Source organism: Salmo salar, chromosome 16 (genome assembly GCF_965601325.2).
Source record: "Salmo salar chromosome 16, fSalSal1, whole genome shotgun sequence".
Taxonomy (NCBI): Eukaryota; Metazoa; Chordata; class Actinopteri; order Salmoniformes; family Salmonidae; genus Salmo; species Salmo salar.
The window spans coordinates 82,604,621-82,674,639 of record NC_138306.1 but is presented as its reverse complement, the minus strand read 5'-3'; the positions used below and the strand labels follow the sequence as shown (position 1 = coordinate 82,674,639).

Sequence of the window (70,019 nt, the reverse complement as noted above, 5' to 3'; positions counted from 1 at the left end):
GTCTGACCTCCTAACAGTGAGTCAGTGTGTCTCACCTCCTAACAGTGAGTCAGTGTGTCTCACCTCCTAACAGTGAGTCAGTGTGTCTGACCCCCTAACAGTGAGTCAGTGTGTCTGACCCCCTAACAGTGAGTCAGTGTGTCTCACCTCCTAACAATGAGTCAGTGTGTCTCACCTCCTAACAGGGAGTCAGTGTGTCTCACCTCCTAACAGGGAGTCAGTGTGTCTCACCTCCTAACAGTGAGTCAGTGTGTCTCACCTCCTAACAGTGAGTCAGTGTGTCTCACCTCCTAACAGTGAGTCAGTGTCACACCTCCTAACAGTGAGTCAGTGGGTCTGACCTCCTAACCTTGGAGTGAGTGTGTCTGACCTCCTAACAGTGAGTCAGTGTGTCTGACCTAACAGTGAGTCAGTGTGTCTCACCTCCTAACAGTGAGTCAGTGTGTCTCACCTCCTAACAGTGAGTCAGTGTGTCTCACCTCCTAACAGTGAGTCAGTGTGTCTCACCTCCTAACAGTGAGTCAGTGTGTCTCACCTCCTAACAGTGAGTCAGTGTGTCTCACCTCCTAACAGTGAGTCAGTGTGTCTGACCCCCTAACAGTGAGTCATTGTGTCTGACACCCTAACAGTGAGTCAGTGTGTCTCACCTCCTAACAGTGAGTCAGTGTGTCTCACCTCCTAACAGTGAGTCAGTGTCACACCTCCTAACAGTGAGTCAGTGGGTCTGACCTCCTAACAGTGAGTCAGTGTGTCTCACCTCCTAACAATGAGTCAGTGTGTCTCACCTCCTAACAGGGAGTCAGTGTGTCTCACCTCCTAACAGTGAGTCAGTGTGTCTCACCTCCTAACAGTGAGTCAGTGTGTCTCACCTCCTAACAGTGAGTCAGTGTGTCTCACCTCCTAACAGTGAGTCAATGGGTCTGACCTCCTAACAGTGAGTCAGTGGGTCTGACCTCCTAACAGTGAGTGAGTGTGTCTGACCTCCTAACAGTGAGTCAGTGTGTCTGACCTAACAGTGAGTCAGTGTGTCTCACCTCCTAACAGTGAGTCAGTGTGTCTCACCTCCTAACAGTGAGTCAGTGTGTCTCACCTCCTAACAGTGAGTCAGTGTGTCTCACCTCCTAACAGTGAGTCAGTGTGTCTCACCTCCTAACAGTGAGTCAGTGTGTCTGACCCCCTAACATTGAGTCAGTGTGTCTGACACCCTAACAGTGAGTCAGTGTGTCTCACCTCCTAACAGTGAGTCAGTGTGTCTCACCTCCTAACAGTGAGTCAGTGTCACACCTCCTAACAGTGAGTCAGTGGGTCTGACCTCCTAACAGTGAGTCAGTGTGTCTCACCTCCTAACAGTGAGTCAGTGTGTCTCACCTCCTAACAGGGAGTCAGTGTGTCTCACCTCCTAACAGTGAGTCTGTGTGTCTCACCTCCTAACAGTGAGTCAGTGTGTCTCACCTCCTAACAGTGAGTCAGTGGGTCTGACCTCCTAACAGTGAGTGAGTGTGTCTGACCTCCTAACAGTGAGTCAGTGTTTCTGACCTAACAGTGAGTCAGTGTGTCTCACCTCCTAACAGTGAGTCAGCGTGTCTCACCTCCTAACAGTGAGTCAGCGTGTCTGACCTCCTAACAGTGAGTCAGTGTGTCTCACCTCCTAACAGTGAGTCAGTGTGTCTGAACTCCTAACAGTGAGTCAGTGTGTCTCACCTCCTAACAGTGAGTCAGTGTGTCTGACCTCCTAACAGTGAGTCAGTCTGTCTGACCTCCTAACAGTGAGTCAGTCTGTCTCACCTCCTAACAGTGAGTCAGTGTGTCTCACCTCCTAACAGTGAGTCAGTGTGTCTCACCTCCTAACAGTGAGTCAGTGTGTCTGACCCCCTAACAGTGAGTCAGTGTGTCTGACCCCCTAACAGTGAGTCAGTGTGTCTCACCTCCTAACAATGAGTCAGTGTGTCTCACCTCCTAACAGGGAGTCAGTGTGTCTCACCTCCTAACAGGGAGTCAGTGTGTCTCACCTCCTAACAGTGAGTCAGTGTGTCTCACCTCCTAACAGTGAGTCAGTGTGTCTCACCTCCTAACAGTGAGTCAGTGCCACACCTCCTAACAGTGAGTCAGTGGGTCTGACCTCCTAACAGTGAGTGAGTGTGTCTGACCTCCTAACAGTGAGTCAGTGTGTCTGACCTAACAGTGAGTCAGTGTGTCTCACCTCCTAACAGTGAGTCAGTCTGTCTCACCACCTAACAGTGAGTCAGTGTGTCTCACCTCCTAACAGTGAGTCAGTGTGTCTCACCTCCTAACAGTGAGTCAGTGTGTCTGACCCCCTAACAGTGAGTCAGTGTGTCTCACCTCCTAACAGTGAGTCAGTGTGTCTGACCTCCTAACAGTGAGTCAGTGTGTCTCACCTCCTAACAGTGAGTCAGTGTGTCTGACCTCCTAACAGTGAGTAAGTCTGTCTGACCTCCTAACAGTGAGTCAGTCTGTCTCACCTCCTAACAGTGAGTCAGTGTGTCTCACCTCCTAACAGTGAGTCAGTGTGTCTCACCTCCTAACAGTGAGTCAGTGTGTCTGACCCCCTAACAGTGAGTCAGTGTGTCTGACCTCCTAACAGTGAGTCAGTGTGTCTCACCTCCTAAAAGTGAGTCAGTGTGTCTGACCTCCTAACAGTGAGTCAGTGTGTCTCACCTCCTAACAGTGAGTCAGTGTGTCTGACCTCCTAAAAGTGAGTCAGTCTGTCTGACCTCCTAACAGTGAGTCAGTCTGTCTCACCACCTAACAGTGAGTCAGTGTGTCTCACCTCCTAACAGTGAGTCAGTGTGTCTCACCTCCTAACAGTGAGTCAGTGTGTCTGACCCCCTAACAGTGAGTCAGTGTGTCTGACCCCCTAACAGTGAGTCAGTGTGTCTCACCTCCTAACAATGAGTCAGTGTGTCTCACCTCCTAACAGGGAGTCAGTGTGTCTCACCTCCTAACAGTGAGTCAGTGTGTCTCACCTCCTAACAGTGAGTCAGTGTGTCTCACCTCCTAACAGTGAGTCAGTGTCACACCTCCTAACAGTGAGTCAGTGTGTCTGACCTAACAGTGAGTCAGTGTGTCTCACCTCCTAACAGTGAGTCAGTGTGTCTCACCTCCTAACAGTGAGTCAGTGTGTCTCACCTCCTAACAGTGAGTCAGTGTGTCTCACCTCCTAACAGTGAGTCAGTGTGTCTCACCTCCTAACAGTGAGTCAGTGTCACACCTCCTAACAGTGAGTCAGTGGGTCTGACCTCCTAACAGTGAGTCAGTGTGTCTCACCTCCTAACAGTGAGTCAGTGTGTCTCACCTCCTAACAGGGAGTCAGTGTGTCTCACCTCCTAACAGTGAGTCTGTGTGTCTCACCTCCTAACAGTGAGTCAGTGTGTCTCACCTCCTAACAGTGAGTCAATGGGTCTGACCTCCTAACAGTGAGTCAGTGGGTCTGACCTCCTAACAGTGAGTGAGTGTGTCTGACCTCCTAACAGTGAGTGAGTGTGTCTGACCTCCTAACAGTGAGTCAGTGTTTCTGACCTAACAGTGAGTCAGTGTGTCTCACCTCCTAACAGTGAGTCAGCGTGTCTCACCTCCTAACAGTGAGTCAGCGTGTCTGACCTCCTAACAGTGAGTCAGTGTGTCTCACCTCCTAACAGTGAGTCAGTGTGTCTGACCTCCTAACAGTGAGTCAGTGTGTCTCACCTCCTAACAGTGAGTCAGTGTGTCTGACCTCCTAACAGTGAGTCAGTCTGTCTGACCTCCTAACAGTGAGTCAGTCTGTCTCACCTCCTAACAGTGAGTCAGTGTGTCTCACCTCCTAAAAGTGAGTCAGTGTGTCTGACCTCCTAACAGTGAGTCAGTGTGTCTCACCTCCTAACAGTGAGTCAGTGTGTCTGACCTCCTAAAAGTGAGTCAGTCTGTCTGACCTCCTAACAGTGAGTCAGTCTGTCTCACCACCTAACAGTGAGTCAGTGTGTCTCACCTCCTAACAGTGAGTCAGTGTGTCTCTCCTCCTAACAGTGAGTCAGTGTGTCTGACCCCCTAACAGTGAGTCAGTGTGTCTGACCCCCTAACAGTGAGTCAGTGTGTCTCACCTCCTAACAATGAGTCAGTGTGTCTCACCTCCTAACAGGGAGTCAGTGTGTCTCACCTCCTAACAGTGAGTCAGTGTGTCTCACCTCCTAACAGTGAGTCAGTGTGTCTCACCTCCTAACAGTGAGTCAGTGTCACACCTCCTAACAGTGAGTCAGTGTGTCTGACCTAACAGTGAGTCAGTGTGTCTCACCTCCTAACAGTGAGTCAGTGTGTCTCACCTCCTAACAGTGAGTCAGTGTGTCTCACCTCCTAACAGTGAGTCAGTGTGTCTCACCTCCTAACAGTGAGTCAGTGTGTCTCACCTCCTAACAGTGAGTCAGTGTCACACCTCCTAACAGTGAGTCAGTGGGTCTGACCTCCTAACAGTGAGTCAGTGTGTCTCACCTCCTAACAGTGAGTCAGTGTGTCTCACCTCCTAACAGGGAGTCAGTGTGTCTCACCTCCTAACAGTGAGTCTGTGTGTCTCACCTCCTAACAGTGAGTCAGTGTGTCTCACCTCCTAACAGTGAGTCAATGGGTCTGACCTCCTAACAGTGAGTCAGTGGGTCTGACCTCCTAACAGTGAGTGAGTGTGTCTGACCTCCTAACAGTGAGTGAGTGTGTCTGACCTCCTAACAGTGAGTCAGTGTTTCTGACCTAACAGTGAGTCAGTGTGTCTCACCTCCTAACAGTGAGTCAGCGTGTCTCACCTCCTAACAGTGAGTCAGCGTGTCTGACCTCTTAACAGTGAGTCAGTGTGTCTCACCTCCTAACAGTGAGTCAGTGTGTCTGACCTCCTAACAGTGAGTCAGTGTGTCTCACCTCCTAACAGTGAGTCAGTGTGTCTGACCTCCTAACAGTGAGTCAGTCTGTCTGACCTCCTAACAGTGAGTCAGTCTGTCTCACCTCCTAACAGTGAGTCAGTGTGTCTCACCTCCTAACAGTGAGTCAGTGTGTCTCACCTCCTAACAGTGAGTCAGTGTGTCTGACCCCCTAACAGTGAGTCAGTGTGTCTGACCCCCTAACAGTGAGTCAGTGTGTCTCACCTCCTAACAATGAGTAAGTGTGTCTCACCTCCTAACAGGGAGTCAGTGTGTCTCACCTCCTAACAGGGAGTCAGTGTGTCTCACCTCCTAACAGTGAGTCAGTGTGTCTCACCTCCTAACAGTGAGTCAGTGTGTCTCACCTCCTAACAGTGAGTCAGTGTGTCTGACCTCCTAACAGTGAGTCAGTGTGTCTCACCTCCTAACAGTGAGTCAGTGTGTCTGACCTCCTAACAGTGAGTCAGTCTGTCTGACCTCCTAACAGTGAGTCAGTCTGTCTGACCTCCTAACAGTGAGTCAGTGTGTCTCACCTCCTAACAGTGAGTCAGTGTGTCTCACCTCCTAACAGTGAGTCAGTGTGTCTGACCCCCTAACAGTGAGTCAGTGTGTCTGACCCCCTAACAGTGAGTCAGTGTGTCTCACCTCCTAACAATGAGTCAGTGTGTCTCACCTCCTAACAGGGAGTCAGTGTGTCTCACCTCCTAACAGGGAGTCAGTGTGTCTCACCTCCTAACAGTGAGTCAGTGTGTCTCACCTCCTAACAGTGAGTCAGTGTGTCTCACCTCCTAACAGTGAGTCAGTGTCACACCTCCTAACAGTGAGTCAGTGGGTCTGACCTCCTAACAGGGAGTGAGTGTGTCTGACCTCCTAACAGTGAGTCAGTGTGTCTGACCTAACAGTGAGTCAGTGTGTCTCACCTCCTAACAGTGAGTCAGTGTGTCTCACCTCCTAACAGTGAGTCAGTGTGTCTCACCTCCTAACAGTGAGTCAGTGTGTCTCACCTCCTAACAGTGAGTCAGTGTGTCTCACCTCCTAACAGTGAGTCAGTGTGTCTCACCTCCTAACAGTGAGTCAGTGTGTCTGACCCCCTAACAGTGAGTCATTGTGTCTGACACCCTAACAGTGAGTCAGTGTGTCTCACCTCCTAACAGTGAGTCAGTGTGTCTCACCTCCTAACAGTGAGTCAGTGTCACACCTCCTAACAGTGAGTCAGTGGGTCTGACCTCCTAACAGTGAGTCAGTGTGTCTCACCTCCTAACAATGAGTCAGTGTGTCTCACCTCCTAACAGGGAGTCAGTGTGTCTCACCTCCTAACAGTGAGTCAGTGTGTCTCACCTCCTAACAGTGAGTCAGTGTGTCTCACCTCCTAACAGTGAGTCAGTGTGTCTCACCTCCTAACAGTGAGTCAATGGGTCTGACCTCCTAACAGTGAGTCAGTGGGTCTGACCTCCTAACAGTGAGTGAGTGTGTCTGACCTCCTAACAGTGAGTCAGTGTGTCTGACCTAACAGTGAGTCAGTGTGTCTCACCTCCTAACAGTGAGTCAGCGTGTCTCACCTCCTAACAGTGAGTCAGCGTGTCTGACCTCCTAACAGTGAGTCAGTGTGTCTCACCTCCTAACAGTGAGTCAGTGTGTCTGACCTCCTAACAGTGAGTCAGTGTGTCTCACATCCTAACAGTGAGTCAGTGTGTCTGACCTCCTAACAGTGAGTCAGTCTGTCTGACCTCCTAACAGTGAGTCAGTGTGTCTCACCTCCTAACAGTGAGTCAGTGTGTCTCACCTCCTAACAGTGAGTCAGTGTGTCTCACCTCCTAACAGTGAGTCAGTGTGTCTGACCTCCTAACAGTGAGTCAGTCTGTCTGACCTCCTAACAGTGAGTCAGTCTGTCTCACCTCCTAACAGTGAGTCAGTGTGTCTCACCTCCTAACAGTGAGTCAGTGGGTCTGACCTCCTAACAGTGAGTGAGTGTGTCTGACCTCCTAACAGTGAGTCAGTGGGTCTGACCTCCTAACAGTGAGTCAGTGTGTCTCACCTCCTAACAGTGAGTCAGTGTGTCTCACCTCCTAACAGGGAGTCAGTGTGTCTCACCTCCTAACAGTGAGTCTGTGTGTCTCACCTCCTAACAGTGAGTCAGTGTGTCTCACCTCCTAACAGTGAGTCAATGGGTCTGACCTCCTAACAGTGAGTCAGTGGGTCTGACCTCCTAACAGTGAGTGAGTGTGTCTGACCTCCTAACAGTGAGTCAGTGTTTCTGACCTAACAGTGAGTCAGTGTGTCTCACCTCCTAACAGTGAGTCAGCGTGTCTCACCTCCTAACAGTGAGTCAGCGTGTCTGACCTCCTAACAGTGAGTCAGTGTGTCTCACCTCCTAACAGTGAGTCAGTGTGTCTGACCTCCTAACAGTGAGTCAGTGTGTCTCACCTCCTAACAGTGAGTCAGTGTGTCTGACCTCCTAACAGTGAGTCAGTCTGTCTGACCTCCTAACAGTGAGTCAGTCTGTCTGACCTCCTAACAGTGAGTCAGTGTGTCTCACCTCCTAACAGTGAGTCAGTGTGTCTCACCCCCTAACAGTGAGTCAGTGTGTCTGACCCCCTAACAGTGAGTCAGTGTGTCTGACCCCCTAACAGTGAGTCAGTGTGTCTCACCTCCTAACAATGAGTCAGTGTGTCTCACCTTCTAACAGGGAGTCAGTGTGTCTCACCTCCTAACAGGGAGTCAGTGTGTCTCACCTCCTAACAGTGAGTCAGTGTGTCTCACCTCCTAACAGTGAGTCAGTGTGTCTCACCTCCTAACAGTGAGTCAGTGTCACACCTCCTAACAGTGAGTATGTGGGTCTGACCTCCTAACAGTGAGTGAGTGTGTCTGACCTCCTAACAGTGAGTCAGTGTGTCTGACCTAACAGTGAGTCAGTGTGTCTCACCTCCTAACAGTGAGTCAGTGTGTCTCACCTCCTAACAGTGAGTCAGTGTGTCTCACCTCCTAACAGTGAGTCAGTGTGTCTCACCTCCTAACAGTGAGTCAGTGTGTCTCACCTCCTAACAGTGAGTCAGTGTGTCTCACCTCCTAACAGTGAGTCAGTGTGTCTGACCCCCTAATAGTGAGTCATTGTGTCTGACACCCTAACAGTGAGTCAGTGTGTCTCACCTCCTAACAGTGAGTCAGTGTGTCTCACCTCCTAACAGTGAGTCAGTGTCACACCTCCTAACAGTGAGTCAGTGGGTCTGACCTCCTAACAGTGAGTCAGTGTGTCTCACCTCCTAACAATGAGTCAGTGTGTCTCACCTCCTAACAGGGAGTCAGTGTGTCTCACCTCCTAACAGTGAGTCAGTGTGTCTCACCTCCTAACAGTGAGTCAGTGTGTCTCACCTCCTAACAGTGAGTCAATGGGTCTGACCTCCTAACAGTGAGTCAGTGGGTCTGACCTCCTAACAGTGAGTGAGTGTGTCTGACCTCCTAACAGTGAGTCAGTGTGTCTGACCTAACAGTGAGTCAGTGTGTCTCACCTCCTAACAGTGAGTCAGCGTGTCTCACCTCCTAACAGTGAGTCAGCGTGTCTGACCTCCTAACAGTGAGTCAGTGTGTCTCACCTCCTAACAGTGAGTCAGTGTGTCTGACCTCCTAACAGTGAGTCAGTGTATCTCACATCCTAACAGTGAGTCAGTGTGTCTGACCTCCTAACAGTGAGTCAGTCTGTCTGACCTCCTAACAGTGAGTCAGTGTGTCTCACCTCCTAACAGTGAGTCAGTGTGTCTCACCTCCTAACAGTGAGTCAGTGTGTCTCACCTCCTAACAGTGAGTCAGTGTGTCTGACCTCCTAACAGTGAGTCAGTCTGTCTGACCTCCTAACAGTGAGTCAGTCTGTCTCACCTCCTAACAGTGAGTCAGTGTGTCTCACCTCCTAACAGTGAGTCAGTGTGTCTCACCTCCTAACAGTGAGTCAGTGTGTCTGACCCCCTAACAGTGAGTCAGTGTGTCTGACCCCCTAACAGTGAGTCAGTGTGTCTCACCTCCTAACAGTGAGTCAGTGTCACACCTCCTAACAGTGAGTATGTGGGTCTGACCTCCTAACAGTGAGTGAGTGTGTCTGACCTCCTAACAGTGAGTCAGTGTGTCTGACCTAACAGTGAGTCAGTGTGTCTCACCTCCTAACAGTGAGTCAGTGTGTCTCACCTCCTAACAGTGAGTCAGTGTGTCTCACCTCCTAACAGTGAGTCAGTGTGTCTCACCTCCTAACAGTGAGTCAGTGTGTCTCACCTCCTAACAGTGAGTCAGTGTGTCTCACCTCCTAACAGTGAGTCAGTGTGTCTGACCCCCTAATAGTGAGTCATTGTGTCTGACACCCTAACAGTGAGTCAGTGTGTCTCACCTCCTAACAGTGAGTCAGTGTGTCTCACCTCCTAACAGTGAGTCAGTGTCACACCTCCTAACAGTGAGTCAGTGGGTCTGACCTCCTAACAGTGAGTCAGTGTGTCTCACCTCCTAACAATGAGTCAGTGTGTCTCACCTCCTAACAGGGAGTCAGTGTGTCTCACCTCCTAACAGTGAGTCAGTGTGTCTCACCTCCTAACAGTGAGTCAGTGTGTCTCACCTCCTAACAGTGAGTCAATGGGTCTGACCTCCTAACAGTGAGTCAGTGGGTCTGACCTCCTAACAGTGAGTGAGTGTGTCTGACCTCCTAACAGTGAGTCAGTGTGTCTGACCTAACAGTGAGTCAGTGTGTCTCACCTCCTAACAGTGAGTCAGCGTGTCTCACCTCCTAACAGTGAGTCAGCGTGTCTGACCTCCTAACAGTGAGTCAGTGTGTCTCACCTCCTAACAGTGAGTCAGTGTGTCTGACCTCCTAACAGTGAGTCAGTGTATCTCACATCCTAACAGTGAGTCAGTGTGTCTGACCTCCTAACAGTGAGTCAGTCTGTCTGACCTCCTAACAGTGAGTCAGTGTGTCTCACCTCCTAACAGTGAGTCAGTGTGTCTCACCTCCTAACAGTGAGTCAGTGTGTCTCACCTCCTAACAGTGAGTCAGTGTGTCTGACCTCCTAACAGTGAGTCAGTCTGTCTGACCTCCTAACAGTGAGTCAGTCTGTCTCACCTCCTAACAGTGAGTCAGTGTGTCTCACCTCCTAACAGTGAGTCAGTGTGTCTCACCTCCTAACAGTGAGTCAGTGTGTCTGACCCCCTAACAGTGAGTCAGTGTGTCTGACCCCCTAACAGTGAGTCAGTGTGTCTCACCTCCTAACAGTGAGTCAGTGTGTCTCACCTCCTGACAGTGAGTCAGTGTGTCTCACCTCCTGACAGTGAGTCAGTGTGTCTCACCTCCTGACAGTGAGTCAGTGTGTCTCACCTCCTAACAGTGAGTCAGTGTCACACCTCCTAACAGTGAGTCAGTGGGTCTGACCTCCTAACAGTGAGTGAGTGTGTCTGACCTCCTAACAGTGAGTCAGTGTGTCTGACCTAACAGTGAGTCAGTGTGTCTCACCTCCTAACAGTGAGTCAGTGTGTCTCACCTCCTAACAGTGAGTCAGTGTGTCTCACCTCCTAACAGTGAGTCAGTGTGTCTCACCTCCTAACAGGGAGTCAGTGTGTCTCACCCCCTAACAGTGAGTCAGTGTGTCTGACCCCCTAACAGTGAGTCAGTGTGTCTGACACCCTAACAGTGAGTCAGTGTGTCTCACCTCCTAACAGTGAGTCAGTGTGTCTCACCTCCTAACAGTGAGTCAGTGTCACACCTCCTAACAGTGAGTCAGTGGGTCTGACCTCCTAACAGTGAGTCAGTGGGTCTCACCTCCTAACAATGAGTCAGTGTGTCTCACCTCCTAACAGTGAGTCAGTGTGTCTCACCTCCTAACAGTGAGTCAGTGTGTCTCACCTCCTAACAGTGAGTCAGTGTGTCTGACCCCCTAACATTGAGTCAGTGTGTCTGACACCCTAACAGTGAGTCAGTGTGTCTCACCTCCTAACAGTGAGTCAGTGTGTCTCACCTCCTAACAGTGAGTCAGTGTCACACCTCCTAACAGTGAGTCAGTGGGTCTGACCTCCTAACAGTGAGTCAGTGTGTCTCACCTCCTAACAGTGAGTCAGTGTGTCTCACCTCCTAACAGGGAGTCAGTGTGTCTCACCTCCTAACAGTGAGTCTGTGTGTCTCACCTCCTAACAGTGAGTCAGTGTGTCTCACCTCCTAACAGTGAGTCAATGGGTCTGACCTCCTAACAGTGAGTCAGTGGGTCTGACCTCCTAACAGTGAGTGAGTGTGTCTGACCTCCTAACAGTGAGTCAGTGTTTCTGACCTAACAGTGAGTCAGTGTGTCTCACCTCCTAACAGTGAGTCAGCGTGTCTCACCTCCTAACAGTGAGTCAGCGTGTCTGACCTCCTAACAGTGAGTCAGTGTGTCTCACCTCCTAACAGTGAGTCAGTCTGTCTCACCTCCTAACAGTGAGTCAGTGTGTCTCACCTCCTAACAGTGAGTCAGTGTGTCTCACCTCCTAACAGTGAGTCAGTGTGTCTGACCCCCTAACAGTGAGTCAGTGTGTCTGACCCCCTAACAGTGAGTCAGTGTGTCTCACCTCCTAACAATGAGTAAGTGTGTCTCACCTCCTAACAGGGAGTCAGTGTGTCTCACCTCCTAACAGGGAGTCAGTGTGTCTCACCTCCTAACAGTGAGTCAGTGTGTCTCACCTCCTAACAGTGAGTCAGTGTGTCTCACCTCCTAACAGTGAGTCAGTGTCACACCTCCTAACAGTGAGTCAGTGTGTCTCACCTCCTAACAGGGAGTCAGTGTGTCTCACCTCCTAACAGTGAGTCAGTGTGTCTCACCTCCTAACAGTGAGTCAGTGTGTCTCACCTCCTAACAGTGAGTCAGTGTCACACCTCCTAACAGTGAGTCAGTGGGTCTGACCTCCTAACAGTGAGTGAGTGTGTCTGACCTCCTAACAGTGAGTCAGTGGGTCTGACCTCCTAACAGTGAGTCAGTGTGTCTCACCTCCTAACAGTGAGTCAGTGTGTCTCACCTCCTAACAGGGAGTCAGTGTGTCTCACCTCCTAACAGTGAGTCTGTGTATCTCACCTCCTAACAGTGAGTCAGTGTGTCTCACCTCCTAACAGTGAGTCAATGGGTCTGACCTCCTAACAGTGAGTCAGTGGGTCTGACCTCCTAACAGTGAGTGAGTGTGTCTGACCTCCTAACAGTGAGTCAGTGTTTCTGACCTAACAGTGAGTCAGCGTGTCTCACCTCCTAACAGTGAGTCAGCGTGTCTCACCTCCTAACAGTGAGTCAGAGTGTCTGACCTCCTAACAGTGAGTCAGTGTGTCTCACCTCCTAACAGTGAGTCAGTGTGTCTGACCTCCTAACAGTGAGTCAGTGTGTCTCACCTCCTAACAGTGAGTCAGTGTGTCTGACCTCCTAACAGTGAGTCAGTCTGTCTGACCTCCTAACAGTGAGTCAGTCTGTCTGACCTAACAGTGAGTCAGTGTGTCTCACCTCCTAACAATGAGTCAGTGTGTCTCACCTCCTAACAGGGAGTCAGTGTGTCTCACCTCCTAACAGGGAGTCAGTGTGTCTCACCTCCTAACAGTGAGTCAGTGTGTCTCACCTCCTAACAGTGAGTCAGTGTGTCTCACCTCCTAACAGTGAGTCAGTGTGTCTCACCTCCTAACAGTGAGTCAGTGTCACACCTCCTAACAGTGAGTCAGTGGGTCTGACCTCCTAACAGGGAGTGAGTGTGTCTGACCTCCTAACAGTGAGTCAGTGTGTCTGACCTAACAGTGAGTCAGTGTGTCTCACCTCCTAACAGTGAGTCAGTGTGTCTCACCTCCTAACAGTGAGTCAGTGTGTCTCACCTCCTAACAGTGAGTCAGTGTGTCTCACCTCCTAACAGTGAGTCAGTGTGTCTGACCCCCTAACAGTGAGTCATTGTGTCTGACACCCTAACAGTGAGTCAGTGTGTCTCACCTCCTAACAGTGAGTCAGTGTGTCTCACCTCCTAACAGTGAGTCAGTGTGTCTCACCTCCTAACAGTGAGTCAGTGTCACACCTCCTAACAGTGAGTCAGTGGGTCTGACCTCCTAACAGTGAGTCAGTGTGTCTCACCTCCTAACAATGAGTCAGTGTGTCTCACCTCCTAACAGGGAGTCAGTGTGTCTCACCTCCTAACAGTGAGTCAGTGTGTCTCACCTCCTAACAGTGAGTCAGTGTGTCTCACCTCCTAACAGTGAGTCAATGGGTCTGACCTCCTAACAGTGAGTCAGTGGGTCTGACCTCCTAACAGTGAGTGAGTGTGTCTGACCTCCTAACAGTGAGTCAGTGTGTCTGACCTAACAGTGAGTCAGTGTGTCTCACCTCCTAACAGTGAGTCAGTGTGTCTGACCTCCTAACAGTGAGTCAGTGTGTCTCACCTCCTAACAGTGAGTCAGTGTGTCTGACCTCCTAACAGTGAGTCAGTCTGTCTGACCTCCTAACAGTGAGTCAGTCTGTCTGACCTCCTAACAGTGAGTCAGTGTGTCTCACCTCCTAACAGTGAGTCAGTGTGTCTCACCCCCTAACAGTGAGTCAGTGTGTCTGACCCCCTAACAGTGAGTCAGTGTGTCTGACCCCCTAACAGTGAGTCAGTGTGTCTCACCTCCTAACAATGAGTCAGTGTGTCTCACCTTCTAACAGGGAGTCAGTGTGTCTCACCTCCTAACAGGGAGTCAGTGTGTCTCACCTCCTAACAGTGAGTCAGTGTGTCTCACCTCCTAACAGTGAGTCAGTGTGTCTCACCTCCTAACAGTGAGTCAGTGTCACACCTCCTAACAGTGAGTATGTGGGTCTGACCTCCTAACAGTGAGTGAGTGTGTCTGACCTCCTAACAGTGAGTCAGTGTGTCTGACCTAACAGTGAGTCAGTGTGTCTCACCTCCTAACAGTGAGTCAGTGTGTCTCACCTCCTAACAGTGAGTCAGTGTGTCTCACCTCCTAACAGTGAGTCAGTGTGTCTCACCTCCTAACAGTGAGTCAGTGTGTCTCACCTCCTAACAGTGAGTCAGTGTGTCTCACCTCCTAACAGTGAGTCAGTGTGTCTGACCCCCTAATAGTGAGTCATTGTGTCTGACACCCTAACAGTGAGTCAGTGTGTCTCACCTCCTAACAGTGAGTCAGTGTGTCTCACCTCCTAACAGTGAGTCAGTGTCACACCTCCTAACAGTGAGTCAGTGGGTCTGACCTCCTAACAGTGAGTCAGTGTGTCTCACCTCCTAACAATGAGTCAGTGTGTCTCACCTCCTAACAGGGAGTCAGTGTGTCTCACCTCCTAACAGTGAGTCAGTGTGTCTCACCTCCTAACAGTGAGTCAGTGTGTCTCACCTCCTAACAGTGAGTCAATGGGTCTGACCTCCTAACAGTGAGTCAGTGGGTCTGACCTCCTAACAGTGAGTGAGTGTGTCTGACCTCCTAACAGTGAGTCAGTGTGTCTGACCTAACAGTGAGTCAGTGTGTCTCACCTCCTAACAGTGAGTCAGCGTGTCTCACCTCCTAACAGTGAGTCAGCGTGTCTGACCTCCTAACAGTGAGTCAGTGTGTCTCACCTCCTAACAGTGAGTCAGTGTGTCTGACCTCCTAACAGTGAGTCAGTGTATCTCACATCCTAACAGTGAGTCAGTGTGTCTGACCTCCTAACAGTGAGTCAGTCTGTCTGACCTCCTAACAGTGAGTCAGTGTGTCTCACCTCCTAACAGTGAGTCAGTGTGTCTCACCTCCTAACAGTGAGTCAGTGTGTCTCACCTCCTAACAGTGAGTCAGTGTGTCTGACCTCCTAACAGTGAGTCAGTCTGTCTGACCTCCTAACAGTGAGTCAGTCTGTCTCACCTCCTAACAGTGAGTCAGTGTGTCTCACCTCCTAACAGTGAGTCAGTGTGTCTCACCTCCTAACAGTGAGTCAGTGTGTCTGACCCCCTAACAGTGAGTCAGTGTGTCTGACCCCCTAACAGTGAGTCAGTGTGTCTCACCTCCTAACAGTGAGTCAGTGTGTCTCACCTCCTGACAGTGAGTCAGTGTGTCTCACCTCCTGACAGTGAGTCAGTGTGTCTCACCTCCTGACAGTGAGTCAGTGTGTCTCACCTCCTAACAGTGAGTCAGTGTCACACCTCCTAACAGTGAGTCAGTGGGTCTGACCTCCTAACAGTGAGTGAGTGTGTCTGACCTCCTAACAGTGAGTCAGTGTGTCTGACCTAACAGTGAGTCAGTGTGTCTCACCTCCTAACAGTGAGTCAGTGTGTCTCACCTCCTAACAGTGAGTCAGTGTGTCTCACCTCCTAACAGTGAGTCAGTGTGTCTCACCTCCTAACAGGGAGTCAGTGTGTCTCACCCCCTAACAGTGAGTCAGTGTGTCTGACCCCCTAACAGTGAGTCAGTGTGTCTGACACCCTAACAGTGAGTCAGTGTGTCTCACCTCCTAACAGTGAGTCAGTGTGTCTCACCTCCTAACAGTGAGTCAGTGTCACACCTCCTAACAGTGAGTCAGTGGGTCTGACCTCCTAACAGTGAGTCAGTGGGTCTCACCTCCTAACAATGAGTCAGTGTGTCTCACCTCCTAACAGTGAGTCAGTGTGTCTCACCTCCTAACAGTGAGTCAGTGTGTCTCACCTCCTAACAGTGAGTCAGTGTGTCTGACCCCCTAACATTGAGTCAGTGTGTCTGACACCCTAACAGTGAGTCAGTGTGTCTCACCTCCTAACAGTGAGTCAGTGTGTCTCACCTCCTAACAGTGAGTCAGTGTCACACCTCCTAACAGTGAGTCAGTGGGTCTGACCTCCTAACAGTGAGTCAGTGTGTCTCACCTCCTAACAGTGAGTCAGTGTGTCTCACCTCCTAACAGGGAGTCAGTGTGTCTCACCTCCTAACAGTGAGTCTGTGTGTCTCACCTCCTAACAGTGAGTCAGTGTGTCTCACCTCCTAACAGTGAGTCAATGGGTCTGACCTCCTAACAGTGAGTCAGTGGGTCTGACCTCCTAACAGTGAGTGAGTGTGTCTGACCTCCTAACAGTGAGTCAGTGTTTCTGACCTAACAGTGAGTCAGTGTGTCTCACCTCCTAACAGTGAGTCAGCGTGTCTCACCTCCTAACAGTGAGTCAGCGTGTCTGACCTCCTAACAGTGAGTCAGTGTGTCTCACCTCCTAACAGTGAGTCAGTCTGTCTCACCTCCTAACAGTGAGTCAGTGTGTCTCACCTCCTAACAGTGAGTCAGTGTGTCTCACCTCCTAACAGTGAGTCAGTGTGTCTGACCCCCTAACAGTGAGTCAGTGTGTCTGACCCCCTAACAGTGAGTCAGTGTGTCTCACCTCCTAACAATGAGTAAGTGTGTCTCACCTCCTAACAGGGAGTCAGTGTGTCTCACCTCCTAACAGGGAGTCAGTGTGTCTCACCTCCTAACAGTGAGTCAGTGTGTCTCACCTCCTAACAGTGAGTCAGTGTGTCTCACCTCCTAACAGTGAGTCAGTGTCACACCTCCTAACAGTGAGTCAGTGTGTCTCACCTCCTAACAGGGAGTCAGTGTGTCTCACCTCCTAACAGTGAGTCAGTGTGTCTCACCTCCTAACAGTGAGTCAGTGTGTCTCACCTCCTAACAGTGAGTCAGTGTCACACCTCCTAACAGTGAGTCAGTGGGTCTGACCTCCTAACAGTGAGTGAGTGTGTCTGACCTCCTAACAGTGAGTCAGTGGGTCTGACCTCCTAACAGTGAGTCAGTGTGTCTCACCTCCTAACAGTGAGTCAGTGTGTCTCACCTCCTAACAGGGAGTCAGTGTGTCTCACCTCCTAACAGTGAGTCTGTGTATCTCACCTCCTAACAGTGAGTCAGTGTGTCTCACCTCCTAACAGTGAGTCAATGGGTCTGACCTCCTAACAGTGAGTCAGTGGGTCTGACCTCCTAACAGTGAGTGAGTGTGTCTGACCTCCTAACAGTGAGTCAGTGTTTCTGACCTAACAGTGAGTCAGCGTGTCTCACCTCCTAACAGTGAGTCAGCGTGTCTCACCTCCTAACAGTGAGTCAGAGTGTCTGACCTCCTAACAGTGAGTCAGTGTGTCTCACCTCCTAACAGTGAGTCAGTGTGTCTGACCTCCTAACAGTGAGTCAGTGTGTCTCACCTCCTAACAGTGAGTCAGTGTGTCTGACCTCCTAACAGTGAGTCAGTCTGTCTGACCTCCTAACAGTGAGTCAGTCTGTCTGACCTAACAGTGAGTCAGTGTGTCTCACCTCCTAACAGTGAGTCAGTGTGTCTCACCTCCTAACAGTGAGTCAGTGTGTCTGACCCCCTAACAGTGAGTCAGTGTGTCTGACCCCCTAACAGTGAGTCAGTGTGTCTCACCTCCTAACAATGAGTCAGTGTGTCTCACCTCCTAACAGGGAGTCAGTGTGTCTCACCTCCTAACAGGGAGTCAGTGTGTCTCACCTCCTAACAGTGAGTCAGTGTGTCTCACCTCCTAACAGTGAGTCAGTGTGTCTCACCTCCTAACAGTGAGTCAGTGTGTCTCACCTCCTAACAGTGAGTCAGTGTCACACCTCCTAACAGTGAGTCAGTGGGTCTGACCTCCTAACAGGGAGTGAGTGTGTCTGACCTCCTAACAGTGAGTCAGTGTGTCTGACCTAACAGTGAGTCAGTGTGTCTCACCTCCTAACAGTGAGTCAGTGTGTCTCACCTCCTAACAGTGAGTCAGTGTGTCTCACCTCCTAACAGTGAGTCAGTGTGTCTCACCTCCTAACAGTGAGTCAGTGTGTCTGACCCCCTAACAGTGAGTCATTGTGTCTGACACCCTAACAGTGAGTCAGTGTGTCTCACCTCCTAACAGTGAGTCAGTGTGTCTCACCTCCTAACAGTGAGTCAGTGTGTCTCACCTCCTAACAGTGAGTCAGTGTCACACCTCCTAACAGTGAGTCAGTGGGTCTGACCTCCTAACAGTGAGTCAGTGTGTCTCACCTCCTAACAATGAGTCAGTGTGTCTCACCTCCTAACAGGGAGTCAGTGTGTCTCACCTCCTAACAGTGAGTCAGTGTGTCTCACCTCCTAACAGTGAGTCAGTGTGTCTCACCTCCTAACAGTGAGTCAATGGGTCTGACCTCCTAACAGTGAGTCAGTGGGTCTGACCTCCTAACAGTGAGTGAGTGTGTCTGACCTCCTAACAGTGAGTCAGTGTGTCTGACCTAACAGTGAGTCAGTGTGTCTCACCTCCTAACAGTGAGTCAGCGTGTCTCACCTCCTAACAGTGAGTCAGCGTGTCTGACCTCCTAACAGTGAGTCAGTGTGTCTCACCTCCTAACAGTGAGTCAGTGTGTCTCACCTCCTAACAGTGAGTCAGTGTATCTCACATCCTAACAGTGAGTCAGTGTGTCTGACCTCCTAACAGTGAGTCAGTCTGTCTGACCTCCTAACAGTGAGTCAGTGTGTCTCACCTCCTAACAGTGAGTCAGTGTGTCTCACCTCCTAACAGTGAGTCAGTGTGTCTCACCTCCTAACAGTGAGTCAGTGTGTCTGACCTCCTAACAGTGAGTCAGTCTGTCTGACCTCCTAACAGTGAGTCAGTCTGTCTCACCTCCTAACAGTGAGTCAGTGTGTCTCACCTCCTAACAGTGAGTCAGTGTGTCTCACCTCCTAACAGTGAGTCAGTGTGTCTGACCCCCTAACAGTGAGTCAGTGTGTCTGACCCCCTAACAGTGAGTCAGTGTGTCTCACCTCCTAACAGTGAGTCAGTGTGTCTCACCTCCTGACAGTGAGTCAGTGTGTCTCACCTCCTGACAGTGAGTCAGTGTGTCTCACCTCCTAACAGTGAGTCAGTGTCACACCTCCTAACAGTGAGTCAGTGGGTCTGACCTCCTAACAGTGAGTGAGTGTGTCTGACCTCCTAACAGTGAGTCAGTGTGTCTGACCTAACAGTGAGTCAGTGTGTCTCACCTCCTAACAGTGAGTCAGTGTGTCTCACCTCCTAACAGTGAGTCAGTGTGTCTCACCTCCTAACAGTGAGTCAGTGTGTCTCACCTCCTAACAGGGAGTCAGTGTGTCTCACCCCCTAACAGTGAGTCAGTGTGTCTGACCCCCTAACAGTGAGTCAGTGTGTCTGACACCCTAACAGTGAGTCAGTGTGTCTCACCTCCTAACAGTGAGTCAGTGTGTCTCACCTCCTAACAGTGAGTCAGTGTCACACCTCCTAACAGTGAGTCAGTGGGTCTGACCTCCTAACAGTGAGTCAGTGTGTCTCACCTCCTAACAATGAGTCAGTGTGTCTCACCTCCTAACAGGGAGTCAGTGTGTCTCACCTCCTAACAGTGAGTCAGTGTGTCTCACCTCCTAACAGTGAGTCAGTGTGTCTCACCTCCTAACAGTGAGTCAATGGGTCTGACCTCCTAACAGTGAGTCAGTGGGTCTGACCTCCTAACAGTGAGAGAGTGTGTCTGACCTCCTAACAGTGAGTCAGTGTGTCTGACCTAACAGTGAGTCAGTGTGTCTCACCTCCTAACAGTGAGTCAGCGTGTCTCACCTCCTAACAGTGAGTCAGCGTGTCTGACCTCCTAACAGTGAGTCAGTGTGTCTCACCTCCTAACAGTGAGTCAGCGTGTCTGACCTCCTAACAGTGAGTCAGTGTGTCTCACCTCCTAACAGTGAGTCAGTGTGTCTGACCTCCTAACAGTGAGTCAGTGTGTCTCACCTCCTAACAGTGAGTCAGTGTGTCTCACCTCCTAACAGTGAGTCAGTGTCACACCTCCTAACAGTGAGTCAGTGGGTCTGACCTCCTAACAGTGAGTCAGTGTGTCTCACCTCCTAACAATGAGTCAGTGTGTCTCACCTCCTAACAGGGAGTCAGTGTGTCTCACCTCCTAACAGTGAGTCAGTGTGTCTCACCTCCTAACAGTGAGTCAGTGTGTCTCACCTCCTAACAGTGAGTCAATGGGTCTGACCTCCTAACAGTGAGTCAGTGGGTCTGACCTCCTAACAGTGAGTGAGTGTGTCTGACCTCCTAACAGTGAGTCAGTGTGTCTGACCTAACAGTGAGTCAGTGTGTCTCACCTCCTAACAGTGAGTCAGCGTGTCTCACCTCCTAACAGTGAGTCAGCGTGTCTGACCTCCTAACAGTGAGTCAGTGTGTCTCACCTCCTAACAGTGAGTCAGTGTGTCTGACCTCCTAACAGTGAGTCAGTGTGTCTCACCTCCTAACAGTGAGTCAGTGTGTCTGACCTCCTAACAGTGAGTAAGTCTGTCTGACCTCCTAACAGTGAGTCAGTCTGTCTCACCTCCTAACAGTGAGTCAGTGTGTCTCACCTCCTAACAGTGAGTCAGTGTCACACCTCCTAACAGTGAGTCAGTGGGTCTGACCTCCTAACAGTGAGTGAGTGTGTCTGACCTCCTAACAGTGAGTCAGTGTGTCTGACCTAACAGTGAGTCAGTGTGTCTCACCTCCTAACAGTGAGTCAGTGTGTCTCACCTCCTAACAGTGAGTCAGTGTGTCTCACCTCCTAACAGTGAGTCAGTGTGTCTGACCCCCTAACAGTGAGTCAGTGTGTCTGACCCCCTAACAGTGAGTCAGTGTGTCTCACCTCCTAACAGTGAGTCAGTGTGTCTCACCTCCTGACAGTGAGTCAGTGTGTCTCACCTCCTGACAGTGAGTCAGTGTGTCTCACCTCCTAACAGTGAGTCAGTGTCACACCTCCTAACAGTGAGTCAGTGGGTCTGACCTCCTAACAGTGAGTGAGTGTGTCTGACCTCCTAACAGTGAGTCAGTGTGTCTGACCTAACAGTGAGTCAGTGTGTCTCACCTCCTAACAGTGAGTCAGTGTGTCTCACCTCCTAACAGTGAGTCAGTGTGTCTCACCTCCTAACAGTGAGTCAGTGTGTCTCACCTCCTAACAGGGAGTCAGTGTGTCTCACCCCCTAACAGTGAGTCAGTGTGTCTGACCCCCTAACAGTGAGTCAGTGTGTCTGACACCCTAACAGTGAGTCAGTGTGTCTCACCTCCTAACAGTGAGTCAGTGTGTCTCACCTCCTAACAGTGAGTCAGTGTCACACCTCCTAACAGTGAGTCAGTGGGTCTGACCTCCTAACAGTGAGTCAGTGTGTCTCACCTCCTAACAATGAGTCAGTGTGTCTCACCTCCTAACAGGGAGTCAGTGTGTCTCACCTCCTAACAGTGAGTCAGTGTGTCTCACCTCCTAACAGTGAGTCAGTGTGTCTCACCTCCTAACAGTAAGTCAATGGGTCTGACCTCCTAACAGTGAGTCAGTGGGTCTGACCTCCTAACAGTGAGAGAGTGTGTCTGACCTCCTAACAGTGAGTCAGTGTGTCTGACCTAACAGTGAGTCAGTGTGTCTCACCTCCTAACAGTGAGTCAGCGTGTCTCACCTCCTAACAGTGAGTCAGCGTGTCTGACCTCCTAACAGTGAGTCAGTGTGTCTCACCTCCTAACAGTGAGTCAGTGTGTCTCACCTCCTAACAGTGAGTCAGTGTGTCTGACCTCCTAACAGTGAGTCAGTGTGTCTCACCTCCTAACAGTGAGTCAGTGTGTCTCACCTCCTAACAGTGAGTCAGTGTGTCTCACCTCCTAACAGGGAGTCAGTGTGTCTCACCCCCTAACAGTGAGTCAGTGTGTCTGACCCCCTAACAGTGAGTCAGTGTGTCTGACACCCTAACAGTGAGTCAGTGTGTCTCACCTCCTAACAGTGAGTCAGTGTGTCTGACCTCCTAACAGTGAGTCAGTGTGTCTCACCTCCTAACAGTGAGTCAGTGTGTCTCACCTCCTAACAGTGAGTCAGTGTCACACCTCCTAACAGTGAGTCAGTGGGTCTGACCTCCTAACAGTGAGTCAGTGTGTCTCACCTCCTAACAATGAGTCAGTGTGTCTCACCTCCTAACAGGGAGTCAGTGTGTCTCACCTCCTAACAGTGAGTCAGTGTGTCTCACCTCCTAACAGTGAGTCAGTGTGTCTCACCTCCTAACAGTGAGTCAATGGGTCTGACCTCCTAACAGTGAGTCAGTGGGTCTGACCTCCTAACAGTGAGTGAGTGTGTCTGACCTCCTAACAGTGAGTCAGTGTGTCTGACCTAACAGTGAGTCAGTGTGTCTCACCTCCTAACAGTGAGTCAGCGTGTCTCACCTCCTAACAGTGAGTCAGCGTGTCTGACCTCCTAACAGTGAGTCAGTGTGTCTCACCTCCTAACAGTGAGTCAGTGTGTCTGACCTCCTAACAGTGAGTCAGTGTGTCTCACCTCCTAACAGTGAGTCAGTGTGTCTGACCTCCTAACAGTGAGTAAGTCTGTCTGACCTCCTAACAGTGAGTCAGTCTGTCTCACCTCCTAACAGTGAGTCAGTGTGTCTCACCTCCTAACAGTGAGTCAGTGTGTCTCACCTCCTAACAGTGAGTCAGTGTGTCTGACCCCCTAACAGTGAGTCAGTGTGTCTGACCCCCTAACAGTGAGTCAGTGTGTCTCACCTCCTAACAATGAGTCAGTGTGTCTCACCTCCTAACAGGGAGTCAGTGTGTCTCACCTCCTAACAGTGAGTCAGTGTGTCTCACCTCCTAACAGTGAGTCAGTGTGTCTCACCTCCTAACAGTGAGTCAGTGTGTCTCACCTCCTAACAGTGAGTCAGTGTCACACCTCCTAACAGTGAGTCAGTGGGTCTGACCTCCTAACAGTGAGTGAGTGTGTCTGACCTCCTAACAGTGAGTCAGTGTGTCTGACCTAACAGTGAGTCAGTGTGTCTCACCTCCTAACAGTGAGTCAGTGTGTCTCACCTCCTAACAGTGAGTCAGTGTGTCTCACCTCCTAACAGTGAGTCAGTGTGTCTGACCCCCTAACAGTGAGTCAGTGTGTCTGACCCCCTAACAGTGAGTCAGTGTGTCTCACCTCCTAACAGTGAGTCAGTGTGTCTCACCTCCTGACAGTGAGTCAGTGTGTCTCACCTCCTGACAGTGAGTCAGTGTGTCTCACCTCCTAACAGTGAGTCAGTGTCACACCTCCTAACAGTGAGTCAGTGGGTCTGACCTCCTAACAGTGAGTGAGTGTGTCTGACCTCCTAACAGTGAGTCAGTGTGTCTGACCTAACAGTGAGTCAGTGTGTCTCACCTCCTAACAGTGAGTCAGTGTGTCTCACCTCCTAACAGTGAGTCAGTGTGTCTCACCTCCTAACAGTAAGTCAATGGGTCTGACCTCCTAACAGTGAGTCAGTGGGTCTGACCTCCTAACAGTGAGAGAGTGTGTCTGACCTCCTAACAGTGAGTCAGTGTGTCTGACCTAACAGTGAGTCAGTGTGTCTCACCTCCTAACAGTGAGTCAGCGTGTCTCACCTCCTAACAGTGAGTCAGCGTGTCTGACCTCCTAACAGTGAGTCAGTGTGTCTCACCTCCTAACAGTGAGTCAGTGTGTCTCACCTCCTAACAGTGAGTCAGTGTGTCTGACCTCCTAACAGTGAGTCAGTGTGTCTCACCTCCTAACAGTGAGTCAGTGTGTCTCACCTCCTAACAGTGAGTCAGTGTGTCTCACCTCCTAACAGGGAGTCAGTGTGTCTCACCCCCTAACAGTGAGTCAGTGTGTCTGACCCCCTAACAGTGAGTCAGTGTGTCTGACACCCTAACAGTGAGTCAGTGTGTCTCACCTCCTAACAGTGAGTCAGTGTGTCTGACCTCCTAACAGTGAGTCAGTGTGTCTCACCTCCTAACAGTGAGTCAGTGTGTCTCACCTCCTAACAGTGAGTCAGTGTCACACCTCCTAACAGTGAGTCAGTGGGTCTGACCTCCTAACAGTGAGTCAGTGTGTCTCACCTCCTAACAATGAGTCAGTGTGTCTCACCTCCTAACAGGGAGTCAGTGTGTCTCACCTCCTAACAGTGAGTCAGTGTGTCTCACCTCCTAACAGTGAGTCAGTGTGTCTCACCTCCTAACAGTGAGTCAATGGGTCTGACCTCCTAACAGTGAGTCAGTGGGTCTGACCTCCTAACAGTGAGTGAGTGTGTCTGACCTCCTAACAGTGAGTCAGTGTGTCTGACCTAACAGTGAGTCAGTGTGTCTCACCTCCTAACAGTGAGTCAGCGTGTCTCACCTCCTAACAGTGAGTCAGCGTGTCTGACCTCCTAACAGTGAGTCAGTGTGTCTCACCTCCTAACAGTGAGTCAGTGTGTCTGACCTCCTAACAGTGAGTCAGTGTGTCTCACCTCCTAACAGTGAGTCAGTGTGTCTGACCTCCTAACAGTGAGTAAGTCTGTCTGACCTCCTAACAGTGAGTCAGTCTGTCTCACCTCCTAACAGTGAGTCAGTGTGTCTCACCTCCTAACAGTGAGTCAGTGTGTCTCACCTCCTAACAGTGAGTCAGTGTGTCTGACCCCCTAACAGTGAGTCAGTGTGTCTGACCCCCTAACAGTGAGTCAGTGTGTCTCACCTCCTAACAATGAGTCAGTGTGTCTCACCTCCTAACAGGGAGTCAGTGTGTCTCACCTCCTAACAGTGAGTCAGTGTGTCTCACCTCCTAACAGTGAGTCAGTGTGTCTCACCTCCTAACAGTGAGTCAGTGTGTCTCACCTCCTAACAGTGAGTCAGTGTCACACCTCCTAACAGTGAGTCAGTGGGTCTGACCTCCTAACAGTGAGTGAGTGTGTCTGACCTCCTAACAGTGAGTCAGTGTGTCTGACCTAACAGTGAGTCAGTGTGTCTCACCTCCTAACAGTGAGTCAGTGTGTCTCACCTCCTAACAGTGAGTCAGTGTGTCTCACCTCCTAACAGTGAGTCAGTGTGTCTGACCCCCTAACAGTGAGTCAGTGTGTCTGACCCCCTAACAGTGAGTCAGTGTGTCTCACCTCCTAACAGTGAGTCAGTGTGTCTCACCTCCTGACAGTGAGTCAGTGTGTCTCACCTCCTGACAGTGAGTCAGTGTGTCTCACCTCCTAACAGTGAGTCAGTGTCACACCTCCTAACAGTGAGTCAGTGGGTCTGACCTCCTAACAGTGAGTGAGTGTGTCTGACCTCCTAACAGTGAGTCAGTGTGTCTGACCTAACAGTGAGTCAGTGTGTCTCACCTCCTAACAGTGAGTCAGTGTGTCTCACCTCCTAACAGTGAGTCAGTGTGTCTCACCTCCTAACAGTGAGTCAGTGTGTCTCACCTCCTAACAGGGAGTCAGTGTGTCTCACCCCCTAACAGTGAGTCAGTGTGTCTGACCCCCTAACAGTGAGTCAGTGTGTCTGACACCCTAACAGTGAGTCAGTGTGTCTCACCTCCTAACAGTGAGTCAGTGTGTCTCACCTCCTAACAGTGAGTCAGTGTCACACCTCCTAACAGTGAGTCAGTGGGTCTGACCTCCTAACAGTGAGTCAGTGTGTCTCACCTCCTAACAATGAGTCAGTGTGTCTCACCTCCTAACAGGGAGTCAGTGTGTCTCACCTCCTAACAGTGAGTCAGTGTGTCTCACCTCCTAACAGTGAGTCAGTGTGTCTCACCTCCTAACAGTAAGTCAATGGGTCTGACCTCCTAACAGTGAGTCAGTGGGTCTGACCTCCTAACAGTGAGAGAGTGTGTCTGACCTCCTAACAGTGAGTCAGTGTGTCTGACCTAACAGTGAGTCAGTGTGTCTCACCTCCTAACAGTGAGTCAGCGTGTCTCACCTCCTAACAGTGAGTCAGCGTGTCTGACCTCCTAACAGTGAGTCAGTGTGTCTCACCTCCTAACAGTGAGTCAGCGTGTCTGACCTCCTAACAGTGAGTCAGTGTGTCTCACCTCCTAACAGTGAGTCAGTGTGTCTGACCTCCTAACAGTGAGTCAGTGTGTCTCACCTCCTAACAGTGAGTCAGTGTGTCTCACCTCCTAACAGTGAGTCAGTGTCACACCTCCTAACAGTGAGTCAGTGGGTCTGACCTCCTAACAGTGAGTCAGTGTGTCTCACCTCCTAACAATGAGTCAGTGTGTCTCACCTCCTAACAGGGAGTCAGTGTGTCTCACCTCCTAACAGTGAGTCAGTGTGTCTCACCTCCTAACAGTGAGTCAGTGTGTCTCACCTCCTAACAGTGAGTCAATGGGTCTGACCTCCTAACAGTGAGTCAGTGGGTCTGACCTCCTAACAGTGAGTGAGTGTGTCTGACCTCCTAACAGTGAGTCAGTGTGTCTGACCTAACAGTGAGTCAGTGTGTCTCACCTCCTAACAGTGAGTCAGCGTGTCTCACCTCCTAACAGTGAGTCAGCGTGTCTGACCTCCTAACAGTGAGTCAGTGTGTCTCACCTCCTAACAGTGAGTCAGTGTGTCTGACCTCCTAACAGTGAGTCAGTGTGTCTCACCTCCTAACAGTGAGTCAGTGTGTCTGACCTCCTAACAGTGAGTAAGTCTGTCTGACCTCCTAACAGTGAGTCAGTCTGTCTCACCTCCTAACAGTGAGTCAGTGTGTCTCACCTCCTAACAGTGAGTCAGTGTGTCTCACCTCCTAACAGTGAGTCAGTGTGTCTGACCCCCTAACAGTGAGTCAGTGTGTCTGACCCCCTAACAGTGAGTCAGTGTGTCTCACCTCCTAACAATGAGTCAGTGTGTCTCACCTCCTAACAGGGAGTCAGTGTGTCTCACCTCCTAACAGTGAGTCAGTGTGTCTCACCTCCTAACAGTGAGTCAGTGTGTCTCACCTCCTAACAGTGAGTCAGTGTGTCTCACCTCCTAACAGTGAGTCAGTGTCACACCTCCTAACAGTGAGTCAGTGGGTCTGACCTCCTAACAGTGAGTGAGTGTGTCTGACCTCCTAACAGTGAGTCAGTGTGTCTGACCTAACAGTGAGTCAGTGTGTCTCACCTCCTAACAGTGAGTCAGTGTGTCTCACCTCCTAACAGTGAGTCAGTGTGTCTCACCTCCTAACAGCGAGTCAGTGTGTCTCACCTCCTAACAGTGAGTCAGTGTGTCTCACCTCCTAACAGTGAGTCAGTGTGTCTCACCTCCTAACAGTGAGTCAGTGTGTCTGACCCCCTAACAGTGTGTCAGTGTGTCTGACACCCTAACAGTGAGTCAGTGTGTCTCACCTCCTAACAGTGAGTCAGTGTGTCTCACCTCCTAACAGTGAGTCAGTGTCACACCTCCTAACAGTGAGTCAGTGGGTCTGACCTCCTAACAGTGAGTCAGTGTGTCTCACCTCCTAACAATGAGTCAGTGTGTCTCACCTCCTAACAGGGAGTCAGTGTGTCTCACCTCCTAACAGTGAGTCAGTGTGTCTCACCTCCTAACAGTGAGTCAGTGTGTCTCACCTCCTAACAGTGAGTCAATGGGTCTGACCTCCTAACAGTGAGTCAGTGGGTCTGACCTCCTAACAGTGAGTGAGTGTGTCTGACCTCCTAACAGTGAGTCAGTGTGTCTGACCTAACAGTGAGTCAGTGTGTCTCACCTCCTAACAGTGAGTCAGCGTGTCTCACCTCCTAACAGTGAGTCAGCGTGTCTGACCTCCTAACAGTGAGTCAGTGTGTCTCACCTCCTAACAGTGAGTCAGTGTGTCTGACCTCCTAACAGTGAGTCAGTGTGTCTCACCTCCTAACAGTGAGTCAGTGTGTCTGACCTCCTAACAGTGAGTCAGTCTGTCTGACCTCCTAACAGTGAGTCAGTGTGTCTCACCTCCTAACAGTGAGTCAGTGTGTCTCACCTCCTAACAGTGAGTCAGTGTGTCTCACCTCCTAACAGTGAGTCAGTGTGTCTGACCCCCTAACAGTGAGTCAGTGTGTCTGACCCCCTAACAGTGAGTCAGTGTGTCTCACCTCCTAACAATGAGTCAGTGTGTCTCACCTCCTAACAGGGAGTCAGTGTGTCTCACCTCCTAACAGTGAGTCAGTGTGTCTCACCTCCTAACAGTGAGTCAGTGTGTCTCACCTCCTAACAGTGAGTCAGTGTGTCTCACCTCCTAACAGTGAGTCAGTGTCACACCTCCTAACAGTGAGTCAGTGGGTCTGACCTCCTAACAGTGAGTGAGTGTGTCTGACCTCCTAACAGTGAGTCAGTGTGTCTGACCTAACAGTGAGTCAGTGTGTCTCACCTCCTAACAGTGAGTCAGTGTGTCTCACCTCCTAACAGTGAGTCAGTGTGTCTCACCTCCTAACTGTGAGTCAGTGTTTCTCACCTCCTAACAGTGAGTCAGTGTGTCTCACCTCCTAACAGTGAGTCAGTGTGTCTCACCTCCTAACAGTGAGTCAGTGTGTCTCACCTCCTAACAGTGAGTCAGTGTGTCTGACCCCCTAACAGTGAGTCAGTGTGTCTGACACCCTAACAGTGAGTCAGTGTGTCTCACCTCCTAACAGTGAGTCAGTGTGTCTCACCTCCTAACAGTGAGTCAGTGTCACACCTCCTAACAGTGAGTCAGTGGGTCTGACCTCCTAACAGTGAGTCAGTGTGTCTCACCTCCTAACAATGAGTCAGTGTGTCTCCCCTCCTAACAGGGAGTCAGTGTGTCTCACCTCCTAACAGTGAGTCAGTGTGTCTCACCTCCTAACAGTGAGTCAGTGTGTCTCACCTCCTAACAGTGAGTCAATGGGTCTGACCTCCTAACAGTGAGTCAGTGGGTCTGACCTCCTAACAGTGAGTGAGTGTGTCTGACCTCCTAACAGTGAGTCAGTGTGTCTGACCTAACAGTGAGTCAGTGTGTCTCACCTCATAACAGTGAGTCAGCGTGTCTCACCTCCTAACAGTGAGTCAGCGTGTCTGACCTCCTAACAGTGAGTCAGTGTGTCTCACCTCCTAACAGTGAGTCAGTGTGTCTGACCTCCTAACAGTGAGTCAGTGTGTCTCACCTCCTAACAGTGAGTCAGTGTGTCTGATCTCCTAACAGTGAGTCAGTCTGTCTGACCTCCTAACAGTGAGTCAGTGTGTCTCACCTCCTAACAGTGAGTCAGTGTGTCTCACCTCCTAACAGTGAGTCAGTGTGTCTCACCTCCTAACAGTGAGTCAGTGTCACACCTCCTAACAGTGAGTCAGTGGGTCTGACCCCCTAACAGTGAGTCAGTGTGTCTCACCTCCTAACAATGAGTCAGTGTGTCTCACCTCCTAACAGGGAGTCAGTGTGTCTCACCTCCTAACAGTGAGTCAGTGTGTCTCACCTCCTAACAGTGAGTCAGTGTGTCTCACCTCCTAACAGTGAGTCAATGGGTCTGACCTCCTAACAGTGAGTCAGTGGGTCTGACCTCCTAACAGTGAGTGAGTGTGTCTGACCTCCTAACAGTGAGTCAGTGTGTCTGACCTAACAGTGAGTCAGTGTGTCTCACCTCCTAACAGTGAGTCAGCGTGTCTCACCTCCTAACAGTGAGTCAGCGTGTCTGACCTCCTAACAGTGAGTCAGTGTGTCTCACCTCCTAACAGTGAGTCAGTGTGTCTGACCTCCTAACAGTGAGTCAGTGTGTCTCACCTCCTAACAGTGAGTCAGTGTGTCTGACCTCCTAACAGTGAGTAAGTCTGTCTGACCTCCTAACAGTGAGTCAGTCTGTCTCACCTCCTAACAGTGAGTCAGTGTGTCTCACCTCCTAACAGTGAGTCAGTGTGTCTCACCTCCTAACAGTGAGTCAGTGTGTCTGACCCCCTAACAGTGAGTCAGTGTGTCTGACCCCCTAACAGTGAGTCAGTGTGTCTCACCTCCTAACAATGAGTCAGTGTGTCTCACCTCCTAACAGGGAGTCAGTGTGTCTCACCTCCTAACAGTGAGTCAGTGTGTCTCACCTCCTAACAGTGAGTCAGTGTGTCTCACCTCCTAACAGTGAGTCAGTGTGTCTCACCTCCTAACAGTGAGTCAGTGTCACACCTCCTAACAGTGAGTCAGTGGGTCTGACCTCCTAACAGTGAGTGAGTGTGTCTGACCTCCTAACAGTGAGTCAGTGTGTCTGACCTAACAGTGAGTCAGTGTGTCTCACCTCCTAACAGTGAGTCAGTGTGTCTCACCTCCTAACAGTGAGTCAGTGTGTCTCACCTCCTAACAGTGAGTCAGTGTGTCTCACCTCCTAACAGTGAGTCAGTGTGTCTCACCTCCTAACAGTGAGTCAGTGTGTCTCACCTCCTAACAGTGTGTCAGTGTGTCTGACACTCCTGACAGTGAGTCAGTGTGTCTCACCTCCTAACAGTGAGTCAGTGTGTCTCACCTCCTAACAGTGAGTCAGTGTCACACCTCCTAACAGTGAGTCAGTGGGTCTGACCTCCTAACAGTGAGTCAGTGTGTCTCACCTCCTAACAATGAGTCAGTGTGTCTCACCTCCTAACAGGGAGTCAGTGTGTCTCACCTCCTAACAGTGAGTCAGTGTGTCTCACCTCCTAACAGTGAGTCAGTGTGTCTCACCTCCTAACAGTGAGTCAATGGGTCTGCTCTCCTAACAGTGAGTCAGTGGGTCTGACCTCCTAACAGTGAGTGAGTGTGTCTGACCTCCTAACAGTGAGTCAGTGTGTCTGACCTAACAGTGAGTCAGTGTGTCTCACCTCATAACAGTGAGTCAGCGTGTCTCACCTCCTAACAGTGAGTCAGCGTGTCTGACCTCCTAACAGTGAGTCAGCGTGTCTCACCTCCTAACAGTGAGTCAGTGTGTCTGACCTCCTAACAGTGAGTCAGTGTGTCTCACCTCCTAACAGTGAGTCAGTGTGTCTGACCTCCTAACAGTGAGTCAGTCTGTCTGACCTCCTAACAGTGAGTCAGTGTGTCTCACCTCCTAACAGTGAGTCAGTGTGTCTCACCTCCTAACAGTGAGTCAGTGTGTCTCACCTCCTAACAGTGAGTCAGTGTGTCTGACCCCCTAACAGTGAGTCAGTGTGTCTGACCCCCTAACAGTGAGTCAGTGTGTCTCACCTCCTAACAATGAGTCAGTGTGTCTCACCTCCTAACAGGGAGTCAGTGTGTCTCACCTCCTAACAGTGAGTCAGTGTGTCTCACCTCCTAACAGTGAGTCAGTGTGTCTCACCTCCTAACAGTGAGACATTGTGTCTCACCTCCTAACAGGGAGTCAGTGTGTCTCACCTCCTAACAGTGAGACAGTGTGTGTCACCTCCTAACAGTGAGTCAGTGTGTCTCACCTCCTAACAGTGAGTCAGTGTGTCTCACCTCCTAACAGTGAGTCAGTGTGTCTCACCTCCTAACAGTGAGTCAGTGTGTCTCACCTCCTAGCAGTGAGTCAGTGTGTCTCACCTCCTAACAGTGAGTCAGTGTGTCTCACCTCCTAACAGTGAGTCAGTGTGTCTCACCTCCTAACAGTGAGTCAGTGTGTCTCACCTCCTAACAGTGAGTCAGTGTGTCTCACCTCCTAACAGTGAGACAGTGTGTCTGACCTCCTAACAGGGAGTCAGTGTGTCTCACCTCCTAACAGTGAGTCAGTGTGTCTCACCTCCTAACAGTGAGTCAGTGTGTCTCACCTCCTAGCAGTGAGTCAGTGTGTCTCACCTCCTAGCAGTGAGTCAGTGTGTCTCACCTCCTAACAGGGAGTCAGTGTGTCTGACCTCCTAACAGTGAGTCAGTGTGTCTCACCTCCTAACAGTGAGTCAGTGTGTCTCACCTCCTAACAGGGAGTCAGTGTGTCTCACCTCCTAACAGTGAGTCAATGTGTCTCACCTCCTAACAGTGAGTCAGTGTGTCTCACCTCCTAACAGTGAGTCAGTGTGTCTCACCTCCTAACAGTGAGTCAGTGTGTCTCACCTCCTAACAGTGAGTCAGTGTGTCTGACCTCCTAACAGTGAGTCAGTGTGTCTCACCTCTTAACAGTGAGTCAGTGTGTCTCATCTCCTAACAGTGAGTCAGTGTGTCTCACCTCCTAACAGTGAGTCAGTGTGTCTGACCTCCTAACAGTGAGTCAGTGTGTCTCACCTCCTAACAGTGAGTCAGTGTGTCTGACCTCCTAACAGTGAGTCAGTGTGTCTGACCTCCTAACAGTGAGTCAGTGTGTCTCACCTCCTAACAGTGAGTCAGTGTGTCTGACCTCCTAACAGTGAGTCAGTGTGTCTCACCTCCTAACAGTGAGTCAGTGTGTCTCACCTCCTAACAGTGAGTCAGTGTGTCTGACCTCCTAACAGTGAATCAGTGTGTCTCACCTCCTAACAGTGAGTCAGTGTGTCTCACCTCCTAACAGTGAGTCAGTGTGTCTCACCTCCTAACAGTGAGTCAGTGTGTCTCACCTCCTAACAGTGAGTCAGTGTGTCTCATCTCCTAACAGTGAGTCAGTGTGTCTCACCTCCTAACAGTGAGTCAGTGTGTCTGACCTCCTAACAGTGAGTCAGTGTGTCTCACCTCCTAACAGTGAGTCAGTGTGTCTGACCTCCTAACAGTGAGTCAGTGTGTCTGACCTCCTAACAGTGAGTCAGTGTGTCTCTCCTCCTAACAGTGAGTCAGTGTGTCTCACCTCCTAGCAGTGAGTCAGTGTGTCTCACCTCCTAACAGTGAGTCAGTGTGTCTCACCTCCTAACAGGGAGTCAGTGTGTCTCACCTCCTAACAGTGAGTCAATGTGTCTCACCTCCTAACAGTGAGTCAGTGTGTCTCACCTCCTAACAGTGAGTCAGTGTGTCTCACCTCCTAACAGTGAGTCAGTGTGTCTGACCTCCTAACAGTGAGTCAGTGTGTCTCACCTCCTAACAGTGAGTCAGTGTGTCTGACCTCCTAACAGTGAGTCAGTGTGTCTCACCTCCTAACAGTGAGTCAGTGTGTCTCACCTCCTAACAGTGAGTCAGTGTGTCTGACCTCCTAACAGTGAATCAGTGTGTCTCACCTCCTAACAGTGAGTCAGTGTGTCTCACCTCCTAACAGTGAGTCAGTGTGTCTCACCTCCTAACAGTGAGTCAGTGTGTCTCACCTCCTAACAGTGAGTCAGTGTGTCTCACCTCCTAACAGTGAGTCAGTGTGTCTCACCTCCTAACAGTGAGTCAGTGTGTCTGACCTCCTAACAGTGAGTCAGTGTGTCTCACCTCCTAACAGTGAGTCAGTGTGTCTCACCTCCTAACAGTGAGTCAGTGTGTCTGACCTCCTAACAGTGAGTCAGTGTGTCTCTCCTCCTAACAGTGAGTCAGTGTGTCTCACCTCCTAACAGTGAGTCAGTGTGTCTCACCTCCTAACAGTGAGTCAGTGTGTCTCACCTCCTATGAGCATGGTGCAGATGGAGAAGATCTTCTCAGAGTCGGTGTTGGCCGAGACGTTTCCAAAGCCCACGCTGGTCAGACTGCTCAGAGCGAAGTACAGCGACGTCACGTAGGAGCTCCTCACTGACGGCCCGCCTCCTAGCGCCGCCCCCGAGACCCCTGAGCCATTCACCTGGCTCCGCCCCGCCCCGCTGACGTTCCATTGCCCGGAGCTGAAGGAGGAGGAGAAATCCTGTCCAATCGGCTCTGACCCTGATGTGTTCCAATGATTGTAATTGGCTGCCAACTCATTCGTTCTAGAAGTGTGCAGTGAATCAGTGACTCCGAGGAACGAGGTTAAAGGTGACAGGAAGTAAGGGGTGTCGAGACGTTTTGCCAGTTCATGAAGCCAGCCTGGGAGAATAGGGAACAGTGTTAATATTTATATCACTTAGTAGAAATGTCACAGTAATGCAAATTCTCCTGCAGTTACTTAATGACCTTTAAGTAGATTGCTGCGTTAACATGTGGACCAGACACCACGGACCCAAAGGACACAGTGATTATTTGTGTGTGTGTGTGTGTGTGTGGTGTGTGTGTGTGTGTGTGTGTGTGTGTGTGTGTGTGTGTGTGTGTGTGTGTGTGTGTGTGTGTGTGTGTGTATGCAGATGTGTGTGTGTGTGTGTGTGTGTGTGTGTGTGTGTGTGTGTGTGTGTGTGTGTGTGTGTGTGTGTGTGTGTGTGTGTGTGTATGTATATGTGTGTGTGTTTGTAAGTGTGTGTGTGCACATCCGTGCCTTGAGTGCAGTGGTCCCTAATCATCTCACCCTACTTATGAAATCATTGAAATAAAAAGACTGATGACCTATGCCTTAGTATTTAACAACTGTTGATTTTGACTTAGTATTCAGTGTTCATTTATCCTGTACATGCAGAGCCAGACAGCACTGTCTCTCTAGTCCCTGGAGTTGTACATGGTGCTGAAGTATGTTCTGTATGCAGACCCTGTCCATGGTGCTGAAGTATGTTCTGTATGCAGACCCTGTCCATGGTGCTGAAGTATGTGCTGTATGCAGACCCTGTCCATTTGTGCTGAAGTATGATCTTTATGCAGACCCTGTCCATGGTGCTGAAGTATGTTCTGTATGCAGACCCTGTCCATGGTGCTGAAGTATGTTCTGTATGCAGACCCTGTACATGGTGTTGAAGTATGTTCTGTATGCAGACCCTGTCCATTGTGCTGCAGTATGTTCTGTATGCAGACCCTGTCCATGGTGCTGAAGTATGTTCTGTATGCAGACCCTGTCCATGGTGCTGAACCCCATGCTCTCTATGATACCTGAATCTCACAGAGCTGTGATTATCATGTAGAGACAGACAGAGACAGAGACAGACACACAGAGAGAGAGAGAGAGCGAGAGTGGTCTACTGTCTCTCCCATGTAATCTACCTTCCAATAAACCCCTCAGACACCCTGTCTGTATCTCAATTCTCTAGCCCTTTGACTAGTGTGCACTGTTCCTTGGTTTCAAATACTATTTGAAATCATTTAAAATACTTTGGCTGTGCTTGACTGAGCTTGCCAGGTGCAATGGAACCAATAGAATAGTCACAAAAGTGCAAACCCCATTCATCCGACACTCCAGCCAGGCTAAAGCAAATGCTCAAAGTAATTGAACGATTTCAAATACTATTTGAACCCATGTCTGATATCCTGGTGTCTGTGAGTCTGAAGTGATATTAAGGTACATGTAGCCTTGGGGTCATTGAGGACAGTATTGCAGACACACACACACACACACACACACACACACACACACACACACAGAACCAGCTAACTGACAGACAGAGGACCAGCTAACTGACAGACAGAGGACCAGCTAACTGACAGACAGAGGACCAGCTAACTGACAGACAGAGGACCAGCTAACTGACAGACAGAGGACCAGCTAACTGACAGACAGAGGACCAGCTAACTGACAGACAGAGGGCCAGCTAACTGACAGACAGAGGACCAGCTAATGGAGAGACAGAGGACCAGCTAACTGACAGACAGAGGACCAGCTAATGGAGAGACAGAGGACCAGCTAACTGACAGACAGAGGACCAGCTAACTGACAGACAGAGGACCAGCTAACTGACAGACAGAGGACCAGCTAACTGACAGACAGAGGACCAGCTAACTGACAGACAGAGGACCAGCTAACTGACAGACAGAGGACCAGCTAATGGAGAGACAGAGGACCAGCTAACTGACAGACAGAGGACCAGCTAACTGACAGAGGACCAGCTAACTGACAGACAGAGGACCAGCTAATGGAGAGACAGAGGACAAGTCAATATTGAATGAGAGAGAAACAGTTCCAAGGACAAGAGAATAGAAAGGGAGAGTGGGATGGAGTGATATGTATGGAAGAGCACAAACTGATCATTGTTTGTTACAAGGTCATGTTGCTGGCTACGTGATGCTAATATATAACTGTAGAAAATAGAAAACAGCTATCCAAAGTCTTGTGGTTGGATATTGTCATTCTGGAATCAAGGCTGGAGAAACAGCTCAACACTGCTGTAGTTACCATCTGTGTCTTTACATGTATGGAGTTACCATCAAGGAGTCACTGTGTTTTTACGTGTGGAGTTACCATCAAGGAGTCACTGTGTCTTTACATGTGTGGAGTTACCATCAAGGAGTCACTGTGTCTTTACATGTGTGGAGTTACCATCAAGGAGTCACTGTGTCTTTACATGTGTGGAGTTACCATCAAGGAGTCACTGTGTTTTTACATGTGTGGAGTTACCATCAAGGAGTCACGGTGTCTTTACATGTGTGGAGTTACCATCAAGGAGTCACTGTGTCTTTACATGTGTGGAGTTACCATCAAGGAGTCACTGTGTCTTTACATGTGTGGAGTTACCATCAAGGAGTCACGGTGTCTTTACATGTGTGGAGTTACCATCAAGGAGTCACTGTGTCTTTACATGTGTGGAGTTACCATCAAGGAGTCACTGTGTCTTTACATGTATGGAGTTACCATCAAGGAGTCACTGTGTCTTTACATGTGTGGAGTTACCATCAAGGAGTCACTGTGTCTTTACATGTATGGAGTTACCATCAAGGAGTCACTGTGTCTTTACATGTGTGGAGTTACCATTAAGGAGTCACTGTGTTTTTACATGTGTGGAGTTACCATCAAGGAGTCACGGTGTCTTTACATGTGTGGAGTTACCATCAAGGAGTCACTGTGTCTTTACATGTGTGGATTTACCATCAAGGAGTCACGGTGTCTTTACATGTGTGGAGTTACCATCAAGGAGTCACTGTGTCTTTACATGTGTGGAGTTACCATCAAGGAGTCACTGTGTCTTTACATGTGTGGAGTTACCATCAAGGAGTCACTGTGTCTTTACATGTGTGGAGTTACCATCAAGGAGTCACTGTGTCTTTACATGTATGGAGTTACCATCAAGGAGTCACGGTGTCTTTACATGTGTGGAGTTACCATCAAGGAGTCACTGTGTCTTTACATGTGTGGAGTTACCATCAAGGAGTCACTGTGTCTTTACATGTGTGGAGTTACCATCAAGGAGTCACTGTGTCTTTACATGTGTGGAGTTACCATCAAGGAGTCACTGTGTCTTTACATGTGTGGAGTTACCATCAAGGAGTCACTGTGTCTTTGCATGTGTGGGAAGTTACTAACTATCCAATGTCCCAATAGCTCTTCATTATCATTGAACTCATAACTCAATAAAATACCATTTAATAGGGATTTAGTGTGTGCGTGCATGTGTGTGTGAGTGTGTGTGTTTATTTTGTTGCCAGGTTTACTCACCATTATCCCAGGAGCTCAGGCTGTTGCTCTCGATCTCCTTGCGTCCGATGAAGTACCAGACGCAGGCCATCCAGTGGGCCAGCAGGGCGAAAGTAGACATGAGCAGGGTGAGAACCACGGCGCTGTACTCAGAGTAACGCTCCAGCTTCTGGAGCAGCCTCAGGAGACGGAGTAACCGCACTGTCTTCAGCAGGTGGACCCCAAAGTACTGCACAGGGGAAGAGGAGGGGAGGGAGGGGACATGAAAGCAGAGGTCAGTGGTCATTGGTATTGACAGACTGTGTGTGATGTGTGTGTGTGTGTGCATAGGTGTGTGTGTGTTCTTGAAAGTTGGAAAGTTTGACAGTTGAGTGATGCCTTTAAGGTGTTGTTCTGAGAAATGTTCTTGGTTCGGGGATCGATGAGACAGCAGGAGGCTGGTATTGATACATCACTGGACACCATTAAAGCCTGGGGAGACTCGGTATGACTGACGGCTCAATACGTCTCACACAAACATGACCTATACTCACACACAGACAGACACACCCCAGTCCCTGGCTGGCTGCACCCCCATGTCTCTATGAAGCCCTTTGGCCAAAGAACAAAGTGATCAGTCACCATTCTGCATGTGTGTTTCTATGTACAGTACCAGTAAAATGTTTGGACACACCTACTCATTCAAGTGTTTTTCTTTATTTTTACAATTTTCTACATTGTAGAATAATAGTGAAGACATCAAAACTATGAAATAGCACATATGGAATCATGTAGTAACCAAAAAAGGGTTAAACAAATCAAAATATATTTTATATTTGAGATTCTTCAAATAGCCACCCTTTGCCTTGATGGCAGCTTTGCACACTCTTGGCATTCTCTCAACCAGCTTCATGAGGTAGTCACCTGGAATGCATTCCAATTAACAGGTGTGTCTTGTTAAAAGTTAATTTGTGGAATTTCTTTCCTTCTTAATGCGTTTGAGCAAATCAGTTGTTTTGTGACAAGGTAGGGGGGTATACAGAAGATAGCCCTATTGGGTAAAAGACCAAGTCCATATTATGGCAAGAACAGCTCAAATAAGCAAAGAGAAATGACAGTCCATCATTACTTTAAGACATGAAGGTCAGTCAATGCGGAAAATGTCAAGAACTTTTAAAGTTTCTTCAAGTGATGTTGCAAAAACCATCAAGCGCTATGATGAAACTGGCTCTCATGTGGACCGCCACAGGAAAGGAAGACCCAGAGTTCCCTCTGCTGCAGAGGATAAGTTTCATTAGAACCTCAGATTGTAGCCCAAATAAATTCTTCACAGAGTTCAAGTAACAGACACATCTCAACATCAACTGTTCAGAGGAGACTGCGTGAATCGGGCTTTCATGGTCGAATTGCTGCAAAGAAACCACTACTAAAGGACACCAATAAGAAGAAGAGACTTGCTTGGGCCAAACAACACAAGCAATGAACATTAGACCAATGGAAATCTGTCCTTTGGTCTCATGAGTCCAAATTTGAGAATTTTGGTTCAATCCGCCGTGTCTTTTTGAGATGCAGTGTAGGTGACCGGATGATCTCCCCATGTGCATTTCCCACTGTGAAGCATGGAGGAGGAGATGTGATGGTGTGGGGGTGCTTTGCTGGTGACACTGTCTGTGATTTATTTAGAATTCAAGGCACACTTAACCAGCATGGCTAACACAGCATTCTGCAGCGATACGCTATCCCATCTGGTTTGCGCATAGTCGGACTATCATTTGTTTTTCAATAGGACAATGACACAAAAAACACCTCCAGGCTGTGTAAGGGCTATTTGAGTGATGAAGTGCTGCATCAGATGACCTGGCCTCCACAATCACCTGATCTCAACCCAATTGAGATGGTTTGGGATGAGTTGGACCACAGAGTGAAGGAAAAGAAGCCAACAAGTGCTCAGCATATGTGGGAACTCCTTCAAGACTGTTGGAAAAGCATTCCTTATTAAGCTGTTTGAGAGAAGGCCGAGAGTGTGCAAAGCTGTCATCAAGTGAAAAGGGTGGCTCCTTTGAATAATCTAAAAAATATTTTAATTTGTTTAACACTTTTTTGGTTACTACATGGTTTCATATGTGTTATTTCATCGTTTTGACGTCTTCACTATTATTCTAAAATGTAGAAAATAGTAAAAATAAAGAAAAACCCTTGAATGAGTAGGTTTGTCCAAACTTTTGACTGGTACTGTATGTGTGTGTGTGTAAAGTATGTGTGCTTGTGTATGTATGTGTCTTCACATATGTCTGTGCATGCCTGAGTTGCGTGAACGTGCCGCACACCCACCACGCTGATATTGAAGGCGTAGAGCAGGTCAAAGGGCAGGGCGGCGATCAGGTCAACAAACAGCCAGGAGGTGGCGTAGTGTACAAAGATAGAGCGGGCTTCATAAACCACCTGACCAGTTGTACTCACATAGGTGGTGCGGAAGTTAAGTGCAATGTCTGTCACAGAAAACACATGGTGAGATAGAATAGGACAAAGGGGACATTTGATTGGACCAGCCAACACATAGAACACCAATAAATACCCAATAAAACCACAACAGAGGACACACAGACAGCAGTTAAAAAGGATCGCTCAATCATCATTCAACCCAGCAAGCAACATTTGACATGGGACGTCATAATGATGTTGTTCCTGGTCATAAATCAGTTGTAGAGATGTCAGATTACAACCAGGTTAAGACATTTATTTTCATGTCAACATCAATATGTCTGGGAAAGACGTAGAATTTTGGCTGTTATCTTGTCAGATAAATGGGATTACAACCATTAGAAAACCAGTGGAGGCTGCTGATGGGAGGACAGCTCATAATAATGGCTGGAACGGAGTCAATGGAATGGTATCAGACACATCAAAGACGTGGTTTCCAGGTGGTTGATACCATTCCACTGACTCCATTCCAGCCATTATTATGAGCCGTTCTCCCCTCAGCAGCCTCCACTGTTGAAAACATACTTTACTGTTTTTTAAAGGGACTAGGGTTGCAAAATTCAGGTAACTCCCAAAATTCACAGCTTTCTAGAAATCCCGGCTGGAAGATTCCTGGACACGGAAAGGAATAAGCAGGAAATCCGGAATCCTTCAACCAGGACCTCTGGAAGATCTGGGAATTTGGGGAAAGTTTGCTGAATTTTGCAACCCTAAACAGGACATCAAAAAGAATGTAAACAATCAGTGTACAATTTAACCATGACGTGACATTGCAACCAGTTGTGCCTGCTGGGTAACAGAGGAAGCCTTTTGGTATTTATCTTAGTTATTATAACCATAATCCCTCACAGTTAACAGTTTGTAAACAAGAGGTGGAAATATAATCAGTCTGTTTAATCAAATACAGAAGTGCTCATTGATCTCCTCAAACAATTGGCTGGATGTTAATTAGATGAGGAAGTGCCTGGGATGTGGATTAATATTGGCTGTTATGATGATCGCGACGTGAATGATGCAATTGTTTATTAAATCAATGGGTGTGGGGCCGACTGAGGGGTTGAACCCATGTCTCCAGGGCCACAAGACTTTGTTAGCCTGCTGAGATAAGGCCTAGGCATTATCTCTGGGAGCTAACGGAAGTCTTCAGGTTAATCATCGCTCCGTTACAGGTGGGGTAAAATTCTTGGGTGTGGGAGGGGTAACATTCTGAGGTGGGACAGGGGTAACCTTCTGGGGTGGGGGTGGGGTAACATTCTGGGGTGGGGGAGGGGTAACATTCTGGGGTGGGGGTGGGGGTGGGGTAACATTCTGGGGTGGGGGAGGGGTAACATTCTGGGGTGGGGTAACATTCTGGGGTGAGGGTGGGGTAACATTCTGGGGTGGGGGTGTGGGATGGGTAACATTCTGGGGTGGGGGTGGGGTAACTTTATGGGGTGGGGGTGGGGGAGGGGTAACATTATGGGGTGGGGGTGGGGTAACATTATGGGGTGGGGGTGGGGTAACATTATGGGGTGGGGGTGGGGGAGGGGTAACATTCTGGGGTGGGGGTGGGGTAACATTATGGGGTGGGGGTGGGGTAAGATTCTGGGGTGGGGGTGAGGTAACATTCTGGGGTGGGGGTGGGGGTGGGGTAACATTCTGGGGTGGGGTGGGGGAGGGGTAACATTCTGGGGTGGGGGAGGAGTAACATTCTGGAGTGGGGGTGAGGGTGGGGTAACATTCTGGGGTGGGGGTGAGGGTGGGGTAACATTCTGGGGTTGGGGGTGAGTGAGGGGTTTTTCACTCGTACCAATGATGAACAGAATCTCCACCAAGATGTCGCTGTAACTTGGGGGGTTGCGAGCCCCAGAGCCGCCCCCCTCGTCCCGCCCCTCCACCACGGTGAAGCAAACGTTATAGGGCACGGTGATGGCCACATAGAAAGTGGCCAGGAGGATCAGCCAATCCCAGCCCGCCTTGAAGGTCCCGTAGTGTAGCAGGATGAAGCGAGACTTTGGGGTGGCAGCCACCTTGTACTCAGGGATAGGGTTGGTGGTCGCCCCAAACATACTCTGGAGAATAAAATTACACATCATAACAACATGAAGGCAAACACCAAGACAATATTATAGAGGTAAATAAAAATGATATACTGAATGAATAAAGTCCATGTGGGATCTTGAGACAGATACAAAAAGAACCGGGATTGGATGGAAGGATCTGGAGAAGACGGCCCAGAACAAAAAGAACCGGTATATGATGGAAGGATCTGGAGAAGACGGCCCAGAACAAAAAGGACCGGTATAGGATGGAAGGATCTGGAGAAGACGGCCCAGAACAAAAAGAACCGGGATAGGATGGAAGGATCTGGAGAAGACGGCCCAGAACAAAAAGGACCGGTATAGGATGGAAGGATCTGGAGAAGACGGCCCAGAACAAAAAGAACCGGGATAGGATGGAAGGATCTGGAGAAGACGGCCCAGAACAAAAATAACCGGTATAGGATGGAAGGATCTGGAGAAGACGGCCAAGAAGAAAAATAACCGGTATAGGATGGAAGGATCTGGAGAAGACGGCCCAGAACAAAAAGAACCCGTATAGGATGGAAGGATCTGGAGAAGACGGCCCAGAACAAAAAGAACCAGGATAGGATGGAAGGATCTGGAGAAGACGGCCCAGAATAAAAAGAACCGTTATAGGATGGAAGGATCTGGAGAAGACGGCCCAGAACAAAAAGAACCGGGATAGGATGGAAGGATCTGGAGAAGACGGCCCAGAACAAAAATAACCGGTATAGGATGGAAGGATCTGGAGAAGACGGCACAGAACAAAAAGAACCGGGATAGGATGGAAGGATCTGGAGAAGACGGCCCAGAACAAAAAGAACCAGGATAGGATGGAAGGATCTGGAGAAGACGGCCCAGAACAAAAAGAACCGTTATAGGATGGAAGGATCTGGAGAAGACGGCCCAGAACAAAAAGAACCGTTATAGGATGGAAGGATCTGGAGAAGACGGCCCAGAATAAAAAGAACCGTTATAGGATGGAAGGATCTGGAGAAGACGGCCCAGAACAAAAAGAACCAGGATAGGATGGAAGGATCTGGAGAAGACGGCCCAGAATAAAAAGAACCGTTATTGGATGGAAAGATCTGGAGAAGACGGCCCAGAACAAAAAGAACCGGGATAGGATGGAAGGATCTGGAGAAGACGGCCAAGAAGAAAAATAACCGGTATAGGATGGAAGGATCTGGAGAAGACGGCCCAGAACAAAAAGAACCCGTATAGGATGGAAGGATCTGGAGAAGACGGCCCAGAACAAAAAGAACCAGGATAGGATGGAAGGATCTGGAGAAGACGGCCCAGAATAAAAAGAACCGTTATAGGATGGAAGGATCTGGAGAAGACGGCCCAGAACAAAAAGAACCGTTATAGGATGGAAGGATCTGGAGAAGACGGCCCAGAATAAAAAGAACCGTTATAGGATGGAAGGATCTGGAGAAGACGGCCCAGAACAAAAAGAACCAGGATAGGATGGAAGGATCTGGAGAAGACGGCCCAGAATAAAAAGAACCGTTATTGGATGGAAAGATCTGGAGAAGACGGCCCAGAACAAAAAGAACCGGGATAGGATGGAAGGATCTGGAGAAGACGGCCCAGAATAAAAAGAACCGTTATAGGATGGAAGGATCTGGAGAAGACGGCCCAGAACAAAAAGAACCGTTATAGGATGGAAGGATCTGGAGAAGACGGCCAAGAAAAAAAATAACCGGTATAGGATGGAAGGATCTGGAGAAGACGGCACAGAACAAAAAGAACTGGGATAGGATGGAAGGATCTGGAGAAGACTGCCAAGAACAGAAAGAACCCGTATAGGATGGAAGGATCTGGACAAGACGGCGCAGAATAAAAATAACCGGTATAGGATGGAAGGATCTGGAGAAGACGGCCCAGAACAAAAATAACCGGTATAAGATTGAAGGATCTGGAGAAGTGGGCCCAGAAGAAAAATAACCGGTATAGGATGGAAGGATCTGGAGAAGACGGCCCAGAACAAAAATAACCGGTATAGGATGGAAGGATCTGGAGAAGACGGCCCAGAACAAAAATAACCGGTATAGGATGGAAAGATCTGGAGAAGACGGCCCAGAACAGAGTGAGATGGACAGAAGCCCTGATGACCTCTGCTCCCAACGGAAGGATGGGCCTTTGTAATTAAGTAAGTCCATGACTGATAGAGGGTTTATCCTTACAAACAAGACTGATCCCAGAGCCATTGATTCTGTCTTAGTCACCAAACGGCCAGATAATAACCATAGGAGTTAGCTATACAGCACAAACAGATCTTGAACCACGGCTACTAACAAAAGGGTTATTATGATCCCATTCTAGCTCCAAGACGATGGCAGTTTGGAAAAAACTGATTTACTGGCACATTGAACCATATGGGGAGCCATAGTTTAAGAACTCTGTGGGTAGTGCTAAAAACAATGACGTCATTGTCTGAATTCCTACATCTTTATGCACCTTCGCCATTGAAATGTTGAGGAAGTGATTAGCCATAGGAGTGGTGGTTTGATGTTTATAGGTGCTTATATGGGCTGTATTGGACAATATAAGAGTGATGATAGGTTGAGATATGGCCTGTATTGGACAATATAAGAGTGTTGATAGGATGAGATATGGGATGTATTGGACAATATAAGAGTGATGATAGGATGAGATATCGGCTGTATTGGACAATATAAGAGTGTTGATAGGTTGAGATATGGGATGTATTGGACAATATAAGAGTGTTGATAGGATGAGATATGGGATGTATTGGACAATATAAGAGTGTTGATAGGATGAGATATGGGATGTATTGGACAATATAAGAGTGATGATAGGTTGAGATATGGGATGTATTGGAGAATATAAGAGTGATGATAGGATGGGATATGGGATGTATTGGAGAATATAAGAGGATGACGTGAGATGTATTGGGCAAACATGTTGCTAACTGGTTGATATTGGGACGTGTCGTGCGACGCAGAGCTCTAACAGACCCCCCATAATGCATCACTCTTTACAGTCCTATAATGTAATATATAATTCCAGTAGCTAACTGCAAAGATTTTTTTCTGTAATTGTCCATCCATGTGTTACAGTGTACTCACATTGTTGATCTTGAGCTTGCTCTTGTCCTGTTTCTGCAAGTGGCCAGACAACTGGTAGAGTACGGCCCGGCTACGCCGGCGGTTGTTGTCAAAGCCTGGGGGACGGGTGATCTTGTGCACCTCCAGACCTGTCTCCTCGTCTGGGGACAGGCAGGCCGAAGGGTGGGAGTGGAGGGAGACAAGATTCTTTTGATGTACTGTAACTAGCTTATTCATTGTTCATCAGGTAACTGCCAATGTATCTCTCTCCCTCTCCCTCCAACCCCTCTCTCCCATTTTCCCCTTCAACTGAACCTCCCTCCCTCCCTCACCAGTGGTCTGAGTCTTGTCCATGGTCCCCCTGGTCCTTCTGGTCCTTCTTGGTCTCCGTGATGTCCTTGTGGGAGACCAGGAACAGCACCACCTCCCCCTTCTCATTCTTGATGGGCACTATGTCCAGCAGACCACCAGAACTGGTCTCCTGAGATACGGACAGACACACAGACAACCACAGGTCAGAGATAAGGAAAACATATAGGCTCTGTCTCAATGGCCTTGATCATCTGTCCTCTCCTTCATCTGCAATTATCTGAAAGAACTGACCAAGTGAAAACTAGACTAATGATTATGATGAAGGGGAAGAGATGCATTTGAGAAAGAGCCATAGAAACCCCTTGAGGGACCTGTGGAGGAAGTCTTACCAGACCACTGACTAATCTCTGTCAACTAGAACCAAGATGGTTCCCTTCCTTACCCCCCTTCTTGTACAGGATGCACTCAGTCTTAAATTCCTGCCGCTCGTCCAGAGCCTTTTGGATCTGAGTGGTTAGGCTCTCGCTGGTGTCCGAGCCGTACAGGAAGTGACACCTGCAGCTCTTTTGCATCAGCTCACCGCGGGCGAAGCCGGTCAGCTCGCAGAAGCCGTCCGAGCAGTAGACGATGGGGTAGAGCGACTGCACCTGGGCGTTACCCAGGACAAAGTTACTGTCTGAGAGAGAGAGAGAGAGAGAGAGAGAGAGAGAGAGAGAGAGAGAGAGAGCGAGAGAGAGAGAGAGAGGAGAGAGAGAGAGAGAGAGAGAGAGAGAGAGAGAGAGAGAGAGAGAGAGAGAGAGAGAGAGAGAGAGACAGAGAGAGAGAGAGAAAGATAGACGGGACGAGTTTCAAATGCTATTTGGGATAAAGAACATCAAAGAGACCTCCTTTGAACTTTGTATAAAAGTTGAATCATATTTTTTCTCTGGATTACTTGCAAGACTTTGACTGAGTCTTTGTGATGGTAAGGGCGATGAGGGTGTTTTTGCCCCAAGCCGGGTCTCTGGCTGAGTATGACAGGGGGAACGAAAGAGCAAACCTAACAAATCCCATAGCTTGGCTTAAATTAAGGGCATCAGGGGCCAAAGGCAACAAACAGAACTGTGTTAATTCATGCATGAATGAAGTCAAGACATCAATTACATATAAATGCAGTTTCTGTTTGAGTCAAGGGTGGTAGGGGGATTTGAGTGGCTCTGCCTTGCGCTTGACGGAGATACGCCCTCTTGAATATTTCTATGGGTAATTTAGTTGTTTGATTAGAAGGCTTTATGGGCTCTACAGGAGAACAATTTACTCTGCAGGAGATGATTGAGTCCTTTACAGAAATAGGTCTGTAGGACTGGGGCACTCACTGTGAAGAATGTGTATAATATAGGGAGGGAGGGAGGGAGGGAGGGAGGGAGGGAGGGAGGGAGGGAGGGAGGGAGGGAGGGAGGGGAGGGAGGGAGGGAGGGAGGGAGGGAGGGAGGGAGGGAGGGAGGGAGGGAGGGAGGGAGGGAGGGAGGGAAAGAAAGAAATGGCCAAAAATGTAATGTTTTTAATCCCTGATGGGGATTGCTGCACAGCTGTGGTTCCCATCTCATCTCATCCATACTCAATGACTACCCCACCTCAGTAACCATGACAACATGTGATCCTAGACATGTCCATACTCAATGAGATGGACAGGACGCTGCAAGATAATCTGCTATAATCCATTCCTATCTCTGCACATGAATGGATTATCACAGATTATTTATGTGGTATCCATCTCATTTGCCTTGGACTTGAACACCAAGACCTAGAGATCTGTCAATCCAGGAGCCACCAACAGTAAGGTATCACAGGAAGAGAGGAGAGGAAGAGACTGTGCTGTGCTTATAGACAGCCATTCAGAAGCCCTGGTACACTGAGGCACGTGGCTCCTGATTTGATGTCAATGGATGGGATCATTATGCTTGATATTACAATGTTGCATCATCCAGGAGTTGGAAGCATGAGAGCGAGAGAGGGGAGATGACATAAAGAATATATAGAGGTCCTGGATGGCAGGGAGCTCGGCCCCAGGGATGTACTGGGCTGTCCACACCACCCACTGTAGCGCTTTGCGGCTGAAGGCGGTGCATTTGCCATACCAAGCGGTGTGATGCAGCCAGTCAAGATGCTCTTGATGGTGCAGCTGTAGAACTTTTTGAGGATCCGAGGGGCCCATGCCAAATCTCTTTCAGCCTCCTGAGGAGGAAGAGGAGCTATCGTGCCCTCTTCACGACTGTGCGGGGTGTGACTGGACCATGTAACGTCCCTTAGTGATGTGTACGCCAAGGAACTTGAAGCTCTCGACCCGCTCCAGGCTTTGTCAATGTGGATGGGGGTGTGCTCTCCCCTCTTTCTCTTGTAGTCTACGATCAGCTCCTTGGTCTTACAGATGTTGAGGGACAGATTGTTGTCCTAGCACCACACTGACAGGTCTCTGAGTCTCTCTGTCTTACTCTCTCACACTCACTCTCTCCCTCGCTCTCCCTCTCTCTCCCTCTTATTCTGTTTTATCTCGCTCCCAGCATCAGGCAGGCCATTTGAGTCCCCTTACTGAGGGGAGAGAGGCTGTAGGGGTTGTTGCTGTTCTCTACTCAAGCTGAAGCTTTGGGAAACTGGTGACCGTTCGCCTCTCTGTCAACATCTAATCACATCATTAGAAGCATTGGGAGAACAAATTAGAAACACACATTTGCAACACCAAAAACACAGCGTTTTGTATGTGTGTGTGTGTCTGTTTGTATGAGTGTGCATGTATGTTCAAGTTCAAAGAAATATAAGCCGTTTCAGATGTTATCAATAGCAAACATTTCAGTGGTGAATCTATGCAGCTGATCAAACCATTTGTACAACACTATTGTTTAATGTTCCTGATGCCTTGCGTCTAATGGATGTCCCTGTACACATACAAACATGCATGTGATGTGGAACCTTTTACATAAATAACGGGATGCCGGATTTTAAGGCCTCATCAAAGATGAATTCAAAGGGTTCTTATTCATGGAGGCTTGATAAAAGAGAAGAGAGAAGAAAGGAGAAGCCACTTGAAGGGGGCTGGCCCTCCAACAAACAATGCTTAGACTAAGGTTGGATTGGAGGGGAATGGGGATGGAGGAAGTGGAACTGAAGGTAATGTATGGAACAGGTTTGGAGGGGAATGGGAATGGAGGAAGTGGTACTGAAGGTAAGGTATGGAACAGGATTGGAGGGGAATGGGAATGGAGGAAGTGGAACTGAAGGTAAGGTATGGAACAGGATTGGAGGGGAATGGGAATGGAGGAAGTGGTACTGAAGGTAAGGTATGGAACAGGATTGGAGGGGAATGGGAATGGAGGAAGTGGAACTGAAGGTAAGGTATGGAACAGGATTGGAGGGGAATGGGGATGGAGGAAGTGGTACTGAAGGTAAGGTATGGAACAGGATTAGGAGGGGAATGGGGATGGAGGAAGTGGTACTGAAGGTAAGGTATGGAACAGGATTGGAGGGGAATGGGGATGGAGGAAGTGGAACTGAAGGTAAGGTATGGAACAGGATTGGAGGGGAATGAGGAATGGAGGAACCGCCTCCTGCCGCTGTGCCCTGGAGCTTTCTGAGGTACCGTCTCCTGCCCTGGAGCTTTCTGAGGTACCGTCTCCTGCCCTGGAGCTTTCTGAGGTACCGTCTCCTGCCCTGGAGCTTTCTGAGGTACCGCCTCCTGCCGCTGTGCCCTGGAGCTTTCTGAGGTACCGTCTCCTGCCCTGGAGCTTTCTGAGGTACCGTCTCCTGTCACTGTGCTCTGGAGCTTTCTGAGGTACCGTCTCCTGCCCTGGAGCTTTCTGAGGTACCGTCTCCTGCCGCTGTGCTCATGGAGCTTTCTGAGGTACCGCCTCCTGCCGCTGTGCCCTGGAGCTTTCTGAGGTACCGTCTCCTGTCACTGTGCTCTGGAGCTTTCTGAGGTACCGTCTCCTGCCCTGGAGCTTTCTGAGGTACCGCCTCCTGCCACTGTGCTCTGGAGCTTTCTGAGGTACTGCCTCCTGCCGCTGTGCTCTGGAGCTTTCTGAGGTACCGTCTCCTGCCACTGTGCTCTGGAGCTTTCTGAGGTACCGTCTCCTGCCCTGGAGCTTTCTGAGGTACTGTCTCCTGCCGCTGTGCCCTGGAGCTTTCTGAGGTACCGCCTCCTGCCGCTGTGCTCTGGAGCTTTCTGAGGTACCGTCTCCTGCCGCTGTGCCCTGGAGCTTTCTGAGGTACCGTCCCCTGCCCTGGAGCTTTCTGAGGTACCGTCTCCTGCCCTGGAGCTTTCTGAGGTACCGTCTCCTGCCACTGTGCTCTGGAGCTTTCTGAGGTACCGTCTCCTGCCACTGTGCTCTGGAGCTTTCTGAGGTACCGTCTCCTGTCACTGTGCTCTGGAGCTTTCAGAGGTACTGCCTCCTGCCGCTGTGCCCTGGAGCTTTCTGAGGTACCGTCTCCTGCCACTGTGCTCTGGAGCTTTCTGAGGTACTGCCTCCTGCCGCTGTGCTCTGGAGCTTTCTGAGGTACTGCCTCCTGCCGCTGTGCCCTGGAGCTTTCTGAGGTACCGTCTCCTGCCCTGGAGCTTTCTGATGTACCGTCTCCTGCCGCTGTGCTCTGGAGCTTTCTGAGGTACCGTCTCCTGCCCTGGAGCTTTCTGAGGTACCGCCTCCTGCCGCTGTGCCCTGGAGCTTTCTGAGGTACCGTCTCCTGCCGCTGTGCTCTGGAGCTTTCTGAGGTACTGCCTCCTGCCGCTGTGCTCTGGAGCTTTCTGAGGTACCGTCTCCTGCCGCTGTGCCCTGGAGCTTTCTGAGGTACCGTCTCCTGCCACTGTGCTCTGGAGACAAGAAGTAGAAGACTAATAAAGTCCTATTCTATTGTATTCTATCAGCTGATGTCCAGGATGTGGATTTGTTGAATGAGTAATAGCATACAGTACTTGCGTCAGACACACCCTAGAGACATAAATAAATAGCCCACTAATCACACCAACGCTGGCATTGGCTGCAGAGTAGACTTGGCTGCATCCCAAATAGCACCCTACTCCCTACACAGTGAACTACTTTTGACCAGAGCCCTATGGGGCCCTATGGGTCCTGGTCAAAACTAGTGCACTATATAGGGAATCATTTGGGTCGCCACCATGGGCAATACACTGTACAGTACCCATAAATCAGTCAGAATGGCATGAGGGCATTGTTGCTCGCTTGTTAGACCTCAAGTTCCACCTTTGAACCTCTTTGCTAAATGATATCACCATGTTCCAAGCAGACTTGAACACAATGGATGGCTTTGTGTGAATGTTTCAACTGAATCCATACTCATGTTTACTGTAGTTCCGTTCCCTGTGAACACTGAGACTGTCCCTCAATCACCTACAGCTGTCACGTCATGATGTCAGACAGCTACCACACTTTGATCATACAAGCCTTCCTTACTGCAGGTTGAGATAAATACTGGTTTTACTACTGCTCACAGCACTCCAGTCTTCACTGTGGCCTGTTGTGGGATTTCACCTCACTGAACAGTACATAGATTTTTCAACGATGCACAGTGTGTGTGTGTGTGTGTGTGTGTGTGTGTGTGTGTGTGTGTGTGTGTGTGTGTGTGTGTGTGTGTGTGTGTGTGTGTGTGTGTGTGTGTGTGTGTGTGTGTGTGTGTGTGTGTGTGTGTGTGTTTTGTGTCGGCTTGTGTGTATACTGTACTGCATGTACTGAACTGTCTGACTCAGCCCATTTTCCCTCCTTCCTCTGCTGAGAAAACGGACCTTGTATTCCAACATCATTAATTGTCAATGCCAATTAGTCCAGGGGCCGTGTCCACAATGGCTCAACTGTTGCGAGCTGCAAAGCCGTCTTTGTGATTGTCCAGTGGCCCGCGGAGCAATCAGGCGCTCATCTAGTCTCCTAACGACAAGAGGCCTGAGAGATGCCATCAGAAACAGAAAACAAAAGAGCCTTGGACAATGAGGGCAGCAGGGGACACAGAGAGACAGCGACGAACCAGCGCGGCCCACAGCGTCGTCCTTTCACAGATAGACACACATACGTGTATACCAGAGGAGGCTGGTGGGAGGAGCTATAGGAGGACGGGCTGGATTGGAATTGATGGAACGGAGTCAAACAGGTGGTTTCCAGGTGTTTCATGTGTTTAACTCAGTTCCATTCACTCCATTCCAGCCATTACAATGAGCCTGTCCTCCTTTAGTTCCTCCCACCAGCCTCCTCTGGTGCATACAAACGCACGTACAAGCAAGCATGTACACACACCTACATTCACATGTACGTAACAGAGTAGATTCTATCCATCCCTCACTGGGCTCCAGACAGCAGTCTTCTGCTCCCAACAATAACTTTTAACTCAACACAGTGTAACTCAACCTGAGATAGGACATGTAACCAACAGTTTTTCATTTCTTATTGATTTGTCATTTTATTTGTATAGGACTTTATCTTCAGTTCTGATCTGAATAACCTCAGAACACCAGTATATTTACTTTGGCAATCTAGGTAACTAGGCAATGAGGCCAAATCTATGAAAGGAAGAACCATGTCAGGACAGGTCCAAGCACCTATAGTGGCACCAACCATTCCTCCCACAAACACACAGGTTAATTATAGGAGTATATCACACACAGGACAAACACACAGGTTAATTATAGGAGTATATCACACACAGGACAAACACACAGGTTAATTATAGGAGTATATCACACACAGGACAAACACACAGGTTAATTATAGGAGTATATCCCACACAGGACAAACACACAGGTTAATTATAGGAGTATATCACACACAGGACAAACACACAGGTTAATTATAGGAGTATATCACACACAGGACAAACACACAGGTTAATTATAGGAGTATATCCCACACAGGACAAACACACAGGTTAATTATAGGAGTATATACCACACAGGACAAACACACAGGTTAATTATAGGAGTATATCACACACAGGACAAACACACAGGTTAATTATAGGAGTATATCACACACAGGACAAACACACAGGTTAATTATAGGAGTATATCACACACAGGACAAACACACAGGTTAATTATAGGAGTATATCACACACAGGACAAACACACAGGTTAATTATAGGAGTATATCACACACAGGACAAACACACAGGTTAATTATAGGAGTATATCACACACAGGACAAACACACAGGTTAATTATAGGAGTATATCACACACAGGACAAACACACAGGTTAATTATAGGAGTATATCACACACAGGACAAACACACAGGTTAATTATAGGAGTATATCCCACACAGGACAAACACACAGGTTAATTATAGGAGTATATCACACACAGGACAAACACACAGGTTAATTATAGGAGTATATCCCACACAGGACAAACACACAGGTTAATTATAGGAGTATATCACACACAGGACAAACACACAGGTTAATTATAGGAGTATATCACACACAGGACAAACACACAGGTTAATTATAGGAGTATATCACACACAGGACACACACACAGGTTAATTATAGGAGTATATCACACACAGGACAAACACACAGGTTAATTATAGGAGTATATCCCACACAGGACAAACACACAGGTTAATTATAGGAGTATATCACACACAGGACAAACACACAGGTTAATTATAGGAGTATATCACACACAGGACAAACACACAGGTTAATTATAGGAGTATATCACACACAGGACAAACACACAGGTTAATTATAGGAGTATATCACACACAGGACAAACACACAGGTTAATTATAGAAGTATATCACACACAGGACAAACACACAGGTTAATTATAGGAGTATATCACACACAGGACAAACACACAGGTTAATTATAGGAGTATATCACACACAGGACAAGTGTTCAAGTAGACCTACCTGTTTGATATTCTGTCTGTAGTTTAGGACAAAGATATATGTCTGATTAGGTGCAGAGTTGAACTGGCACACTGCAGTCCACATACACCGAGTATACAAAACATTTAAGTGCCTTTGAACAGGGTATGGTTGTAGGTGCCAGGCTTGTGTCAAGAACTGCAACGCTGCTGGATTTTTCACGCTCAATAATTTCCTATGTGTGCCAAAGGACTTCCAGCCAACTGTGAGAAGCATTGGAGTCAACATGACATCCATGTGGAACTCTTTCGACACCTTGTAGAGTCCATTCCCTGAATAATTGAGGCTGTTCTGAGGGCAAAAGTGTGTGGGGGGGGGGGGGGGGCTTGCAACTCAATACTAGGAAGGTGTTTATCTAAATTGAAATTCACATTAACTAGTATTTTTGATAAAACATTGTAGGTGTGAGGTCATATAGAATGTATTCAGTTGTCTGATAAGGTTATGGTAAAAGAAATGAATGGTTTGAGTTGGTCACAACACTACTTTAAACATTGTCTATCTTTACTGGTGATGTTACATAGATTGTAGGCCTATAAAAATAAGGAATGATATTACTTTATGTGATAAGTAGGTTATGGGTAAGGAATGTAGTGATTGAGTCGTTCAGGGTGTGAGCAGATTCCTATTGGAGAGGACGCAGCCCTGTGGGCGTGGCTGTCCAGAGTAAGCGGCTAAGGTGTAGTTAGTCAGTATGGTTTGGAGCCGGAGCGAGAAGACGCACAAGGGAAGACAATCGTGGTGTGTATATTTTCTTTCAGAAAATAGGAGGCTGTTTCACTAAATATTGTTGAAAGACAAAGTGTGGCGCAAGGATTACGCGTTGCTGCCTGAAAATTCCGTCTGTATTATCGAGTCGAAATTGACTTTATTTGATTGCGCAGGAGGCGCGTTTCCTAAAGGTACACTGGGAGTGAATTTCAGTGGTGGCAAGATTATCAGATGGCGCTTCTCTCATTGATTGGCATTGGATATTGATGAGGTAGCTTCCATTTTCCCGTGCGATCGACTTGGTGAGTTATCAATTTTTATCAACTTGCTTCATCACTGTATTTCTTAGCCTTTACGTGTGAGTGAATAAGCGCACACCCAAAGTGCATTGGATGTATTATTGATAGAACATAGAAACAGTAATACAATGTTTCAAATGTTCAGAGCGCAGTTCCTATCCAATAACCTCAATTTTCTTTGTGTGGAAATCCCCAGCGTTGGAGGAGCTTCCATGGCGACCATGACGCACAACTGCCCTTTTTACATCAGCCTTCTGTGCCTGCTCCTGCTGATGCGCGCACAACCGGTGCGCGCTGCCTCCAAGGCCATCGTGTGTGAACCCATCACGGTCCCCATGTGCAAGGGCATCGGCTACAACCTCACCTACACTCCCAACCAGTTTAACCACGACACTCAGGACGAGGTGGGGCTGGAGGTGCACCAGTTCTGGCCACTGGTGCGCATTCACTGTTCCCCTGACCTGCTCTTCTTCCTCTGCAGCATGTACACACCTATCTGCATCCCGGACTATCGCAAGCCTCTGCCCCCGTGCCGCTCCGTGTGCGACCGGGCCAAGCGCGGCTGCTCCCCCCTGATGAGCCAGTATGGTTTTGAATGGCCCGAGAGGATGAGCTGCGAGGGGCTGCCAGAGCTGGGTGATGCTGACCGCCTCTGTATGGACCGGAACAGCAGTGACGCCACAACTCTGTCCCCAGGCCCAGCCTTCCCCCCGAAGCCTACCTCCAAGGCCCCCCACCGCAACCCAGCCCGCCGCAGGCCGCCTCTCCTGCCCAAACCCCACCACAGTCAATACCACCACCAGGACTGTGAACAACGTGGCTGCCGCTGTCGCCACCCCCTGGTATCCGTCAAGACTGAGGCCCGCTCACTGTACGGCCAAGGCGTCCACACAGGCCCCGTGGAGAACTGTGCCCAGCCCTGCCATCAGCCCTACTTCACCCCGGACGAACACGCCTTCACCTCCCTCTGGATCGGCCTGTGGTCGATCCTCTGCTTCGTCTCAACCTTAACTACGGTGGTCACGTTCCTGATTGACCGCGAACGCTTCTCCTACCCCGAGCTGCCTATCGTCTACCTGGCTGCCTGCTACCTCTTCATCTCCCTGGGATACATGGTGCGGCTGGCGGCGGGCCACGAGCGTGTGGCGTGCTCCGAGGATGGCGGGCACGTGCTGTACGACGCTTCGGGCCCTGCTGGCCTGTGCACCTTGGTGTTCCTGCTGGTCTACTTCTTTGGCATGGCTGGCGCAATCTGGTGGGTGGTGCTCTCGCTCACCTGGTTCCTGGCGGCGGGCATGAAGTGGGGCAACGAGGCCATCGCCGGGTACTCGCAGTACTTCCACCTGGCTGCCTGGCTGGTGCCCAGCGTCAAGACCATCGCTGTGCTGGCCCTGAGCGCTGCAGACGGAGACCCTGTGGCAGGGATATGCTACGTGGGCAACCAGAGTGTGGAGAGCCTGCGGGGCTTTGTGCTTGCGCCCCTGGTGGTCTACCTCTTCACAGGCTCCCTCTTCCTCCTAGCTGGGTTTGTATCATTGTTCCGCATCCGCAGCGTCATCAAGCAGGGGGGGACCAAGACGGACAAGCTGGAGAAGCTGATGTTAAGGCTGGGCCTCTTTACCGTCCTCTACACGGTCCCTGCCGCGGTGGTGGTGGCCTGTCTGGTGTACGAGCAGCACCTCAGGCCCCAGTGGGACAGGGGCCTTTCCTGCTCCTGCCAGGCTGAGAGAGAGAGGCTAGGCCTAGGGCCAGACCACGCCATCTTCATGCTGAAGTACTTTATGAGCCTGGTGGTGGGGATCACCTCAGGGGTGTGGGTGTGGTCTGGGAAGACACTGGAGTCGTGGAGGAGGTTCCTGGGGAGGTGCTGTTGTTCATGTCCCTGCTGGGGCCACAAACCGTCCAGCGCGTCAGTGTACAGCGAGGCCAGCACATCCCTTACGACACGCACCGGGCTGCTCCCCTCGCAGTCTGAGCACAAGTCCCTGTCGCACCCATCTGTGTGACCAGACTGGCTGGACTCTTGTCAGACTCATGGTGCTCCACATAGTGGCTGTTGGAAGAAACTAGATGGATGCTAATTTAACTTATTGAACGGATTGTAAATTATGTAAACTATTGTCTTCACATAAGGACATGTTTAAAGCAAATTGTGGAAGTATAAAAAAAACCCGTTTTGTTTTTGTATTATATTTCCTAGTTCTCATTCTAGACTCACTGCAGGAGATTTCCCCTGAAGTACACTTCAATGTGTCTCTAGGATTTTTAAATGACATGTTTTGCTAGTATGTCCTTAACCAGAAACGTAATGGTCAGGAATCCAATCAACAGTTATGTCATTAACCTGGATAACTGAGTGGCATGGTATTCTTCTATACGTAATAAAGATGGAGAATTACTATTTGTCATTTTATTTAAAGTAGCCATCCTAAAAGGACATTTCACTCTGGAAATGTTTATGGACACAGTAATGCCTTGTTAGGAGGGGGGAATGTCACTACCCATTTATGCTTATGTGCAGAATTTAATATGAAGTCTGTTTAAAAAAAACATTGTCTTAATCTGTATCGGATGAATTGAAGTGTCATCACTCAATGTCTTTGTTTTACTCTTCCTGTTAAATTCATATCCCAAGTATACACAAGGGGTGAAAATGAGGAAAAAAGTGTTTTAACTTTAAGGCATTCAAGGAGTTGGTCTGATTGGAATCCATGTCATCGTTCTTCCCCTTGCTTGAGGAGCAATATAGATCCCCCACACTTGTGCTATGTCATTACTTACCTGGACCACCTATTGAGACGTGCCTTTAAATCAGGTGAAAGGAGACTGGAGTGCCCCTAAAAGGTACAACTTCCCACTGTTGTAGCGTCTTCTGCCTCCATGTGGTGGGTTCTAGTAATTACAGCAGCACTTAAATATTGTGAAAGGACAATCTTGTTTTTCTCTGCAAATGTGTTAGCCATAATCTACCTCTTAGTAAAACTACACTGGGATTTCATTTTTTCCACTACTTCAAGGGTTGTATTATCGTCCCATTTATCAAATGGCCTTAAGTCTTATACCTAATAAATCAACTGAATGGATCAGTGTACATGCAGGTCTCCTTCAAAAAAGTGCCTTGTCTAATTTTGGCATGTTAAAGTACGTAGCCTGTAACCCAGGTAGAGAATAAAAGCCTGTTGGAACATGTCGTGCCGTGGGTTGGTCTGATTCTAAAAACCATCAACGCTTATGGAGCATACGCTTCTCCAGCCTAGTCCTGTCAGATCTATGAAAAACCAATGGGAAAATAAAACCAGCCCAATTTATTTGAAATAATTTCAAATACAGGGCTTGATTGAGCTTAACCTGGCACATGAAACCAATAAAATAGCTGCAAAACTGCCAACCCCGCTCATCTGGCACTCCTGGCAGGCTGAAGTAAACCCAGGACTGACACCATAAATCTTATCTAGAAATGGGACACCATACACAGAATTTATAGTTTATTACAGTTTATTTGAAATAAACAGCAACTGAAAATATGTTCAATTAAAAACTGATACATTTCACAGCTAAAGGGCCTACACAGTAAGCAAAGAAAACCGTCCTACGTCACTATCTGTCCGTCCGTGTGCCAAACTACACCACAGGGTAGAGGCTTCGTCACCATGGTCAGTGTGTGTGTCAGTCACTCTAACCCTTTGATTTTTACAGATCTAGAGTGTATGAGTAGGTGTCAGTGGTGGAGCTGCCACCATACAGATCTGGAGTGTATGAGTAGGTATCAGTGGTGGAGCTGCCACCATACAGATCTGGAGTGTATGAGTAGGTATCAGTGGTGGAGCTGCCACCATACAGATCTGGGGTGTATGAGTAGGTATCAGTGGTGGAGCTGCCACCATACAGATCTGGGGTGTATGAGTAGGTATCAGTGGTGGAGCTGCCACCATACAGATCTGGAGGTGGGGGTGATTTGGGACCCGCTGTGTGTGTCGATGGTGCCAGTGAGTGTCTAGTTTAGGAAGGCCTTCGGTGCATCCTCATCCTCCGCCTGTCCTGTGTGTGTAGCAGGTCCAGCTTTACGACAGCACGGCGTGGGTGGTTCGGACACCCACCAGATTGTCTGCGCTGAGGGACCTCCTTATGGTCACCTTGCCCAGATCCTTGTATCTGTCCTCACACAGTCTGGAGATAGCCTGGGAACGCCACAACACTGAATATAGACTAGGAACAACACGTATGTAACCCCAAGGTCACTCAACAGTTAAATCATAACATAAAGACAAGATATTGGCCCCTCCCACCTAGGCACTTGTGTAGATAGGTGTACATTCCCCCTAGCCAATCAGAAGGCAGAGTGGATCTACCTAATTTCTAACACCTATGCAATTGTTTAGTATCTACATGATCATAGGGGCTGGGGTTGTTTCTGAACAGGACTAAGTCAACCAGGACTATCATTAAACTCTCCTCTTGCCAAGTAGCAGTGTTTTCATTCCTGCTGTACTAGAAGCTCTCCTCACCTCCAGTTTAGTGGCTCGCTGGTTGTCAAGTGGCTCCAGGGGGAAGTTGAGGTTGTTGTCGTCGGCCAGGGAGCGCAGGTCAAAGTAGTACTTGGCGTAGACGCTGGCTGGCACGTTGATGTTGAACTGAAGCAGCTCCAGGAAGTGCCTCTCCATCTCGTTCCTGTGAGCGGTAGAGAGAGCGGTACAGGTAGAGAGAGAGGGTGGTAGAGCATGAATCTCAGCAGTCTTATCCTCCATACTCTCCAAGCATCCTTTTCAAAACGTCAAGATTGAGGATGCAATTAATCGAGGGAAGACTTTGAGATGTACCTGGCCAGCCAGGCAAAATCTAATTTTATTGATTACATAAGACGATGAGTTTTGACCCACATGGCAACGTTCCAATTTAACGATGCACCTCCTAATATTGATTTATATGAGGATGTTGACAGTTCAGTCTTGGGTGAGACAAAACTAATTCCTGCACACTTCTATGGAGACCTTTGTCAGCAGCATCAATCTATTAAACTGTATTAATATAGTCCTTTGAACAAGGGTGTGCCACAAAGAGCCCTGTAGCCTGTCCTACAGCCAGTAAGAAGCCCACAGCCTGAATCCTAAAAGTACCCCGACACCCCCCAAATTCAACTGGACTTCCAAGCCACCTCCCACTGCTTTTTTATATTCTTCTCTCCAAATCAGGGACTGATTAAGACCTGGGACACCAGATGGGTGCAATTAATGATCAGATAGAACAGAATATCAGCAGGCTCCGGGACCTCGTAGGGTCAGAGTTGAATACCCCTGCCCTAAGCACTTAGATATGAGAGGATTGGAGAGCTGAAAGGATGATGGTAGTTGTCCCTATTGCTTACACCTATCCAACCCTCAGATCTAATGCCTAAAGGTTGGGGTGACTTGTAAAGGTGAGCAGTCATGGGGACAGGTGAGTGGACAGGACAGAGGGACACTGACATGTCCTCCACGGTGATGTCCTTGAGGATCTGGCAGTAGTCTACGTTCCACACGGCCTGGTCGTCCCACACCTTGGACGCCAGCAGGATGGCGCCCAGTACGATACGCTTCCAGTTGCACGGACAGATGTCCATCTCTGCATAGGTCAGCAGACGCTCCAGGTACACCTTGGGAAAGGATGGACACACAGTAAATGAGACTCATCTGACACTGCTGGACACACAGGAACACCGTTACCAGGGCCAGGTGTTCAGCAGGAGACAATAGATTATTATGCAGAACAACGTCAGCTTTCAACACGCCACAACATTTAACTACTAAACATGCCCAGAGTGAAACTCCCTGTGATAGGGCAGCTGACTGGTGGCCTCCTGCCATAGGGCAGCTGACTGGTGGCCTCCTGCCATAGGGCAGCTGACTGGTGGCCTCCTGCCATAGGGCAGCTGACTGGTGGCCTCCTGCCATAGGGCAGCTGACTGGTGGCCTCCTGCCATAGGGCAACTGACTGGTGGCCTCCTGCCATAGGGCAACTGACTGGTGGCCTCCTGCCATAGGGCAACTGACTGGTGGCCTCCTGCCATAGGGCAACTGACTGGTGGCCTCCTGCCATAGGGCAACTGACTGGTGGCCTCCTGCCATAGGGCAACTGACTGGTGGCATACGTACCAGGGTGACGATGGCACACTCAGCAGTCAGCTGGGCCGAGCTGAAGAGCGTGCGGACAAAGCGGTAGATGAGCTTGTGTTCAGGGTCCAACGCTGTAGTAGTCTTCTGGAACCTTCTCTCTCTGAGGAAGAGGAGGCCTGGCCAGTCAGTCTGACAGGAGGCTTGGTGTGCACACACACACATGGACATACAGTATCTACTTCCACCTACTCACCGTTAATGGGTGGATCTTCTCATCGAAAATGTCCAGAGAACGGTTTGAATCCCTGATGAGGGGGAAAAAAGACTGAAGACTACTGCTACATGCCCACACCTTCATTACCATGTTACTATGACAACACACCTTCATTACCATGTTACTATGACAACACACCTTCATTACCATGTCACACAAATCAAAACACCTTCATTACCATGTTACCATGTCACCACACCTTCCTTACCATGTTACCGCGTCACCACACCTTCCTTACCATGTTACCGCGTCACCACACCTTCATTACCGCGTCACCACACCTTCATTACCGCGTCACCACACCTTCATTACCATGTTACCACACCTTCATTACCATGTTATTATGTCACCACACCTTCATTACCATGTTACCGTGTCACCACACCTTCATTACCATGTTACCGTGTCACCACACCTTCATTACCATGTTACCGTGTCACCACACCTTCATTACCATGTTACCGTGTCACCACACCTTCATTACCATGTTACCGTGTCACCACACCTTCATTACCATGTTACCGTGTCACCACACCTTCATTACCATGTTACCGTGTCACCACACCTTCATTACCATGTTACCGTGTCACCACACCTTCATTACCATGTTACCGTGTCACCACACCTTCATTACCATGTTACCGTGTCACCACACCTTCATTACCATGTTACCGTGTCACCACACCTTCATTACCATGTTACCGTGTCACCACACCTTCATTACCATGTTACCGTGTCACCACACCTTCATTACCATGTTACCGTGTCACCACACCTTCATTACCATGTTACTATGTCACCACACCTTCATTACCATGTTACTATGTCACCACACCTTCATTACCATGTTACTATGTCACCACACCTTCATTACAATGTTACTATGTCACCACACCTTCATTACCATGTTACTATGTCACCACACCTTCATTACCATGTTACTATATCACCACACCTTCATTACCATGTTACTATGTCACCACACCTTCATTACCATGTTACTGTATCACCACACCTTCATTACCATGTTACTGTGTCACCACACCTTCATTACCATGTTACTGTGTCACCACACCTTCATTACCATGTTACTGTGTCACCACACCTTCATTACCATGTTACTGTGTCACCACACCTTCATTACCATGTTACTATGGTCAAACAAATCAACACACCATTATCATGTTACTATGGGCAAACAAATCAACACACCATTACCATGTTATATGTCACCACACCTCCATTACCATGTTACTATGTCACCACACCATTACCATGTTACTATATCACCACAAATCAACACAAAACTCCTCCATTTACCTCACCATGTCTCTACATCATTTTTCTCACTGTTTTTCTCATAAATCAATGACAGATAGAACCTACCTGTTTTTTATGTGATAGTATATAGCCAACGTGACACTGGAACAGAGAGAGACAAGACGGTGAGTTCTTACAATGACCGCCTCTTTTCTGCTCTGTCGTGTGTGTGTGTGTGGAGGTAAGGAGGACTCACCATTTGACCGTACTCTTCAGGTTGGGCAGGCTGACCGTGCTATCATCAAGGAATATTGTGGAGCAGGAGCTGTACTTTTTAGATAACCCAGGAGACGTCTAGGAAAAGGGATTAGTTGTTAGTCAATGGAACAGGGAAAACATAGCATCACTTCCTGACATCTCTGCACTAGTATCAGTGGATGTCCATGGGTAGCCATAGTAACGCACGCCTGGAAAGATGAATTTACTCACGTGATGATTACTTAAGTAGTTACTTCTCCTTTTCTCCCGCACTGGAGGAAAAAAAGTCAGACAAATCTTAGGTCAGTGTTGAATAACTATCTGACTGACCATTAGACAGACTCTTCTGTTGTCCATACCACACCTGGGACATGATCTGCATGGCACAACGTTGTGGGACGTTCAGATAAAGAAATATATTACGTAGAACAAGCGTGCCCCTCTGACATGTAGAATAAGAAAGCACGTCAACTCTATTCATGATATTTCTATCTGCGCTGTTCCATGATAAGCAGAGGATACAGCCACGAGAAGGAGAAGATCCCCATGCCACTTGTGGCGACATGCTGCACGGAGCCTTCACCGTGCACTGCCACTTTAAGAGCGCATCAGCAGTCAGGAAGGGGGAGATAAAGATAGCTCTTCCGGTGCTCTGTGGAGAGCTCTCGGTTGGCGCGGCAGTTTGACAGTGTGTGCAACTCTGCAGAAGTCTTGTTTATTTTCAGCATACTTAGTAAAGTGTTGAAGTGGAACTCCGGTGTTTGCTCTCTAGGTGGTGGGTGCATCTCTTGGGAGCGCTCCTGTCATTGATCACATGGAGTGGTAGCAACATTGTTGCGAAACTTTGACAAACAAACCAACCATCAGGTGTATCCGACGGACAGTCAGTGCAACTGCAAGCCTGAAGTCAACAGCTAAGATCCCTTTCTCTCTGTGCTTTACACTGCAGTACTCTTCTCTCTCCCCCCCAATACACTCCCTTTGATGTTCAGTGTCCCTGGACTATTATTGCTCCGCCAGATGTGTTCGGGTTGACATTTTAGTTAAAGGGAGGTTGCGTGCGAGTTTATTGTTGTTTGAACTGTATTGATTTGGTACCATTGACATTTTGCCGAGAATAGTTGACATTTTAAGGCCTTTGTTTTGCCTATGAATACACCCCCCCTCCCTGGGAGGTAATACCGAATATTGCACATTTTCTAAGGGTTATGAGTGGGTTCTTTCTTGTCAATTGTTTCTATGAACTTGCCTTTTCAATAGCTCTGCACATTATTATTGTAGGAGGTATTATTGGTTGGGTTACCCCTGTGCTGTGACATGTGTTTTATATGGTGTGTCTTACCCTTTCCACTTGCTATCTGGCCAACAGTCTACACTCTAGACAGTCTCTCCTGCTGATGTGTGTTTCTGGTAGCAGAACTCCATCTATCCTACTCTTTACCTTTCAGCAGGGTTAATACCGGCCTGCCTGGCGCCAGAACAAAATGTATTTTATTTACCCCTCTAACAATACCGCTACACACTTACCATCAGTCTGCGACTTGTTGAGGAAGATTGTGCTGGCTCTGGCATTATCGGATGGGTTGGACTCCTGTGCCAATTCTGAAAGAAACAAGAAATACACACTTAGCCTCTTATCACGAACACCATAAGAATGCACACGTATCCCAACTATATGCACCATTTGTATCTTAAAACGGCAGAGTGAGATACAGTATAATACTGACTGATTACAGATCAGAACTTCCGGGGGTGCACCTTGTGACTTGACATTATGACACTCACTATACTCTGGGAAAGGGGGATACCTAGTCAGTTGTCCAACTGTATGTATTCAACTGAAATGTGTCTTCCGCATTTCACTCAACCCCTCTGAATCAGAGAGGTGCTGGGGGCTGTCATAATCGACATCCACATCTTCGGAGCCCGGGGAACAGTGGGTTAACTGCCTTGCTCAGGGGCAGAACGACAGATTGACCTTGTCAGGTCAGGGATTCGATCCAGCAACCTTTCGGTTACTGGCCCAACGCTCTAACCACTAAGCTACCTGGCTATAGCTGAAGCATAAACAATGCTGGATACTCTGCAGGATCTCTTGGAATAGCTGAACCAATATGACGACTGCACAATCAATAGTGCAACAGGTCATATGCTGATGTGTGATGTATGCATTGTGCGTTAACAGCAAGCAATATCTTCCTTTCCCCTTTCATGCATGTCTTGGCTGTTCAGAGAGGTGTGACCATGACGTATACCCCTCCACTCCAGCTTATCCGAAAAGTACACCTACCATCCGGGACCTCTCTATCGCTGATGTGCTGCAGATAGGTGCCCGTGTCCTCGCTTACGTCGTCGCCAGTGGTGGTTATTGGGTAGTCGTCGAGCTCGACTGCTCTCCTCGCAATCTTTGGACTCCCACCGGGGGACATGCAGCATGACACTGTAGCCCCCATGATTGAACAATTAGCTAAAGTCCTACCACTGACTACACCCCAGAAATCTGAAAGAACCGTCCACTCGTCTATAACATCAGACAGAACCTCTGTCAGTGATGTCTGGTCTCAAAATGACACATTCAATTTTAAATACATGAGTAGCAGCCACATATCGGGGTTCATATCTACAACACACCATTCAAACTGAACAGTTGAATCCCTATATTTTTCAGGGCGTGTGCGCAAAGGCATGGCGAGTAGCGCATTGATACGTCGGCCAGATACAGGCTTGACCACTAATCTAATGGCTGGCAACGCTAGGACGCCGGTTTAACCGTTAATGGCAACACGAAATACTCGGTTTTAAAAAGCCTAGCTGCTAGACAGCTGATACAACGTTACAAAATATTAATCTGGTCTTCATAAACCAGACGTAGTTTGCTAGCAACTAGCTGGCAAGCTATTGCTAGCTAGCCCTGCACCCGGCTAACACTAATCCAGGCTTCAGCTAACTGGCTACTTATGCCGGTCCACTTGATTTAGCTATTCTTGCAATGCATTGCAGTCAGAGAATATGCCGAATTCCTTCGTCTCAGCAAAAGTTCCCGGTATGGTCGTTCACCGTACACAGAAATGTATAATGCTCAGATTTGACACGACTAGCTAGCCTGCTAACAGCTGATTCCCACGCCAGCCAAAGCCAACTAGGAAGGAACGCCCTCAAGAACGGCCCATTTTGACGCACGTCAATTACCATTGGCTGTTTATCAAGATTAATAATCGTTATTTGACAGAGATTGGTGAACATTGTCATTTGACAAGTGTCAGCGCTACGATTTTATTATCGCGAGAATATAGACTTTTTCCACTTCCTCATAAGAAATCGTTCAGCGCTGTATGAATTTCAATATAACTAAAAGTTATATATTATATTACATTTCCATGGTATTCTTTGGACTATGGCGCTTGTACCATATGATGGGAATTATTTGCCCGTGTTCTCCAAACTACATAAATCGTCTGCCGAGTTCCATTTTGCTGACCACAATGTCAGACTAACCCAGGACTGGAATCAACTCGGAGTAGCTGCTGTCGTTTGGGATGCAGTGAGTGATCATCGTTGGTGTACGACTGTACATGCTTTGCTGCATTTAAAAAAAAAAATCGTGTCAATTTTAATTCCAATATGAATTATTCAATCACCTGTTGAATGACAGGTCGTCGTCTTGAGTGTGACAAAGATGGAGCCAACTATGGTACGATTGATTCTGCCACAATTTACCGATACTGTTCTCTCCTTACATCTGTTTTTCTTTCTGTCAGGCGGTAGTGATGTGTATGTACCTGGAGCTGGGACAGGTCGAGCTGACGGGGAAGGTTGCGATCGAGCTGGGGGCAGGCACTGGACTGGTGGGCATCGTGGCAGCTCTTCTAGGTAAGAACTCACAGGGGAAACTGGTAGGAGACTTGCACTACAGGGCCAAACCAAGCTGATGTGGGTTGGCCTGACTACTATATAGTTGAGCTGATGTGGGCTGGCCTGATTACTATATAGTTGAGCTGATGTGGGCTGGCCTGACTACTATATAGTTGAGCTGATGTGGGCTGGCCTGACTACTATATAGTTGAGCTGATGTGAGTTGGCCTGACTACTATATAGTTGAGCTGATGTGGGCTGGCCTGACTACTATATAGTTGAGCTGATGTGGGCTGGCCTGACTACTATATAGTTGAGCTGATGTGGGCTGGCCTGACTACTATATAGTTGAGCTGATGTGGGCTGGCCTGACTACTATATAGTTGAGCTGATGTGGGCTGGCCTGACTACTATATAGTTGAGCTGATGTGGGCTGGCCTGATTACTATATAGTTGAGCTGATGTGGGTTGGCCTGACTACTATATAGTTGAGCTGATGTGGGCTGGCCTGACTACTATATAGTTGAGCTGATGTGGGCTGGCCTGACTACTATATAGTTGAGCTGATGTGGGCTGGCCTGACTACTATATAGTTGAGCTGATGTGGGCTGGCCTGATTACTATATAGTTGAGCTGATGTGAGTTGGCCTGACTACTATATAGTTGAGCTGATGTGAGTTGGCCTGACTACTATATAGTTGAGCTGATGTGAGTTGGCCTGACTACTATATAGTTGAGCTGATGTGGGCTGGCCTGACTACTATATAGTTGAGCTGATGTGGGCTGGCCTGACTACTATATAGTTGAGCTGATGTGAGTTGGCCTGACTACTATATAGTTGAGCTGATGTGAGTTGGCCTGACTACTATATAGTTGAGCTGATGTGGGCTGGCCTGACTACTATATAGTTGAGCTGATGTGAGTTGGCCTGATTACTATATAGTTGAGCTGATGTGGGCTGGCCTGATTACTATATAGTTGAGCTGATGTGAGTTGGCCTGACTACTATATAGTTGAGCTGATGTGAGTTGGCCTGATTACTATATAGTTGAGCTGATGTGGGCTGGCCTGATTACTATATAGTTGAGCTGATGTGAGTTGGCCTGACTACTATATAGTTGAGCTGATGTGAGTTGGCCTGACTACTATATAGTTGAGCTGATGTGGGCTGGCCTGACTACTATATAGTTGAGCTGATGTGGGCTGGCCTGACTACTATATAGTTGAGCTGATGTGGGCTGGCCTGACTACTATATAGTTGAGCTGATGTGAGTTGGCCTGACTACTATATAGTTGAGCTGATGTGAGTTGGCCTGACTACTATATAGTTGAGCTGATGTGGGCTGGCCTGACTACTATATAGTTGAGCTGATGTGGGCTGGCCTGACTACTATATAGTTGAGCTGATGTGGGCTGGCCTGACTACTATATAGTTGAGCTGATGTGGGCTGGCCTGACTACTATATAGTTGAGCTGATGTGAGTTGGCCTGACTACTATATAGTTGAGCTGATGTGGGCTGGCCTGACTACTATATAGTTGAGCTGATGTGGGCTGGCCTGACTACTATATAGTTGAGCTGATGTGGGCTGGCCTGACTACTATATAGTTGAGCTGATGTGGGCTGGCCTGACTACTATATAGTTGAGCTGATGTGAGTTGGCCTGACTACTATATAGTTGAGCTGATGTGGGCTGGCCTGACTACTATATAGTTGAGCTGATGTGGGCTGGCCTGACTACTATATAGTTGAGCTGATGTGGGCTGGCCTGACTACTATATAGTTGAGCTGATGTGAGTTGGCCTGACTACTATATAGTTGAGCTGATGTGAGTTGGCCTGACTACTATATAGTTGAGCTGATGTGGGCTGGCCTGACTACTATATAGTTGAGCTGATGTGGGCTGGCCTGACTACTATATAGTTGAGCTGATGTGGGCTGGCCTGACTACTATATAGTTGAGCTGATGTGAGTTGGCCTGACTACTATATAGTTGAGCTGATGTGAGTTGGCCTGACTACTATATAGTTGAGCTGATGTGAGTTGGCCTGACTACTATATAGTTGAGCTGATGTGGGCTGGCCTGACTACTATATAGTTGAGCTGATGTGGGCTGGCCTGACTACTATATAGTTGAGCTGATGTGGGCTGGCCTGACTACTATATAGTTGAGCTGATGTGGGCTGGCCTGACTACTATATAGTTGAGCTGATGTGAGTTGGCCTGACTACTATATAGTTGAGCTGATGTGGGCTGGCCTGACTACTATATAGTTGAGCTGATGTGGGCTGGCCTGACTACTATATAGTTGAGCTGATGTGGGCTGGCCTGACTACTATATAGTTGAGCTGATGTGGGCTGGCCTGACTACTATATAGTTGAGCTGATGTGGGCTGGCCTGACTACTATATAGTTGAGCTGATGTGGGCTGGCCTGACTACTATATAGTTGAGCTGATGTGGGCTGGCCTGATTACTATATAGTTGAGCTGATGTGTGCTGGCCTGACTACTATATAGTTGAGCTGATGTGTGCTGGCCTGATTACTATATAGTTGAGCTGATGTGTGCTGGCCTGATTACTATATAGTTGAGTTGATGTGAGTTGGCCTGACTACTATATAGTTGCTGGAACCATTCTGGAAAGGACAATGTGAAAATAAACCATCAGAGCCAGGACTGTTTGGGTTGGCCCTACAGTGTGGATCAGGCTCAACTGTTAGAACTACTAACTGTTAGTCACATTTTTACATGTGCTAACCGTGCAAGCCTTCTCTCCAAAGGTGCCAAAAAAGTGACCATCACAGACCGTGAGCCTGCCTTGGGCTTCCTTGCAGCCAATGTGAAAGAGAACATTCCCCCGGATCAGCTAGGAGCAGTGGAGGTCTCAGAACTGACCTGGGGCCAGGGATTGGAGCGCTATCCCACAGGAGGCTTTGACATAGTGCTGGGAGCAGACATTGTTTACCTGGAAGACACATTTCCATCATTACTGCAAACGATGGAACACCTCAGCTCAGAGAGTAGTGTAGTGCTACTGGCCTGCAAGATCCGCTACGAGCGAGACACTAACTTCCTGAGCATGCTGAAGCAGCGCTTCACAGTACACGAGGTGCACTATGACAAGGAAAGAGACATTCACATCTACAAGGCTGTGAAGCTTCCAGCAAGGAGAGATCTGTAGGAACCAGTGATTGATGGGGGATGTGAGGAGTTTGAATCACAGTGGATGGATCAATGTGCTGTCAATCATTGATGGTTCAGGGAGCTACTACTCATGAATGGACAGCCAGTAAGATGGTTCATGGAGGATGGTTTTGTTTCATGCAGGGTTGTGTCCAGTAGGGAGAAAATATGGAGCCACAACCCAGCTACTATGGGTGACTGTAATTGTCTTAATTTCATTCATCCTTTTTTGATAAAATGGATTTAAACAAATTAAGGCATCTGAAAAATAATACCAGAAACACATTTATTAACAGCTGCCAAAAACAAATAGTAGAATCTGTAATATAATTGTTTTTGCTTTTTTCATACAAGTGAATGCTGACATTAAGAAATACAATGTTTACAAAATATGAACAGAAATGGCAAGTGTTTTAAAAATAAGATGCATATACGTTATTTATGACAGCTGGCTACGTAAAAACAAAATAATACAATATGGCATTCCGTTATCCAATCAAACAGAAGACCAGGTTCAGGAAGCAAATGTTATGGAACATTGCCGATAGAAATATAGTGAATAGAGCTGACATGAATCCTTATTTTACATGTCAGAAAGGCATGTCTGTTCTACAAAACAGTTCTAGCTGAACATTTTTATCTGTTCCATATTGTTGTGAGCTGCTGAACGCGCCCCTGGTGTAATCCCACGTTTGTTGACTGAGTTGTCAATCTAAATGGATCCCAAAATCCAGGTCTACGACGTCACTGCAGACCCAAGCAAACGATCCCTTTTAAATACATGATAGAAAATGCTTCTTCCATTGTCCTATCAGAAGTGTTTGAGGCACAACAGATGAAAAAGTGTGATTGTGGGGCTAATCCTAACTTTCACTCTACAATCCCATTGATGTCAATGCATGATGATTAAGTTAAGTGGAAGTTAGGATATCCTCCAATATGATTATGCCTTACGCCTGTTCAGGCCATGGAGAAACAAACACACACACTGCCTCAGACATCATATACATTACATGAATGCCTAAAAGCACACTATACAACACCCATAGTCTACCCTTCAGTCATATTTCACAACTCCTCCTGTCAGCTGCGTGGTAGCTCAGTTTACATTAGCACAACTCTTTAAAAAAGGTGCTCAGCGAAATTACTTTGCCCCGAGCAGCACCGGAGATATTGAGATGAGCGAGATGCAACACTTTGCTCTCACACAGTATCTGCGCATGTGCACAGGTTCGCTTCACGTTGTAGTGGTAGCCACAGCACCAAAACAGCAGAGAAGTTGAGCCTCTCGCTTCAACGCTCTTAGTTGTTGTGGAAATTGACCCACTATGCTGTTTACATTCTGCATCTACGTCATATTGCTGAGGTTACCTTTTAATGCCTGTTAGTTGATGCAGACAATCCACCCACAATCCATCTCTTACCCCTACCCCAAAACAGCCACCAGATGTCTTTTCCCGACTTAGCAATGCTGAAAAACAAAAGTTTGCAAGCAGAAAAATTCAATACATGATAACCCAACTCAAGCATAATACATTTCATCTGACAGTGGTTGGGATCTACAGTCCA

General features: G+C 48.5%; 4 protein-coding genes across 5 annotated transcripts; 2 read left to right on the top strand and 2 right to left on the bottom strand.

Moving 5' to 3' along the window:
* Positions 1–32,920: 32,920 nt before the first annotated feature.
* On the bottom strand, positions 32,921–44,540 carry LOC145850344 (voltage-gated inwardly rectifying potassium channel KCNH3). The gene is made up of 5 exons (XM_082962428.1): positions 44,325–44,540; positions 40,977–41,238; positions 39,038–39,195; positions 36,749–36,956; positions 32,921–33,330 (listed from the first exon to the last, which is right to left on the bottom strand). Exons 1-5 carry the CDS (start codon positions 44,538–44,540, stop codon positions 32,921–32,923), a joined length of 1,254 nt encoding a protein of 417 aa, XP_082818554.1.
* Positions 44,541–53,200: 8,660 nt separating this feature from the next.
* On the top strand, positions 53,201–56,722 carry LOC106574888 (frizzled-5). Of its 2 annotated transcripts, XM_014151020.3 has the most exons (3): positions 53,203–53,264; positions 53,408–53,536; positions 53,730–56,722. In XM_014151020.3, exon 3 carries the CDS (start codon positions 53,746–53,748, stop codon positions 55,537–55,539), a length of 1,794 nt encoding a protein of 597 aa, XP_014006495.3. In that variant the 5' UTR covers positions 53,203–53,264; positions 53,408–53,536; positions 53,730–53,745; the 3' UTR covers positions 55,540–56,722. The 2 variants fall into 2 exon arrangements, with proteins under 2 accessions (XP_045554080.2, XP_014006495.3); XM_045698124.2 differs by having other exon boundaries at positions 53,201–53,536.
* A 288-nt stretch (positions 56,723–57,010) lies between these two features.
* On the bottom strand, positions 57,011–64,519 carry LOC106574885 (cyclin-Y-like protein 1). Its single transcript, XM_014151016.3, is given in 11 exon segments — positions 57,011–57,711; positions 58,039–58,201; positions 58,996–59,162; positions 59,662–59,757; positions 59,759–59,782; positions 59,876–59,927; positions 61,283–61,318; positions 61,413–61,510; positions 61,646–61,686; positions 62,942–63,016; positions 63,705–64,519. Coding segments are annotated over 11 exon segments (1,032 nt in total). The 5' UTR covers positions 63,868–64,519; the 3' UTR covers positions 57,011–57,594.
* Positions 64,520–64,537: 18 nt separating this feature from the next.
* On the top strand, positions 64,538–68,852 carry LOC106574887 (protein N-lysine methyltransferase METTL21A). The gene is made up of 3 exons (XM_014151019.3): positions 64,538–64,955; positions 65,173–65,284; positions 68,048–68,852. Exons 1-3 carry the CDS (start codon positions 64,809–64,811, stop codon positions 68,446–68,448), a joined length of 660 nt encoding a protein of 219 aa, XP_014006494.2. The 5' UTR covers positions 64,538–64,808; the 3' UTR covers positions 68,449–68,852.
* Positions 68,853–70,019: the final 1,167 nt, after the last annotated feature.

Excerpts from the sequence above, each read along its gene's own strand:
- LOC145850344 (XM_082962428.1), bottom strand. The coding sequence starts at position 44,540 with ATGAATAAGCTAGTTACAGTACATCAAAAGAATCTTGTCTCCCTCCAC. Across the intron at positions 41,239-44,324 it reads GCAAGCTCAAGATCAACAAT|AGTATGTTTGGGGCGACCAC; the intron begins GTGAGTACACTG and ends TTTATTCTCCAG. Across the intron at positions 36,957-39,037 it reads ACGCCTTCAATATCAGCGTG|TACTTTGGGGTCCACCTGCT; the intron begins GTGGGTGTGCGG and ends TCCCCTGTGCAG.
- LOC106574888 (XM_045698124.2), top strand. The coding sequence starts at position 53,746 with ATGGCGACCATGACGCACAACTGCCCTTTTTACATCAGCCTTCTGTGC.
- LOC106574887 (XM_014151019.3), top strand. The coding sequence starts at position 64,809 with ATGGCGCTTGTACCATATGATGGGAATTATTTGCCCGTGTTCTCCAAA. Across the intron at positions 64,956-65,172 it reads CTGCTGTCGTTTGGGATGCA|GCGGTAGTGATGTGTATGTA; the intron begins GTGAGTGATCAT and ends TCTTTCTGTCAG. Across the intron at positions 65,285-68,047 it reads CATCGTGGCAGCTCTTCTAG|GTGCCAAAAAAGTGACCATC; the intron begins GTAAGAACTCAC and ends TTCTCTCCAAAG.